Here is a 72,089-nt window from a genome sequence, read left to right as displayed (position 1 = left end):
GGTGGAGGCTGCCCCTGCACTGCTGGGGGTGGGGTGGTGGGAGACATGAGTGGGGGCATGGTGGAGGCTGCCCCTGCACTGCTGGGGGGTGGGGGTGCAGGGGGACATGAGTGGGGGCCTGGTGGAGGCTGCCCCTGGTGGCTGGGGGGTGGGGGTGGTGGTAGACATGGGTGGGGTCCTGGTGGAGGCTGCCCCTGGTGGCTGGGGGGTGGGGGTGCAGGGAGACATGAGTTGGACATGAGTGGGGGCCTGGTGGAGGCTGCCCCTGCACTGCTGGGGGGTGGGGGTGGTGGTAGACATGGGTGGGGGCCTGGTGGAGGCTGCCCCTGCACTGCTGGGGGGTGGGGGTGCAGGGAGACATGGGTGGGGGCCTGGTGGAGGCTGCCCCTGCACTGCTGGGGGGTGGGGGTGCAGGGAGACATGGGTGGGGGCCTGGTGGAGGCTGCCCCTGCACTGCTGGGGGGTGGGGGTGCAGGGTGACATGAGTGGGGGCCTGGTGGAGGCTGCCCCTGGTGGCTGGGGGGTGGGGGTGCAGGGAGACATGAGTGGGGGCCTGGTGGAGGCTGCCCCTGCAATGCTGGGGGTGGTGGTAGACATGAGTGGGTGCCTGGTGGAGGCTGCCCCTGCACTGCTGGGGGGAGGGGTGCAGGGGGACATGAGTGGGGGCCTGGTGGAGGCTGCCCCTGCACTGCTGGGGTGTGGGGGTGGTGGTAGACATGGGTGGGGGCCTGGTGGAGGGTGCCCCTGGTGGCTGGGGGATGGGGGTGCAGGGAGACATGTGTTGGTGATCAGTAGTGCAAGGTGACATGTGGGTTGGCTGGGGGGCATGGCCATGGTGGATGGGTTGCCTGTGGGACATGAGCAGGCGTGCAGGGTAGTCCCCTGTGGTGTGAGCTGCCTGCAGGGGCCGTGGATGGTGTAGAGGGAACACCTGGGAGGACCCACACGGCCAAATCACGTGTAGCATTCCCCGGCACCACCTAAATACACGTACCCTGCTGAAATCGCGTGTGAATCTTCCCGCGCACCTCGGAATACACGTACCCTGCTGAAATCGCGTGTGGAACTTCCCGCGCATCCCGAAGTACACGTACCCAGGCCAATCGCGTGTGGAACTTCCCGCGCACCCCGAAGTACACGTACCCAGGCCAATCACGTGTGGAACTTCCTGCGCACCCCGAAACACACGTACCCAGGCCAATCGCGTGTGGAACTTCCCGCGCACCCCGAAACACACGTACCCAGGCTAATCGTGTGTGGAACTTCCCGCGCACCCCGTAGTACACGTACCCAGGCTAATCGCGTGTGGAACTTCCCGCGCACCCCGAAGTACACATACCCAGGCCAATCGCGTGTGGAACTTCCCACACATCCCGAAGTACACGTACCCAGGCCAATCGCGTGTGGAACTTCCCGCGCACCCCGTAGTACACGTACCCAGGCCAATCGCGTGTGGGACTTCCCGCGCACCTCGAAACACACGTACACAGGCTAATCGCGTGTGAAACTTCCCGCGCACCCCGAAACACACGTACCCAGGCTAATCGCGTGTGGAACTTCCCGCGCACCCCGTAGTACACGTACCCAGGCTAATCGCGTGTGGGACTTCCCGCGCACCCCGAAGTACACGTACCCAGGCCAATCGCGTGTGGAACTTCCCGCGCATACCGAAGTACACGTACCCAGGCCAATCGCGTGTGGAACTTCCCGCACACCCTGAAGTACACGTACCCAGGCCAATCGCGTGTGGAACTTCCCGCGCACCATGAAACACACGTACCCAGGCTAATCGCGTGTGGAACTTCCCACGCACCCCGAAACACATGTACCCAGGCTAATCGCGTGTGGAAATCCCGCGCACCCCGTAGTACACGTACCCAGGCTAATCGCGCGTGGGACTTCCCGCGCACCCAGAAGTACACGTACCCAGGCCAATCGCGTGTGGAACTTCCCGCGCACCCCGAAGTACACGTACCCAGGCCAATTGCGTGTGGGACTTCCCGCGCACCCAGGTACACACGCACACGCTATTTTTCACACAGCGGGTGTCCGTGTTTGTCGGTACCCCTTTGCACCTCATTTGTCCTAGAGGGCCACTGTATGGACCATTCATCATGGCTGTATATGGGTGCTTTTTGTTATCGCACATTTTGGCGCACATTTTTTTCAGGCACAGGGACGCTACCGCCTGCTTTCTTGTGGCGTACTTGTTTGGCCCTGTGCGCGTCTTTGACGGTGCGCTGGTTTGCCCTATTCGATTCCATGAATACGGGTTGTAGGCGAGCGTGTGGGCGTTCCGCGCACTTGCCCCCTGTACTTCCCCCATGACGCCCATATTTTCACGCGTTGTTCCCCATTCCGAGTGTTACGCCCCGTGTTCCGCCTACTTTTGTGATGTGCGCCGCGCTATGTGCGATTTCACAGTGGCTGTGGCGCACGCTGTTGGATGACCTGTGCGCCGGCGTGCACGTTTACTGCGAATCGCACGTTTTGGCACCACTGCGCGGGAATTTTCGGCGCACATTAATTCCATGAATCGACCCCTTAAAGTATTCATTGGATTCTATGTGACATGATTTTCGACAAAGGTGTTATCTTAACCAAATCATTGAGTGTGCTGGATAAAAAGCTTTGTGCATTATAAGTACACAAGATTTACAATCAGTTGTTCGTCCATTAACAGAAAATAAAGTATCTTGTAATTTGATATAGGATCCTATGACTGGAAGCATTAAGCATATTATTAAAGAAAATTAGAATATTCTATTAAGTTATAGCATTCTTTCAAACGTTGTTCCTCGCACAAAAATGTTTATAGAAAAAGTTAAACCGACATGTCAAAAAATCTTAAAGCTAAATTGCTGCATTTTGATCTTCTCTTTGTTAAGGACACCAAATGCACTTCAAACCATGGGCGCTTGGGACATTCGCATGTCTGTGATGTTCCTGTTGCAATAAGTTAGTTAAATCAGAATTTCTTTTACTTCTCAAATAGGAAGGAAAATGACTCAAGTCAACACACTCCATGCCTTAGCGAAAATGGTATTTATATGTTAAAAGGTCCCTGTTGCATGGTTCATGTTGGACAAACCTCTAGATGATTAAAATAATGGCTAATAGAGCATACGAGTGATGTAAGAATTAAAAAATAGAACATTTCCATGGCTCTGAAAAAAGAAGAAAAGAGTTTGGGAAGATGGACTCAAATGCGCTAACCCCTTAAATAAATATTTAATACAGTTTTATCTGGAATGTTTTTTTGAAATCATAAAAGGAAAATAAAAATTATTAGTGTGAATAAACACTAATAAAATTTACAAGACTGTTAAGACTCGCCTGTATATATTTATTTAAGAGGTTAGCGCATTTGAGTCCATCTTCCCAAACTCTTTTCTTCTTTTTTCAATGTAATATCTGTGTAGCAGCCACGCAGAATTGGGAAGTTCTCATGCAGATAACCCGTTTAAACTTCCTAAACCCATCCCTTCACAAAGATAATAAGCAGTCGCCAAGGAACCACCTCTTTACCAAAGGCTGATAAGATTGATTGATTTCCATGGCTCTATATTTCATTGTGAGGGCACAGAATGCGTCACAAATTCAACATATAGTTCTTGAAAGCATTATAGCACACTTGACGCACAGACACATTCAGGAAAGATTAAACCAGTGGGAGACATTTTGCATATATTATTTCAATTATATTTCCCAGCACGGAATCAATGAAATCATTTCCTGTGGTGAATTCTGTCATTACGTTTTCAACTCAATCGCATGATGTTTATGTACGGTTACATTTTGTTTTTCTTTTTAGGTTGATCAAGGAAATGTTTTGCCTTCTTCCTTTTTAATGCCCATGATGACGAATGTTTACTATCGTTGTTGACCGTTTGATATGAGTGTGTCTTTTTGAATGGATTTAATCTTTTTATTGAGGTATAATAATACACAAAACAGCCATTAAAAAATTAACACATTGATAAATGAAAGGGGGAAGCTATGAACCCAAATTACGTCCAGCTTTACGAAATGATATCATGCAGCTAACTATTCCGCAAGAGGGCTGTATCCTAGCAATTCTGCCTCCCCATCCCCCCTCCTCCCCTGCGGTGCAAACCACGAGCATACAAATGTGTTTATACCACCCCTGGACCTCATCCGCTAGATAAGCATAGCAATATGGACACATCACTCTGTCTGTTGTCATATCCACCACAGTACGTCACCCACCCATTTCAGTGAGTCTAAACTGGATTGGGTTAACATTACTCATAGAAGCAGTACACCTTTCCACACAAATATATTTTCTTTCTCCTTAACTAATCAATGTATCAATTGTTTTAACATACATTATTTGAAATACCTAAACCTGTGCTTTGTTTGTGTATCCTACCAGCACTTGAAATACGTAAATGTTGCTCCTGAAACATTTTGTGCTTATGTTTGCAAGGATGATCTTGGAAGTATAGGGAAGTATATGGGATCTTTTCTATTTACAAGTGATTGAGTGCACACTCGAGACGTGAATGCATTTATCAAAATATATATAGTGAGTTGTTTATTTTTCTTATTGCTGAATTTGAGTGCTGCACTCCCTGGTACATGTCACAAGTATCATAGTTGGGGTCACCATTAGCACACAAAAGCATTTTACAACACATTGGGCCTCATTAAGGGTCTGGCGGTAACCCTGCCAGTAAAACCGGCGGGTTGCCGCTGGACCTGAAAAAATATGACCGGTGCCTGACTACCCGGTGCTACCTTTCTATTCTGAGTCCGGTGGCCAGAAAGTCAGGTGCCTGTAATTTTGTTAGTCCCCTTACCCATGGAGACCTAAGGGATTCCATGGAATGTGGATACGGGAGCACCGGCACTGTTAACAACGGTGCCAGTGCTTCCACGAGAACGCTGCGAGCGGGTGCCATCCCGCCCAGCATGTCTGACTCTGGCGGGCGGGGGACGGCATTCGCTTACCGGCACCGTTGTTTCCTGACCGGCACTATTGCAATGTGGCCCTTTGTATTGCTAGCTGTGGTTAAACGAAAAAGGAGGTTGGTGAGATGAGGAGCAAAGGCTAAAAGGTAGAGCTAAAAGGTAGAGTGTGGCTTCCTTGAGGTGCCCGACACGAAGCTGGGCACACCATCCCATAGCAAGAAAGGTGGTGCCAAGGCTGCACGGAGGTGAACAGAAGCATTCTGTTTGTGAAAGAAGGTGGATTTGTTTTAGGATGAGCAGTCCAACAATAAGGCATTCTCAGATTTTCTGTATCTCTGCCCCTCCCCTACTAGGGACTAATCTCTGCCGGAGCTGCTTGGAGACTTTTTGGACAGGATCTAAAGATGGAATGTCACCGTGGCAAGAACTTTTATTCACTGTCCTCCCAGAGATAGAGAGGGGTGTCAGAACATAAGGTGTGAACTTTTCCCTATGGGATGTCTGGAGCCGGGAAGGAACTAGGCCACCCGTAAAAAACTATTTGCACTACAAAACGGTGAGTACGTGGGTAGGCTCTGCCTTTCTGGCGTAAGGTGGGGGTGACTGTTTTTTCCCTGAATAATATACATTTTTATATAAGCTGGACACTAGGATGAGTGTCAAAATTGTGTTTACATAGTTTCGAAGGTAAAGGCTACACAATGGCATGTTTTCGTCATGTCGGTGGGTGGCATTTGATTGCCTGGCCATATTCTGCCTCCTTGTCACAGAATCGCCCTTTATGGTCTCAAGCTTTTCCCTTTCAAGATTATTCCTTTCCCATCCCATCAGTCTATTTCGTGCCTTCTCTTGACACACAGGCTCTACATGGTCTCCAGCTCTGCAGTACTGTTGCCATCTTATGCCAGGCCAAGGATAGTGCACAGATAATTTTCCAACACATTTTCAGTATGCCTGTGCCCACATTAAATGCCAACGCTGTGCCTGTGAGAACACACTGAAGTTGGATGGACCCAATATTGCCAGTCTTGCTAATATAAGAGGACTTGCTCATGCTGGACATGGCAATACATGCCAGTAATTGTAACTTTAAGAACACATGCATGATGGTTTTGCTAAATAATACCAGCACTGCCACTATAAGGGCACATGTGTTGGCTTTGCCCAATGATGGCAACATTGCTAGTGTAAGAAGACATGTTCATGCTGGCTGTGTCAATACATGCCACTTGTGCCACTGCAAGAACAAACTCATCATGGTTGTGTGCAGTAGTGGCAGCATTGCCACTGTAAGAACACACGTGTGATGGATGTACCCAATACTCTCAGCACTGCCACTTTTTGTACATTTCCCAATGCTGCAAATATTGACAATCTAAGAAGACATTTTCATGCTCCCTGCTGGCTTTGCCAATATATCCAAGCATGGCCACTGTAAGTACACGCTTGTGTTGGCTTTGTCCAATAGTGCCAGCATAGCCATTGAAACAATACACTTGTATTGGTTTTGCACAAAAATTATATTACTGCTAGCATGGTATGAATGCACTTGTTTTTGTTTTGTCCAATAAGGCCAGTAGTATCACTATAAGTGCATGCTTGTGTTTGCTTTGCCCTATACATCTAGTAGTACAACTGTAAAATCATAATCAAGAGGATTTTGTCCAATACTGCCAGTAATATGACTGTCATGATACAGTTGTGTTAACCGTTCCCAATGGCCAGTACTGCCACTGTTAGAACTCACTCATGTTGACTTAGGCCAATAATGCCCCTGTAGGAATGCACTTGTATTAGCTTAAACCAATGATGCCAGTACTGCAACTGTGAGAAACCGCTCACGATGGCTTTGTTCAATAAAACCATTAATGTAACTGTACGAATTCACTTGTGTTCATCTTTCCCTGTCACTATAAGAAGTCTGGATACTGTGACGAATCTGGAGGTTTCGTCCCTTCTTCCTAACTCCCTTTGAGGCTAGGGAGGTGAGCCCACAAAGCCGAGCCTCTCTAGGGGCTTGGGAAGGGGGACCTCACTTGGAGTGACTTCCCACCATGGGGTATGGACTCCCATTTCGGTAAGGAATTCCCTACAACTGAGACGTAGCTGTGAGCAAAGAAACACTCCCGCTTGTGTTCAGGAGAGGACACCAAGGATCAGGGGAGAACACCAGCACCACTATGTCGAAGCAACCTTGCTAGAGCAGGACCTGCTATGGAGAAGGTATGTGGGCTGCTCACAGTAGAGGGAGGCACAGAGACCAGACCACGAGAACAGGAGAAGAAACAAAGATTCTTGATACTTACGAGGGGCAACCAGGTCCAGAGAGAGAGATTACATAAATAATAAGTATGGTTATGGGAGCCCTAAAAACCTGAGCTTTGCAATTATCCAAATGGCTCAGAGCCATATACAAAAACCAAGAGAAAGATGTACTAGGAGCGGATACACATACCCCTAGGAATTAAGTGAGAAAGCAAGTAAGGAATCATTCCAAGGAGAACCCGGAAACAAGCAAGACTGAAATCGTGTGGGGAACAGACCCACGTAGTTGGTGGAGGAGGATTCAAGAAATATCCCTTGATCTACAACCACTGGGAGAATAGCATATTTTTGGAACTTGAAAGTTTATGCTATATATCTGAGGAAAACCTTTTCTATATTTGAAACTCTGACACGATGGAGACAAATTGATAAAGTCAGGAGACCTGTCTCCTATTAAAGGATAGTTCCGGGACTTTTTTTTTATTGTCCCTACGGGTCGGCCATGTGTTTGTAAGCATAAATCGGTAGATCGTAGGAAACTTTCCTATGGACCTTACCCGACTTTTCGCCCATTATCGCACTCGAAATCAGCCTCCATTTTGTGATAATCCTATCATTCCGCCGCATCGACCTGGCTCACCTGCCTTTGCGGCACTAAATCAAATCCCCCGCCCCTGAAACAGACTTTATCAAAACATTCATATTCCCCGCCTCTATCCGTGACGTGACTGAGCTGCGTAGGCAAACGCGCCCAGGCGTCTTCTACGCGACTCCACACAGACCCCGGAAATCAACACAGATCAGCTCACAATACAGCGCGCCACAATTCGGAATATGAAACTGTACTTTGAAATCAAACCGCAAGATTGTAAATGTGGTAAAGTACATTTATTTGACATCAAATGTTTAGAGAATATTCAGCGATTTGCATTTTTATTTGCTCATGTTCCAAAAAGTTCGTATTGAGGAACGCGATGGTCCTTTGCTGTACACAGGGTCTTAGAGCATCTCACAATACAGCGCCACAATTCGGAATGTGAAACCGTGGTTTAAAAGCAAACGGCAAGATTGTACATTTGGCAAAGTACGTTTATTGGACATCAAATGTTTAGAGAATATTCAGCGATTTGCATTTTTCTTTGCTCTCGATCCAAATTAGTTCGTCTTGAGGGAAGCGATGTTCGTGTGCAGTACACAGGGTGTTGGTTTACGATAAAAATAAGCTCTTCGGTCGCACTGATAATCGCATGGCTGTTCCAACAACGAGGCACTAGGCCACCACAACGGTAGGTATGTTGCATCTAACCGTTAGTACCGCGTAAGGGCATACTTGTACTTGGCGATCGTCCCATAAAATGGTCAGGGTGGTAACGTTGTTCACGCGGAGAAGCAACTGGCGGCTGTAGAAGCCGTCCGCCGGTGTCTGGTACTCGTGACACAGACAGTAGTGAATGATGTACCTAAAAACATAAAAAATGAAATTAGTCTCACCATCAGATCCTTATTAAAATTATTCATTTCATAGCGAGGACAGCGCTACTGGGTGTACACAAGTGTTTAAAGGCGTGGCGAGGCATGGAGGGGGGGGGGGAGTGGAGTACAAGGTAAGTAGCATAAAATAATAAATAAATAGGGCCAGCTGGTGGCAAGTGCAAGGTAAGTGCAGAACAAGTGCTGGGAAGGGGGGGCTGTAGGATACTGAGACAGTCCCCCAGTGCAGGGGTTGACAGGGAGGCAGTGCAGGTGGAGAGTGGAAGGGCCCAGGACTGAGGTCGCAGACAGTGGACCAGTTGTAGCAGGGGAGAGGGAGAGAGAAAGCAGAAGCAAAGAGGAAGGTTTTGAGGTGCTTCAGTAAAAGCAGATGTTTCTCCTCAAGATAGTGCGCGGTAGAAAACAATATGCCACATAGAACGAACAAGTACAACTGAACCCGTCTTTAAAGCCACTATATAGTAATGAAATTGCGGTATAAACTCATCAAAAGTTACTTACATTATATTTGCATTTTCCATTGTGTCTCTGTGTAGGGCAGACCCGAAACACCACTCCTTCTTTGCCGACGTTACTTCTTCTAATGAACGTGGCTCATCGTTTCGTTTCTGAAATTTTATTCATTATCTTTTCTTAGTCTTTCAGGATGGTCCCGGCCTGTCAAGGTCAAATCACAATAGAACCTTATATTGGGTCGTGGGCCGTTCCGCCACCCGAGCAAAACATCAAAGCAGCTGACCTTCACTTTGAGCGAGCACACATTTCTAGTTAGCTGCAGTTAGTTTTAGGGACATCTTGTCTGCGTGCCTTTTTTTTTATTGTCCCTAAGGGTCGGCCATGTGTTTGTAATACGGAAACATTCTATAATTTTTGTAAAAATGATTTATATTACTGTTTGGTTTAATTGCAATGGGCCTGCAACATGAGGAGACTCGAGAGAACAGACAATCAAATTACAATCATTTAAACCGTGATGTGTATTTCTCAATGAGCTCTGCTTTAGGTGGACATGGAACAGAGGCAATGTTGGGTGGCAATGCAGTTGTCCCCTGCATAGGTTCGTTCACCACTCCATGTATGTGCCTATCGAGGACATCTACGATAAGTCTCTCAATAAACTCATATTGCATATCCTCAAACACTGGTTTGATCACCCATTGTTTACTTCTTTTAGTGAAGGCCTTATTGTAGCGAAGCGTCCCTAAAGTTCCGGTCGTCCTACTTTGTTGACGGCCAACATTATGGTTATGTGCCAAGACCGCTAAAAGAGTCCGATTTATCATGCCTTCCATGCCAAAATGCAATCTTTTGGGCCTGTACTTGAGGCACATATTGTGGAACACCTCCAAATCTCCTGTGTGGCAGAATTCCGTGAGTCCCCTCAAAGCTTTTGTTATAGTTTTATCAAATACAATCTTTTCAATGGCCTTGTGAGTGGGTGATGAAGGAATCAACCACTTCTTCTTCCGTGCCTCCTCTGTGGACAAATGGCCATGTTCACATTTGTGGAAATGTTCATTTGTCGACCATCGATGTACGTTGCTACAGTGCAACATTACTGACCGCCATTTTTCCAGTAGAATTTCCAACGACCCTTCACATGTTTTTGAGCTCCACCAAAGATGGTTGCTGATTGACTTGGACCACTGTGAAATACCTTGCAATTCTTTTTTTTTACCTGCAGCCGACAATTTTTTATTGATTGATTTTGCAAGATGCCAAACGTCAAATTGGTGATTTATATTTTTGTACTCTTCTCTCATTGTCTTGGCAATTGAAACGTGTCTGTCCGTGGCTATCAGGTCGATCACCATTCCCCGCGATTGTAGTTCTTGCAATGATGCTACAAAGCCAACTTTCTCCATGGCCACTGAGGATGTACTTTGTGACACCTGCACGACCACCGAACTCACAATTTTCTTACTTTCCATGTCCTGAAAGTGGTAGGTGCAGTACTTGGCTGAAAATCCTGGGCTGTCGCACTGTCCATCACCGGCTAGCCTGAAGCGTTTGCCCGCGAATGTACTTTCCATTGACATTTTTTCCATTCTCCAAGCTTCGCTGATGGCTGGAAATAGATAATCGGTTTGGTATTTGTAGAACTGACTTTTCGCAATGAAATGGATTCCCACAAACTGAAAGAAATACTGTAACTTTTTAAAACTTGAACCACTAAAAAGTGCGGCCGCTGCACAAAGTAGATTGCCTGCTGGCAGTTGCCCCAGCATGGGTTGTGCAGACCATGCGAACGGATGATATTGTGTACAGGTGGCATGTATTTTAAGGTTAGTGCCTCGAATTGCACGAGTCACATTAATCAATGGCTCCCCACATACTTCCCCACCAACCCAATGCCCACATTTCATCATCGTAATAATATCCATCAAACAGCTATCGAATACAATGAATTTGGCCTCTTTCCTTATACTGTCACTCTGCATCCCAGCTGGTTCGGCCTGTAACGTTGAGGACATGTCACTCGCATGAAAGGTACAATCTCTGATATCGTCTTCCGCTATGCTGAGTGATATTGATGGTGTTTCATTGTCGTCCACTTCATTCTCTTCCATTGCAACATCTGTGCCTTGTCCGGAGATGGGAGAAAAAAACAATGTCTTCAACTTTCGCGCGCTCTTATTTTTTGCGGGTGTGGATTCTGTGAATTGATCTCCGACTGCATCCAAACTACCAGGAGGACATTCACTATCAATGGCTGGTGGTGGTATAGCTCCGTTGTCAATCACTTCATATTCTTCCCATTGGCACGATGCATCTCCAGTCTCAAGTCCCTGCCAAAAGGTTTGACAAGCAACATCTCTCGTTCGCTTCACTGTCTGTGTAGATCTAGTTCTTACACCCACTCGCAACTAGAGGACAGATTAGAAAAGGGATGTTCAGTTTAAACACAACTTACAGTATTGAACTATTGACAGTGAAAGACAACATAATATAGTGACCAGGACACTAACCTTCTTTTGCTTTCTTTTCTTTGAAACTTTCTTGCCTCGAACTTCAACATCTGGACGCTGTTGCTCCGACTCGTGTGTGCATGTCTCCACTTCCTCTTGCGCTGCAACGACTATATTTTCATGATAAGCACATCCATCACGCACTGACGCTCCATCGACTCCCTGAAACATAGAACTTTCATTAGTATGTATAATAATATTGAAAACACAAAATGTACTTGGGGACCAATACCCATACGTACATCTCAATAGCAAAACACGAATGAACGCTTTGTGTAGAACATTCAAACGACAATAGTTCACGCATTGTTGATCTAGTTAGATTGAACTGTCAAGATCCATACCTCGGGCTCCGCATAGACTTCCATTGATGATATTATTGAAGATGATGCTTCAGTAACTCCCTGAAACACAGTAATTGCATTAGTATGGTTTTCTATTTTGTTTAAAAGAACATAAACTTTCTGCAGGCGTCAACGGCTCATCTAAATAGACCTGCACAAATGATCAGTTGTCTAAAATAAATAATGGATATCTAAATATGATTCGATTTGCTCTATCATTGGAAGTGTCACCACCCAGAGATCTGCATCAACTACTAGGGGTGATGTTCTTGTTGAAGAAGCTCCGTCAGCTCCCTGAAACATAGTACTTGCGTTAATAAAGAAGGAAGTATAGCGGATGTAATCACGTCATTTGATCTCGCATGATTGATCTGTCAGTATCCATACCTCGAAATGCATAAGAACATCAAGGGACGCTGTAACTGCGGTGCACACTTCTGCAAGCTGTTGCGCCGACCCGTAACTGCATGCTCCCCCTTCTTCTTGGACTAATGCTCCATCGACTCCCTGAAACATAGGACTTTCATTAGTAATGAACACAATATTGAAAAAAGAAGACACATAGGAGGGCGACGACAGAAGGACATACCAATGGCTAAAAACGAAAGAAACATTGTGTGTAACAATCACGCTACAAGAATGCAAGATCTGATGATCTCCATCGATGGAACTGTCCGGAAACGTACCTCGAGCATCTGAGTGACATCTACGGTTGTCGTCAATGCGTTGGACTCCTCAGCATCTCCCTGAAAGACAGTACTTGCATTATTTTGGATAACAATAATTATAACTGAAAACAAAGACTAGAGGACGAGTACTGTGGTGTACCATTAGGTAAAATGATTACACGATCAATTAAAACTATTGATTTACATGCCTAAAACAAGTCAGTGTCAGAATAGCTAAGTAAGATTACCCGATAGGCGCTTGAAGTGGCTGATGACTGCAATAACGACACGGATGGAGAATCTTCCGCCTTCATATTGAGTGGATACATAAATGGGGAAATTATTGTTAGCTAATGCTACACACTACCGCAAGGCCGAGAGACAAATACGTAAACTTGACTCACCAGTGGAGGGATGTGGACGAATAGAGTGGGAATAGCGGTTGAGAGCAATTTTCGCCTCGCTCGCGGTGTTTTCTTCTTTATTAGCAATGATGTGGAGTACATGTCTGGGCTAAAGTGCCTGCTGCAGATGCGGTATCGATCACCCCTCTTGTCCGCAAAGACTTCAAGGACTCTACTTTCTAGCTCAGAGGCTGGATATCCGCAATATCGGACCCATTCTCTTATCTGATCTATTGTCTTAGGGAAAACATGCATTATAATATCTTCAGATTTGTTATGGGTCTTCGAAGGGCAACCGCCAATGGAACAGGCAGGCATTATGGAAAGTTCTGAAAAGTAAAGATCAACAATTCTCTATGAATACCAATGTGTTAAAACATTAAATGACACATAAATGGTTCAATGCAAGGTCCGTTTTGGTTCTTGGAACTATACACGTTATTCACATGCGGATAAGTATTTCAATAACTTTCAAAAAATAGAAAAAGTAATTTGACTAAACTCAGAACATGTGACTAGTTCCTTGCATGTACTGTCGTGAACGATAAGAAAACATGGATGCAATTTGATGACTACTAGCAAATAGATATAAATTAAAAAATTGGACGCAAAATGATTATGGTACATGGACTTACCTTGACGAACAAACAGTTAGATGCAGGTATCAGAGTAGTTTCTTGTCGTAGAACAGGGAGCAGTTCACAGGTTGCAAACTGACGAGTTTGCTCAAAGTGGTCACGGAAGTTCACAGAGACGAAGAGCAGATAACCAGCACCTTCACGGGTTGACTAGCAAAGCGCAAAGAAGTTCTCATTAGAAATATGAAGTGGGTTATAAAGAATTCGAAACAGGGGTGTGTTTGTGAATGAATGACGTGTATATGTCGTGGCATTATGCGGTCTGCAGGGGGCCGTCCAGCGTGAGGGGGGATGCTTGGCAGGAGACACGGGGTCTGGAGGTAGACATGGGAACAACAACCCATGCTCTATAGACCACTTTGAAGTGTACATGGTCTTTGGCACCTCTTGGCCTTTATCGCTCCCTGACAGCTCCACTTGCCAGCACAAGTACCCCGGTGCGAACTGCCTTTGATAGGGCGGGGGGGTGGATCGGGGCGGTGGTCGTGCAGACAAGACACAGGAAGACTCGTGAATGGAGACACACTTATGTGGATTGCAGGGGGCCGTCCAGCGTGAGGGGGGATGCTTGGCAGGAGACACGGGGTCTGGAGGTAGACATGGGAACAACAACCCATGCTCTATAGACCACTTTGAAGTGTACATGGTCTTTGGCACCTCTTGGCTTTTATCGCTCCCTGACAGCTCCACTTGCCAGCAGCGCAAGTACCCCGGTGCGAACTGCCTTTGATAGGGCGGGGGGGTGGATCGGGGCGGTGGTCGTGCAGACAAGACACAGGAAGACTCGTGAATGGAGACACACTTATGTGGATTGCAGGGGGCCGTCCAGCGTGAGGGGGGATGCTTGGCAGGAGACACGGGGTCTGGAGGTAGACATGGGAACAACAACCCATGCTCTATAGACCACTTTGAAGTGTACATGGTCTTTGGCACCTCTTGGCCTTTATCGCTCCCTGACAGCTCCACTTGCCAGCACAAGTACCCCGGTGCGAACTGCCTTTGATAGGGCGGGGGGGTGGATCGGGGCGGTGGTCGTGCAGACAAGACCCGTTTGCCGCAGGGCCTCACCAAGGAGAGGCCATCTAACTGAATGTAAGAGGATGGCTGCAGGATCTACTACATGGAAGGCAGGGGGGTGAGTTTATAAATACCTCACCCTCCCAGGTGAATATATGGGGGTCATCTCTGTACCCGGTGCCCAAAAAGAGGATTTATTATGATCAACCATATTTATTATTTACCTATAACCATGTTTTGTATCAATAAAATCCAACAGCTTTTTATTGCCAACGCTTGATGCCAACCCACAAAATAATATATGTATGACTGCTGCATATATGGGTTCAACGGTTATGTGGATTGAAGGTGTGCGGCCAGCGTGAGGGAGGATGCTGGCCGGAGACATGTGGTGTGACAAGACAAGGCACTGGAAGGCTATTCAACGGAGACACACTAGATTCATTTAAAAAATCAAAACAACCATTGCTAAAATATATGTTGGGCTTTATTTTAGATTTTAGTTAAACATAAATAATAAACATTACACATTGTAAAGTTGAGGTTGCAGCACATCGAGGGAAAATCCGCGGTATTGTCCACTGTCACTGGGGAAATGTTGTCTAATGGCAAGTACCGCACAGGCAGGTATTACTCTCCGAACGCGGTGTCCGAGCCTCCCGTGAAGCCACCAAGTGAAGCAACGATAGGCCACCAGCCTGTACCACCTGTGAAAAAAAAAGATGCAAACTGTATTAAACTGACCAAACTTTCTTATCAATGTCGATTCAGGTAACACATGTCATTTTCCTTAGAAAAAAATTATATCTAGAAAATGCACTATATGGAACCAATTTACATGCGTTCGAATGATATGTAAATGTAATTTTATATGTGGGAGACGACCATGAAATAGTGGTGGCATCACTGACATCACAAACAGAGTATACTTACTCGTTACTCGGATTACGCGGACGAACAGTGCCACGAGGTTCGTGCATAAGCACCATCATCATCCTCAACACTGTCCGTGAGAGGCAGGCTTCCCTGAACTCTGGCAGCTCGGTGATGCATTGCGGACTTTGCTCGCCTTCCTGCAGACTTTGCTCGCTTTCCGAAATGTAGGCCAAGCACCCGGAATTTTCACGGCAGCAGCAGTTCTCCTCCTCAGTTGGCATTAGCTCGCACCGATTGCACGTGCACCAGGTGGAGACGCCGTCCATGCGACATGGTCCAGGCTCTTCATCCGTTGACTGGTCCTCCCAACTGCCGTCCGAATCCCCATCGTTTTCGCGTGCTTGCCTTTCCAGTAGTTCCTCCTCGGTGTACTCGGGCTCGTACATATACGGCATTATTGTGGCCATTGTGCGGTAAAGATAGTAAAATAATTTACAGAGATGGTACAGGTGTTCACACGGGCTACAAGCGGCGAAGGTAGCTGACCAGAGCACTGAAACGAGTCACAGAATACTCAAAGTAACACAGAGAGAGGAATGGAATCGAAAATCTGCTGCTGTATGTTGTGAAACGGTCTGTTTATACTTATTGGGGAAAGAGGCGTCCTGCCATTTCCATGGCAACACGTCAATAGCTGAGGCGCAGCGATTGTTGACACGAGACGTGCTTGAAATGGGCAGTACGCGTCTGCTGATGTCAGGCTCAGGGGCGGGGGATTTGATTTAGTGCCGCAAAGGCAGGTGAGCCAGGTCGATGCGGCGGAATGATAGGATTATCACAAAATGGAGGCTGATTTCGAGTGCGATAATGGGCGAAAAGTCGGGTAAGGTCCATAGGAAAGTTTCCTACGATCTACCGATTTATGCTTACAAACACATGGCCGACCCGTAGGGACAATAAAAAAAAAGTCCCGGAACTATCCTTTAAATAATTGTGGGATCTGAAACTAGGAGTGATTCCTAGAAACACCAGGAGAGGGCAGAGTGAAGAACACTGAGGGCAACCTATATTGGCCGCTTTGCATTTTAAGTTGTTTTTCCTAGTGGTAGGGCCCGTTTAGAAGTTAGGATCTGGACATAGGACAAGATTTGTTTTTTTGACTAATAGTAACAAGCACCCTTACTTTAGTTTGTCAGGTAGGGAGCTTTCCTATTACCAATGGGATCAGTAAGGCATATTCTTCAAATTGAATAAAACTCCTCTAGTAAAAGTATATCTTCTGGTGCAAGTCTTTCTTTTGATTCACCACAATACACTCATGTTGGCTTTGCCCTATAGTGCAAATACTGCCACTGTAAGAAAATATTTGTTTTGGCTTTGCCCAATAATACCAGGCCTGTAGTTCCATTGTAAGAACTTCACCCACCCCCCATGCATGTGTGTCACATGCATGTGTGCTGGAAATCACATTGCTAACCATTTAAGCTCACACATATACACATTCACTCGTTCACATTCACACAGACATTCATACAACACTCATACATATACACACACATACCCACATTGTTTTCTTTTTGTTCAAACATATCAGATCTGGAAGAATGGTCTCATGCCTGGTCCCTCCACTCCGATGCTCTCCCATGGCATGCAAAGAAACAGGAAGCAGGGAGGGAAGTTGATTAGCATTTCCCTTCCTGAGCCCTATCTTCAGCACTGCCCTTGCAAATACATTAACAGAGTGTCCAATGAAAGACCCTCAAAGACTTTCTATGGGAAGTGTGATGAATCCTGCAGAGTCATCACTGAGCCCCACCCTGCGATATCCTCCCATGTGGCCAGCGGAAGGCAGCCACTGCCTGATCCTCACCCTGGGTTTGGTATCGGGAGGTAGGATCACATGGAAGGAGATGGATGTCAAGGAGAAGTGATGACTCCTTTAGGAGAGACACTGTATTAATCTTCTTGTGAGGATGAGTGGCCTGTTATTCCCAAATATCTGATGGCATGCTGTCATTGTGCAAGTCTCTCTCATGGGGAAGCCAAAGGGGAACTTCTGTGAAAAGTTACCTAGAGAGAATAAGTTGTATGCTTTGGGAGTTCCTGAATCGGATATGATATGATATGGCATTTATAACGTGCCTATAAACAAGCGTTTCAAGGCGCGACGAGGCAAGGGAGGGGAACAAAGGGAGGACCGACAACGATCCTACTAGGCTAGGTGTCATTCAGATCGCGCGGGTGCGTGGGAAGGGGGCAAGGGACAGGGTAGCTCATGGGAATAGTTAATAATAAGTAAGTAACGACAGCAAGTGCAAGGGTGAGTGCAGACATCAAGTGTCATGGGCAAGTGCATGGGTAAGTGCAGACATCAGGTGTCACATCAGGTGTTGAGGTATGGTAGGGGACTGTAGGGATACAGAACAGTCCCCAAGTGTAGGGATTGCCAGGTGGGCAGTGCAGGTGTGTGACGCTGGCAGGGGATGCACCTGGGCCCGAGATCAGAGGGTGTCCAGGTAGCCAGTGCAGTTCCAGTTACAGCCAGGAGGTCAGCAGAGGAGAGAAGGAGAAAAAGCAGAAGCAAAGAGAAAGGTTTTGAGGTGCTTCCGGAACCAGAGATGGTTCTCCTTGAGTGTAAGGGAGGCAGGGAGGCTGTTCCAGAGGGAGGCACCAGCCGAAGAAAGAGATCTATCACCAACTCGTTGCTTGGAGAACCGACTGACCCTGAGGGAGTTGGAGGCGGATGAGCGAAGAGCTCGAGAAGGAAGATATTTAGGAAGAGATAGTTGAAGGTATTGAAGCCCCATACCCCAGAAGGCCTTGTGGACAATGCAGAGGGTTTTGAACTTAATCCTCTCAGCCACTGGGAACCAGTGCAGAGATTTCAGTCCTGGAGAGATACGATCCCTGGGCTTGAGGCCAAGGACAAGCCTCGCAGTCCTGTTCTGGATGAGTTGCAGAGGGCAGAGAGTTGAAGCAGGCAGATTTAGAAAGAGGCTGTTGCAATAGTCCAGCCTAGAGAGAACCAGAGCTAGGAAAGGAAAGGAAGAATACCTCTGAGGAGGTGCAGTTGGTAGTGGGACTTCTTAGAGACATCAGAGATGTGAGGAGAGAAGGAGAGTGTGGAGTCGAAGATGACCCCAAGGTTTTTTGCCTTGCAGGTGGGAGCAGGAAGAGGGCCAAGAGAGGCCGGCCAGAGAGCTGCAGGAAAGGAGGGAGTGGGTGTGCTGATGAGGAGAATCTCAGTCTTACTGGCATTAAGGCAGAGGTCATTGACGGCACACCACTCCTAGATAGCAGACAGACAGTCAGAGATGAGGGAAGGAGAGGAGGAGGCCGAGGGTAGCCTGAAAATGAGCTGGGTGTCATCCGCATAGCCCTGAAAGTTGGGGCAGAGAGCGGCGATGCGGTGGGCAAGGAGTGCCAGGTATTGGTTGAACAGCCAGGGAGAGAGGTTAGACCCCTGGGGGACACCGCAGGTAGAGAAAAAGATAGCAGAGAGGAAGGATCCAAGTTGGACCTTTGAGGGCCGGTCAGAGAGGAAAGAAGTCAGCCATGCCAGAGCCTGACCAGTGATACCCAGGTTATCACGGAGACGGTTGAGCAGGATGGCATGGTTGACAGTGTCAAAGGCAGAAGAGAGATCAAGCAGGATGAGGATGCAAGGGGTGTTAGAGTCAAGGTTGGAGAGCAGGTCTTCCTGGATGTTTAGGAGAGCAGTTTCCATGCTTCTGGCAGCTCTGAAGCCAGACTGATGGTCATGAAGACAACCAACAGATTCAGCGTGGAGATTATACTGGGAGATGGCTAGTTTCTCCAGGAGCTTGCCCAGGAAGGGAGTGATGGAGATTGGGTGATAGTTAGCCAGGCAGGAGGGGTCAGCAGAGGGTTTCTTAAGAAGAGGGTGTGACATCCTCTAATGGCCATGGCTTTGTCTTGGGTAAAAATCTTAGCCCTAATGTTAAGTCACCTATTACTCATATCACATCTACTAACTCTAATAACATCCAGTTCAGCCATCAAGTAGTAATGAATAGGCATATAAGACTCAATTCTCTTGTGGACTTCAAGATCCATAATGCTTGCGGTACTGGGATGAGGAAGAAGGACCAAGAGTCAATGAGGATCAAAGGTGCCATTGAAGGGAATATGCAGTCTAGTTGTTTGAAGGCAAGGCACCTGACTGGGACATTTAAAATAAAAAATGAGGGCACAGGAAAGGAGCAGCAGAAGCCACCAGGAACAACACTGAAGTGGTTGAAGCTTGCACACGGAGAGTGGACGCCAGAAGAAGCCAACATGGGGACAGAAAGCGGGTGGCTTTGCAGAGAACGCACAGCACAAAGAGGAGTTGGGGTTGACAGCAGGGAGAGACACCCAGCTGTAGGGGAAACATGCTCCTGACCCGATGTGAGTTCCCTGGAGGTGTTGGAGGATGCAAATACTCATCAGGGCTCTCACGAGAGACTGTGCATGTGGTGGAAGGAACAGAAGAGCTGTCACACAAATTACTGATCCACTGATGTTCCGCCGCAGCAGCAGAGAACTTCACGGAGATACCAAACAGAGCCAGTGAATTGGTCTGTCATAGAAGATATCCCTCGGGCGCTCCAAGTGGAACGTTTATACAATTCAGACCATTTTGAATACAGAGGGCCTCATTACGACCCAGGCGGTAAGGGATTACCGGTAAGGGCACCGGTACTGGTAATCCCTTACCACCCTATTACGAGTTCCCTTTGTGGGTCCTCTCTTAATGGCTGGTAAAACCAGCCATTAAGGACGGGACCCGCAAAGGGACTTTAGAGGTAATAACGGTACCGCAATTTGCGGTACCATTATTACCACCTTCCCCATTCCCATTGAGCCCTGTGGGCGCAAAAATGGGAATGGGGAAGGGCCATGGTGAATGGGGAATTACCGCCCCCGCCAACCTTGGAATGGGGCGGTAATTGCTCCATTCACCATGGCGGTATCGGTAGGGTTCCGGTGCCAACCATGGTGCTAATAGCGCCATGGTTACCGCCTGGGTCTTAATGAGGCCCAGAGCCAGTAAAATAAGAAAGCAAAAAAGGGCACAATTCTACATTTCTGAAACATCAATTTGGGGAAACATGTAAGCCACATTGCCAACAGCAAAGAGGCTATCCTGAAGAAGTAAGAGTGCAAAAGGGCGCAATTCTCCATTTGTGAAACATCAGTTTGGGGAAACCTGTAACCCACATTGCCAATAGCCGAGAGGTTATTCCAAAGAAGCAAGAGTGCAAAAAGGGTGCAATTCTCCATTTGTGAAATGTCAACGTGGGGAAATCAGTAACCGATATTGGCACTAACAGAAGAGACCAACTGTAGTAGGAGTTTTATTCCTGGCAGGAGAGTAAACCAGGAAAGGGACCATTTGTAGATAGTCCTGGCAGGCGCATAGGCCAGAAAAGAAACAGTTGATTTGAAGGGATTTGGTTGTGGTAAAAAGGTGTTGTGGAAAAACATTGTGACTTTGACAAATTGGTATATCATCAAAGGGAGTAAATGTGCTATCCTGACAAAAGTATTTCATTGGAAGAATAATTATGATATACTAATATATGTTTTTGCATCCTGAGAAAGACATTGTGGGGTGGAAAATAATTCCTTTGGGTTTTGGAACAAGTGTTTGTGAAAGAGACATTTACTTTACAAAGTGGAAGGACACAGTGAATGGAAATACATTTTGTGTTAAACTGAACAGAACTTTGTTTGAATCAGAACTTTTCCAAGGGTTTTCTTCAATTGATCCAGGGGAAGGTAGCCCAACCCTGGTCACATGGAGTACTCTCTAAAAACTATAAGTTAGAACATTTGCATTATTTTGTTTAACTGAAGACAGCCAAATATTCTGTGTATACTTTTGTTGTATTAGCGTGAGGGTCTGAGACGTATTGGACACTAGGTCATCCTTCTTTAGTTTGCTAGGTAGGGATATTCTCGTTAGGATAGGGAAAGAAAGGCATTTATCTCACCCATTTTATTTTAATAAATGACAAACATGGCGATTGTTTTAACAGATGTCAACGGTACACGGGGCCCTCCCACACTGATAGCCAGGGTGGGGAAAAGAGCTTGCCGCTGTGCTACTGTTCTTGACTCTAGCAGAAGAAAAGACAACGGGCCTCATTACGACCCAGGCGGTAATCTTCCGTCATTACCGCCATGGCGTAATGAGCGTTTACGCCGTGGGCCGATGGCGTAAAGAGCGCCACATTACGACCCATCGCGCACGAGCATTACGCCATGGCGGTAATGCAATTAACGCCATGGCGGAAAAGGCCCCTACCGGCATCGTAAAGCGAGCAAGGTGCACTTCCTCCGCCACCGTAAGTAGCGGCCACCGTAATTAGCGCCCACCGTAAGTATCGGCCACCGTAATTTGCGGCGGCCGTAAAAAGCAGAACCGGAAATAGCGTCATCGCGCCGGAACGGGAAACAGCACGTCGGCCATCTTTAAAAACACAATCCATTGCCATCCTACCGAACAACACCAGATCCAACCCTGACACCTGTCCCAACCAATCACCCACCCATCCAAGTACCCGAAAATGCCTAAAGTTGTAAAGAAGGCATGTGACCGCCAGCGCCAGGAGAGATTCAGCCGGGAGGCCCTCTGCATGCTTGCGGAGACCCTGCAAGACAACGCAGGTGTCGTTTTCTCCCCGGAAATGACCAGGACAGCGATAGCGAAGAAGAAGGCCATCTGGGCCCTGGTGGCCGAGCGCGTCAGCGCGGTGGGGACCGTACCCCGCACCCCACAGCAGTGCAGGAAGCGCTGGGATGACCTACGCATACGGGTCAGAGCCGTCATCTCTGCAAACCGCAACCTTGCCCTGGGTACCGGTGGAGGGTCGGAATCCCCACTAAAACTCCAACCGTGGGAGGAGATCTGTGCAACCACGATTGGCATGGAATCCATTGAAGGCGTCGGAGGGATGGAAAGGGGAGCTCCGACATCAGGCGATGAAGGTAGGTGCCTCAAACAAGACATGCCATAGTCATTGCAGTCCATTCATGTGTAGCACAAGGTTGCCCTACAGTGTAAATGCAACACATTCCAACACTGCCCATAGCCACATGCGAGCACCACCCTGTATACACTGCTGGCACCCGCATACCTGCATCCACATTCCACACTAAAAGGAGACAACCTGCATGGCCCTGCCTGAAATCTGCCTCATCTACTGACCAGAATAATGTCAATCATTGTCATTCCAAAGTCCGCAGACCCATCAATAACGCCCTCCCTCCTTTGCTCCACCACAGGCACAGATTCACACCCCGAGGACCAGGACAGCCCTGCGACGAAGAGAGCCAAGAAGGCCATCAATACCGTCCCCGCACCCTCAACCTCAGCTGCAGTGAGGCAGACCCCACAACAAGCAGGACCCACTGCGAGCATACCGGACGTCCCACCAGCAAGCACCCCTGTAGGCAGCAGGCCAGCAGCAGCTGCTCCACCTCTACCGACATTGCCTGCCACAGAAGGCACCGGGTCAGCGGCCAGCAGCAACATCGGTGAGACAGCTGCAATAGCTGCATGTTCAGACTCAGACATGGAGCACGAGGTCAGAAGCCCCACTGACCTACTACATTCCCCCTGTTTCTCAGACGCCAGCCCCCCTGAGGATCACACACAGGGGCACACAGAGGTAGAGGAGTGGCCTTCCACCCCATGCCCAGTCCTCACTCCACAGGAGGGGAGCAGCCCCTCCATCACACCACCAGCACTGGCCATGGGCCAGCAGGGGCAGCAGTCCCTCGAGGACATCACAGTACGGCAGCAACAACTGTCCACGATGCTGACTGAGCATGCCGCGGAATGTGTGGGGGCTAGGGCAACCATTGAACAGGCCACGGAGACCCTAAGGGCCGAAGTAGCGCAGAGCACTGCCACCCTGAGGGATGCCATGCAGGCCTTGTCCAGGGACATCTGTGCTGAACTTGCCGGCTTGCGTCGTGCGCTCACTGAGCTCACCCACACCCTACAGGACGTGCATGCACGGGGACATCCTCCACTGCCAGTTCTGCACAGAGCAGCCCCGTGCGACGTTGCGGACGTAACCTGCGCTCCACAGCCAGGGGTGCCCCGGGGGCCGGGAGAGGGGGCTTGTAACAGCCTGTGGCCACTGTCACAGGCATCTGTTGACACCTACATGGGGTGTGTTGGGGTGTGCAGGGGGGAGGTGGGAGGGGGTGTGTCACGACGTTTCATAGTTTGAATACACTTTTTTCTTTCCGAAAAAGAAATGTGTGGACATTTTCATTGCGTATGTGTGCTTTATTGGTGTACAGTCCACAGTGTGCATGTCCCAGAGCCACACAGTGCCCCAAGTGCAGTCACCATGTGATACACACCAGCCGTGTGTGCTAGAAGCAGTGGTCGATGATACTTTGGCGCATTGCACGCCCCTCCTGTGCATCGCCTCCTCCATGGGGTGCCGCCCCATCTGCACCCTCCTCATCCTCATCGTCAGGTGGTTGCAGTTCTGCGTCAGGGGGCAGGGGCACATTCCGTCTGACGCACATATTGTGTAGCATGACACATGCCATGACGATCTTTGCCACCTTCTCATGGCCATACAGGAGTGCCCCACCAGACCTGCTGAGGCTTCGGAACCGTGCCTTCAATAGGCCGAATGTCTGCTCTATGACCACACGAGTACGTGTATGTGCACGGTTGAAGTCCTCCTTGTGCTGGTTCTGCGGGTTCCGGACTGGTGTAAGGAGCCACCTCTTCAGGGGATAGCCTGCATCACCTGTATGTAGGCGAGAATGTATGTGTCAGTCATGTTGTCTGATCAAGAACATGAAGTTCCACCATGGCTTGCATCCAACTGTTACTTTGGCTCACTTCTACATGCACTAATTGATTCACACAATGCAACCAGTATATGCTCATGGCTCCCATGGCCTGTTTTGCATGCCATCACCCAATGTATGCAGAGGGGTTGTGTGCATTGTGAGTGCCCATCCTCTGTCTCCGTTCTCTGTGTTACTCACAGCCAGGTGGCGTATGCATCCCCCCCTTTCAGCCAGGTGGAGTATGCATCGGTACGTCATTCACCTGCCCACTTCCATGACATTGGACTCACCGAGTAGCCAGGATCTTGGCCCTGCATGTCGCTCCATGTAGCGTGGTATTGTGGAGTTCCTCAGGACCATAAATTCATGGGTTGATCCGGGGAATCGGGCACAACAATGTGTGATGATCTTGTTGGAGTCACAGACCATTTGCACGTTGATTGAGTGGAACTGTTTCCAGTTGCGGTACGGTACCTCCATGGCACGTGAAACCACCAATTCCACATGGGTGCAGTCGATGGCACCAATGCAACCGGGTATGCCGGCTAGTGCATGGAAACCCACTTTGGTGTTTGCAATCTCCTGGCCAGTCCGTGGTAATGAGATGTGGTCGTCTGTGTGCTTGAGGAGGGCATTGAGCACTTGGATGAGTGTTCGTGAGAATAATGGTTGTGAAATGCCATGCAGGTGCCCCACTGTGTGCTGGTAGGTGCCTGTGGCCAGGAAGTGGAGTACAGACACTACCTTCAGTAGGGGGGGATGGCGGTTGGAGTTTCTATCATGCTGACGATGTCGTTGTGTGTCATGTCTACGATGGCGGTGATGGTGTCCCGGTCCAAACGGTACAGGGTGTGGATCTGCTCAGCAGTGAGGTTGAATGGATTGGCTCTGATGCGTGGGATTGGGGGCTGCCTGCGTGGTGGCACTGGCTGTGCTGGTGGGGCTTGCTGGGCCTGCCTTGCCCTCCTTCTCCTCCTGCGTCTCCTCTGTGCTGCCTGTTGTTGTTGTTGCTGTTGTGGCACATGCATTGCTATCAGGTCCTCCAGCCCCAACATTGCTAGTCGTATTGGTATCATTGTGGAGTGTGACTGGGTGTGGGAAGGGGTGGGGTGTGCTCTTTTTGTACTTCCTGAGTCTGTATTGCCTTCACCTGTGCTGTTTCTGTGCACCTGTGGCAGCTGCATTCACTTAACATGGCCCTTTACGGTTGGTTCGCGATGGCGTTATTAGCACCATGGCGGTAAGGTACTTAACGGGCTGGGTGATGGCGTTAGGTGCATGTCCGCTTGGGTCGGCATTTGCGTACCTTTCCGCCATGGCGCTAAGTACGGTGTGGGCGGTCGCGTGCGTGCACCCTTAGCGCAGTTAGCGGCAGCGTTAACTACGATGCCGCTAATGGCATCGTAGTTAACGGTCACGGGTCATGATCGGACCTGGCGGAAAACGATGGCGGTAACCATTTACCGCCATCGTTTTTCACTTAGCGCCAGGGTCGTAATGAGGCCCAACATGTTCAGCACAGCCGGTGAGTCGGAGGAAATTGATAGAGGACCGGACTGTGTTAAGCTCAAAGTTACAGTGGTAACATTTGCATAAAAGAAAAGAAAATAATAGACAAAGGTCTTTTGTGAACAACTGAGGTATTAGGATTAGAGTGGTCCAGCGCCACTTGGGTGCTAATTCGAAAGACTCTAACGAATGCCCCGCTCCCAAACAAGGAGGATATGTTGAAGTGAGAAAAACTGCAAAAACCAAGAGGCCCTAGGGAAAGCCAGCATGAGAAGTCAAAGTGGCCATACAAAAAGTCAAGCCGAACCCCTTGCACAGTCAAAAGTTGAAGTGGTGGGGTTCTTGGGTTATACACCATGCCAGAGCCAGCAGGTAATTTTCATAGGTACATTTATTCCAAGTATGTTACTTGGTACAGGGACACTGGAACATCCCATCCAGCCAGCTTCCAGATCTTAACTGACACACTTGGAATCCTCAGAGCCACTCACACATCAACACTCCAACCTGACATAGGTACATTACACACGCCCTGCTGTCCATGACATTATGACCCATAACTCACATTACAACATAAGTCTTTGACACTTTATGAAAATGAAATTAACTATGTTACTGAGGGGAACACCATGAAAACTGTGATAACGTGAAACCTGCACTTGCCAAAGAATCACAGAGTGACCCAGCGAGACATAACCGCCCTTTGGAAGTCTATGTGTGAATTGGCAAGTAAAGTGGAGAAGGTAACCCGGAGGATTGTTTAAAAAGACATTAAGATTCCTGAATATTACAAGATGATGATGCTGTGAATTTAAAAGCTATGTGAACTGCATTGTGATGACAAACGTGAAACCGACTGAGGAATGTCCACAGTGAGTTGTTGGTCTGAGACCGATTGAGGGAGGCTAACTTTGTAAAAAAGGAACCGGAGAAGCCCAGAAGTGTGCTGTGCTCGAGAGTCTCTCCTTGTACCGTGCTTCAAACATGGGGAAGGGAGACCCCGGCCATAACATCCTGACTTATCATTTTGAGAACACTTTATTCTTTCTTTGTGAACATTATCCCACACTATTTTGTAGCAATAGCGGTTAAGATTGGCAATATGTTTTCTTTAGTATAGGCCCTTTTTATTTGACTAGACTCTACCAGGACTGTATTATTATTAGTTGATGGTCGTAGGTTGCTTCCCATCTTAGATTTAGTTTTAGATTAGGTGTTTATCTACAGTGTAATAAACACCCTTGAACTGTGATCACTTGTGTCTGTCTTGCTTTGATACCATGCCTTCCTTACAGCACCAACAGAATGTCTGAAAGCCTCCGTCCATGCATGCAGAAGGCAAGCATTCTGTCATGTACTGCACTCCTGCAATCACAAAATCGACAGAGGCACCAAAAAAAGACTTGTGGATGTCCGAAATGTACTTAATCTGCAATGTTGAAAGAGTTATGTTGAACATGCAAAAAAAAAGGAAAGTTGTTTAATAAGCTCTGGAACGACTTCTTAAAAATGGTTTAAAAACAACTATTTTAGAAGAGGAATTAAACGAGGGACGGTTTGAAGAAATTATAAGTCTACATTGTATATAGATATTTTAATTATATTGTTTACACATTGCAATCTTTGGCATTTGTTGGATGTCTTAAGTTATATGCTGAATGTATTATTTTATCTGTTCCTTTTTTCTTTTTTTCTTTCCTTGTTTTCATTGATATTAACTATTGAGGTATTATAATGACAACTCATGTATTGATTTTGTTTGAAATAAGAATAGATTGGTTGCAAAAAGCAAACAAAAGGAGAGATGCCTGGTGACTAACAGGCAGATTCATGGAATGAATGTGCGCCGAAAAAACGGCACACGCGTGCGAAAACGTGCGATTCGCAGTGAAATAGCGAAAATCGCAGTGCAAGTGCGATTATCGCATAGAAAACAGCACACACCTATTCATGGAAGTCCGTGCACGCGCAAAATGTGGGATGTGCACTGAAAAAGTGCGCAACGCACGCTGGCGCACAGGTCATCGAACGCCGTGCGATAAGGCCACAGCGAATTCGCACATAGCGCGGCGCACACAACAAAAGTAGGCGTAACACGGGGCGTTACACGCAGAATGGGGAACAACTCCTGAAAATGTGGCCGTCACGGGGGAAGTACAGGAGGCAACTGCGCGGAACGCCCACACGCTCGCCTACAACACTTATTCATGGAATGGAATAGGGAAAAACAGCGCACGGCCAAAGACGCGCACAGGCCCATACATGTCCGCCACACGAATGCAGGCGGTAGCGTCCCTGCGCAGGAAAAAAATGTGCGCGCGAAGTTCTACACGCGAATGGCCTGGGTGCGTGTATTTCAGGGGTGCGTGAGAAGTCCCACACACGATCGGGCCTGGGGGAGCGTGTGCGTGTATATCAGAGATGCGCGAGAAGTTCCACACGTGATTGGCCTGGACGCGTGTATCTCAGGGGTGCGCGCAAAGTTCTACACGCGAATGGCCTGGGTGCGTGTATTTCAGGGGTGCGTGAGAAGTTCCACACGCGATCGGGCCTGGGGGAGCGTGTGCGTGTATATCAGAGGTGCGTGAGAAGTTCCACACGCGATTGGCCTGGGCGCGTGTATCTCAGGGGTGCGCGAGAAGTTCCACACGCGATTGGCCTGGGCGCGTGTATCTCAGGGGTGCACGAGAAGTTCCACACGCGATTGGCCTGGGCGCGTGTATTCCAGGGGTGCACGAGAAGTTCCACACGCGATTGGCCCGGGCGTGTGTATCTCAGGGGTGCGCGAGAAGTTCCACACGCGATTGGCCTGGGCGCGTGTATCTCAGGGGTGCGCGAGAAGTTCCACACGCGATTGGCCTGGGCGCGTGTATTCCAGGGGTGCGCGAGAAGTTACACACGCGATTGGCCTGGGCGCGTGTATTTCAGGGGTGCGCGAGAAGTTCCACACGCGATTGGCCTGGGCGCGTGTATCTCAGGGGTGCGCAAGAAGTTCCACACGCGATTGGCCTGGGCGCGTGTATTCCAGGGGTGCGCGAGAAGTTCCACACGCGATTGGCCCGGGCGTGTGTATCTCAGGGGTGCGCGAGAAGTTCCACACGCGATTGGCCTGGGCGCGTGTATCTCAGGGGTGCGCGAGAAGTTCCACACGCGATTGGCCTGGGCGCGTGTATTCCAGGGGTGCGCGAGAAGTTACACACGCGATTGGCCTGGGCGCGTGTATTTCAGGGGTGCGCGAGAAGTTCCACACGCGATTGGCCTGGGCGCGTGTATCTCAGGGGTGCGCAAGAAGTTCCACACGCGATTGGCCTGGGCGCGTGTATCTCAGGGGTGCGCGAGAAGTTCCACACGCGATTGGGCCTTGGGGAGCGTGTGCATGTATTTCAGAGGTGCGCGAGAAGTTCCACACGCGATTGGCCTGGGCTTGTGTATTTCTGGGGCTCGCGGGTGGTTTCACAAGCAATCAGGCCTGGGGGAGCAGGGTACCACTCACCGTCTTCCTTGCGTGTAGAAGAACGCGTAGCCAACACCCACCCGCTGTGAAGTGATAGCGTGTGAACCCCAACGCCTGCAAAACACACGCACCGCACCCCAGGAAAAGCAACGCCTGTGCGCGATACGTCACAGACGCGCATACGCGCTAAGGGCCTTTGGTCCAATGGAATCGCGCATGCGTGCTGACGCGCTTACGCGCTATGGGCCTTTCCTCGAATTACACGCTGACGTGCAGAATTTTCACATGCCAAATCACTCCGTATCAAGCTGGCCACGCGTAAGCACACGGAAGACCACGCTCCTGCCCAAAAGGCCGAATTACTGCCCCCCAGACCCCCGAGCAGCCTCCCACGAGCCATCTGCTGCTGCCTGCCTGCCTGCTGCCACCGTGCCCTGCCATTTGGTGCCTGCACATCAGCCATCTGCAGGGGTCCAGTTGCTGTGTCCACCCCTGCTGGAACAGAAGACTCCCGACTGGGATACCATCGCTCCACAGCCCAGCCCAGCCCCAGGACCCAGTTGCCCACCCACGCCTGCCTCGGGGTTCGCCATGTCGGGTCAAACACCATCCGAGACCACTGGCGACCCCCAGCCAGAGGGGCAGAGGGCCACCAGCTTCAGTCAGAAGGAAGTTGGTGTCCTGGTGGAGCTTGTCCTGGGGCATTATGATGCCCTCTTCGGATCACCACGCGCCGACAAGGAAGGATGGGACAGGATCTGGGACGACTTTGTGGTTGCCATCAACGCGGAGGGGGTGGCAACCCGCAACATCAAGCAAGTCAAGAAGCGCTGGGAGGACTTCAGGTCCAGGACCCTCATAAAGGCCCGGCGCCTTGTGGAGGGGGGCCGGGGCAGCATGAGTACCATCCAGCTGAGGGTCCTGGAACGCGTACGCCCAGCGCTCCATGCCCAGATCCTTGAGAGGCAGACCCGTCTGGAGTCGAGCGGTAAGTGGCCAAGCATTGCTGTGTGAGACAGGGCATGTTGCAGCGTGCTGGTTGTCTGATACTTGCCTGTATGTGTGACATAGGCCATGTACGCGTGTGTGTGTGTGCAGGGACATCATGGTCATGCATGTGAGACCAGTAATGTGTGAAGCACACGGTTGGTGTATGTGTTTAAATGTAACATGGGGAGCCCTATGCGGAATGGACACATGAGAGCATGACAGTCTCTGTTCCTGGACATGGGTGTGGGTGAGGGATGGGTGCAGATGCCATGTACATGTATGGTGTCCATGTCTGTGTTTCTGACCTGCGTGTCTGTGACTTGTGAATGCCATGGATGCATGACACATGTCTGTGACAATGTTCAGATTCACTGATGCAGCCTAGTTATCCTCGCATCCACTGTGTCTGGGGTGTACGAGTCCAGATGAATGAAAGTACGTTGAAGTGTGTGCATGTGATAGGCATGACCCATGATACATGTGAGTCCAAAAACAACATTGTATGCTTCAAGAGTCCCTTGGACATGTTTGCTTATGTCCATAGCATGCGCCATGCCTGTTACTGCATGTGTTTTGCCTGCACTGACCCATGTGTTGTGGAGGGACATGATGGAAGTGATCTTTGACAGTGCCACTCATCTGCTATTGCTTCCTGTCTAGGGGACCATTGTACAGTACCCTGATGCTTGTGTTCTATGTCTCCCTCTACACAGCGCAAAGTGAAGAAGAGGGCAGAGACGGCGCTGTGGAGCTAAGCGGCGGGGATGCCCCCACGGCTGCAGCGGAAGGGGTGGGTGAGCCCCCACAGGGGCTTGCAACGGCAGAAGACGGTGTGGAGCCATCCAGGTTGGTGGTTTCCACAGAGGAGGAGGAGGCCGCTACTCAGCCGCACATGGGGCCTGGTGGGGGCATCCCTGCTTGTGCAAGTGGTGCAGTCCAGGGGCAGGGGCAGGAGGCAGCACAGGTCGCCGTGGAGGTGCCTGTGCATGTCACTGTCCCTGACACTGTGACTGCACCACCATGCACCAGCAGGGATGCCCCATCCCAGGCCCGTCTGCAGGTAGGGGGGATGTCCATGTCATCTGACTCCCCTCCACCTGCGGATGAGGGGACCCCTGGCCGTATGGAGAAGGTCCTGATTGGTGTCGCGTTGCGCACGGCTGTCATTCGTGATGAGGTGCGTGCTTCCCGGGGGGAGCACGCACGTCATCACGAAGAGCACCGTGCCAACGTGGCCCAGTTGGGAGCGGTCATGGTCGGGGGTCTCGTACATGTGTCGCGCACTCTGGCCACCCTCTCCTCCTCTGTGGAGGCTATGCGCCAGTCGTACTACATGCCGTCTTCCGGCCCAGATGCCACCAGGGCCCCCTGTGGACCTGCCCCGACCAATGCAGCCACCTCGGTGGGGATACCATCCCTGCCACAGTCGGGAGTCGGAGGTCCAGCAGGGGTGGACACACCAGCAACTGGACCCCAGCAGATGGAGGATGTGACGGCATCATCGGGCAGGGCACGTGCACGACGGCGTCGGTGGTTTCCATCAGCCTGGATGCCGTTGTGCTGGCACAGGCAGTTGCGCCGGAGGCAGCGGCAGGCTCGACGTGGGAGGCATCATGGCTCGGGGCCATCAACATCAGGGGTGCAGGCATCGGCCGGAGGGCAGGAGAACCCTGGAATGGGAGTGGCTTCCGTGTGGGAGCGGTTGGGCCAGCAGATAGGTGCGGAGCGGCAGCGGGCAGAGGAGGAACGGCTCACAATGGTCAGGGCGGAGGACTCCATGCGGAGGGCACTGAGGCGGGCTGAGTGCCTCGAGGGTCTTCGCAGGGAGTTGGAGCTGGACACTGCATTATCCTTGTGAGAACTCGGGGCCAGGGAACATGCCCGCCTCCAAGCCATTGAACAGGAGTTCGATGATGCCCTGGCCCATGCCAACAACCAGTGAGCCGTCGGACTAGCCCGCTGCCCTTGTAAATAGTTATGTAGTTAGTGTTAGGTTTCCTTTGCTTTTTTATTTATTTTGAACCTTTTGGACTATGGACCACATTTTTGTAAATATATTATTATTATATTAGGTAGGATTTTTATATAGGTTTCATTTCTTCAGTTGGGATCATGGACCCTGGATTGTTTAGCTGTGTATAGTTGACTGTTGGATTTTAGTGTTTTATTTTGGATTTACCCATGGAGCAATGGTTTTCGGTTTTGTTTTTACCTTGGATTTACTTTCTTGAACTGTGACTTTGGACACCTTTCCTTTGGATTATGATTTGTGGTTTTTCATTATTTTACGGACATGCTGCTTTTGGTTTTTTATTCCCATTGTCATTTGTTTATTTTTAATTCCATTTATGCTGTTTTTAATACATTTTTTTCATCACACTTCAATGTGTAGTATCATCTCATTGGTATCATGCATATCATGATATGGGTTTTGAGATTCACTGACACCCATTGGGTGTATGTGAGGGACATGTGTTCATTTCCAAACTTGCAATTGGGGTTCTATCATGTCATTGCCATTTCTAAGTGGGTGGATGCAATACTCGGGTGGGTGTTTGGCATTTGGAGGCTGACCATAAGGGCCAGGGATCTAGATTGTGATGACATGTTGGCTGGGGGACATGTGTGGGGGCCTGCTGGCAGGTGCCCCCCAATGCTGGGGGGTGGGGGTGCAGGGGGACATGAGTGGGACATGAGTGGGGGCCTGCTGGCAGGTGCCCCGCAATGCTGGGGGGTGGGGGTGCAGGGGGACATGAGTGGGGGCCTGCTGGCAGGTGCCCCGCAATGCTGGGGGGTGGGGGTGCAGGGGGACATGAGTGGGACATGAGTGGGGGCCTGCTGGCAGGTGCCCCGCAATGCTGGGGGGTGGGGTTGCAGGGGGACATGAGTGGGACATGAGTGGGGGCCTGCTGGCAGGTGCCCCGCAATGCTGGGGGGTGGGGGTGCAGGGGGACATGAGTGGGACATGAGTGGGGGCCTGCTGGCAGGTGCCCCGCAATGCTGGGGGTGGGGGTGCAAGAGGACATGAGTGGGACATGAGTGGGGGCCTGCTGGCAGGTGCCCCGCAATGCTGGGGGTGGGGGTGCAAGGAGACATGAGTTGGTGATCATTAGTGCAAGGAGACATGTGCCTTTGCTGGGGGGCATGCCCATGTTGGGTGGGCTGCCTGCGGGACATGACCAGGGATGCAGGGTAGTCCCCTGTGGTGTGGGCTGCCTGCAGGGGCCGTGGAGGGTGTACAGGGAACACCTGGGAGGACCCACACTGCCAAATCACATGTAGGACTCCCCGGCACCCCTGAAATACACGTACCCTGCTGAAATCGCGTGTGAAACTTCTCGCACACCTCTGAAATACACGCACACGCTCCCCCAGGCCAATCGCGTGTGAAACTTCTCGCGCACCTCTGAAATACACGCACACGCTCCCGCAGGCCAGATCGCGTGTGGAACGTCTCGCGCACCTCTGAAATACACGCGCCCAGGCCAATCGCGTGTGGAACTTCTCGTGCACCCCTGAAATACACGTGCCCAGGCCAATCGCGTGTGGAACTTCTCGCGCACCCCTGAGATACACGCGCCCAGGCCAATCGCGTGTGGAACTTCTCGCGCACCTCTGGAATACACGCGCCCAGGCCAATCGCGTGTGGAACTTCTCGCGCACCCCTGAAATACACACGCCCAGGACAATCGCGTGTGGAACTTCTCACGCACCTCTGAAATACACGCGCCCAGGCCAATCGCGTGTGGAACTTCTCGCGCACCCCTGAGATACACGCGCCCAGGCCAATCGCGTGTGGAACTTCTCGCGCACCCCTGAGATACACGCGCCCAGGCCAATCGCGTGTGGAACTTCTCCCACACCCCTGAGATACACGCGCCCAGGCCAATCGCGTGTGGAACTTCTCGCGCACCCCTGAAATACACGCGCCCAGGCCAATTGCGTGTGGAACTTCTCGCGCACCTCTGAAATACACGCGCCCAGGCCAATCGCGTGTGGAACTTCTCGCGCACCCCTGAGATACACGCGCCCAGGCCAATCGCGTGTGGAACTTCTCGCGCACCCCTGAGATACACGTGCCCAGGCCAATCGCGTGTGGAACTTCTCGCGCACCCCTGAAATACACGCGCCCAGGCCAATCGCGTGTGGAACTTCTCGCGCACCTCTGGAATACACGCGCCCAGGGCAATCGCGTGTGGAACGTCTCGCGCACCTCTGAAATACACGCGCCCAGGCCAATCGCGTGTGGAACTTCTCGCGCACCCCTGAAATACACGCGCCCAGGCCAATCGCGTGTGGAACTTCTCGCGCACCTCTGAAATACACGCGCCCAGGCCAATCGCGTGTGGAACTTCTCACGCACCCCTGAAATACACGTTCCCAGGCCAATCGCGTGTGGAACTTCTCGCGCACCCCTGAGATACACGCGCCCAGGCCAATCGCGTGTGGAACTTCTCGCGCACCTCTGGAATACACGCGCCCAGGGCAATCGCGTGTGGAACTTCTCGCGCACCCCTGAAATACACGCACACGCTCCCCCAGGCCCGATCGCGTGTGAGACTTCTCGCGCACCCCTGAAATACACGCACACGCTCCCCCAGGCCAGATGGCGTGTGGAACTTCACGTGTAGTACTTCTCGCGCACCCCTGAAATACACGCGCCCAGGCCATTCGCGTGTGGAACTTCTCGCGCACCCCTGAAATACACGCACCCAGGCCATTCGCGTGTAATACTTCTCGCGCACCCCTGAAATACACGCACACGCTCCCCCAGGCCAGATCGCGTGTGAAACTTGAAATACACGCACACGCTCCCCCAGGCCAGATCGCGTGTGAAACTTCTCGCGCACGCGTGTTCCCGACACCCGTTATACGCGTTCCCCGCTTTGCGTTTGCTGTTTGCCAGTCGGTAAACTGGTACAGGGTTGGCGCAGCCCTTTGCGATGGTTTTGCGATCTTGATGGCTTTTCCTTGCGCGAGGGCGTTCTTGGGGGCGTAACTGGCACTGCTGCAGGGTCGCTGCGCCACTCTGCGCCACGTCTGCTTTTGGAGGCGAGAATCCATGAATACGCTGTGCACAGAAATTGATTTTATCGCACGCGGCTGGTGCAGACATTCGCACGGGCACGCTGTGCGCCAGCCGCGTGCAACACTTTTGTGAGGAATTACATGAATCGGCCTGTAAATATATGGGTTGTGCCCCAATGCCCATTATTCACAGGCTAGAAGAATTGCTCGATTTCTTTTACATACATTAAGCTACCTAGAAAAGTGTTTATCATAGTTAGTGTTTTAACACTAACTATGAAAAACATTGTTCTAAGTAGCTTAATGGAGACATCAAAATTTCTTGCAATAGTTTCCATTATGTTTCTAAAAATTAATGGCACATTTTCAGTTTAAATTATGACTAAAAGTGCCTTCATCAGTTTAACTGGGACAATGTTTTTCTTCTAAAACACCAGCTTTGAAATGTTTGGAAGGAGCTGGAAGTGCTCTATGCATTTTAAAATATAAAGATTGCATTAGGTTAGCAGAGGTTGTTACCAATGTAACTCTGTTTCATAAACGTAACCAAATGTTATGATCTCAGTGGGCATCACAGTCAGGGTTCCCATTATTTTTCGTTATACCCCTTAATATTCCAATTCCTTTTGCCAATCAAATAGGCAGACAGCGTGCATGCTTCATATGAATTCGTTCGGTTTAAACAGTGCAATCTGCAGACATCAAACGATGCAATATGGTCTGGAAATAAAGCACCATATCTATTCATAGCATGTGTTATTTTAAAGTAATGTGATAAGGCAGAGAAAGGAATACCAAATGACTGGATGATCCATACGAATGTTAAATAGTGATTATCAGCCATAAATCTGAGCAAGATGTTTTATACCATTGACATACCAGTACTCAGGTGTGTTGCTAGTTCTGGAAAAGATCAGGGGCTTAGCTAATGTTGGGGCTAGCTAAAGCCTTTTGGTTGTAGTCTGTGAGCTTCTATCTGGGGCTACAACCAAATGACCCGGGGCTATAGCCCCCTCAGCCCCCCCTAGCACCCCCTCTGCCAGTACTTCCTATTAATTTTGAGGTCTTTATTCTCCCAGGGAAATTGAGTTTTGAGTTGTCTGGGTTGTTGAACGGGCAGCTTGAAAACGGCTCTGATATATAATAGCATGATTTTAATAGACAGTCAATCTTGGGATATACAGTCATAAAGGAATAAAGGATGAATCAGTCCTTTTTCTGGAGGATCTCAGCTATCAAAGTTTCAGTTTGTTGTAAAATTAAAGTTTCATAGAAGAGTTTAAAATGAACAGAATTTTCCTTACGCTGCACAGAATTGAACCAACTTTTATAAATAGTAAATCCATAAAGCAATAGAAAGCATACTATGGAAATGAAGTCCTACTCAGGCTAACATTTTGATGGTCTCTTACCAATCTCAATAGGATCATGAACTACTGCAGTCTGTTAATCTGGAAATCAAAACATCATAGTAAAGCTTAAAGGTTTCTCTTATTAGAGAAGATGCCCCTGGGGCACAATTTCATACCCAGATCCTCAAGTTAATTCTTAAAGCAATGGGTATGAAGCAGCACTAGAACCCGGGTCAGTATGTTGGGATCCTAACAGGCAATCGGGATCCAGAGATTCAGGGCAATATGTCAGGATTCCAATATTTGCTCTGGCACGTCCCACTACCCGAGCTTACCTTTGGCAGTGCTGCCCAGGCTCATGGACGCTCCTTCATCCCTTCTGTGCTTTTGTGGATCTGCCTAATCCCTGCCTCCCTTCAGATCCGTCTCCAAGCAATGGAAATAAAGAACAGACTTAATTCCCTCGCTGGCCAAGGAAGTGCAGTCTGCTCTTCATTTCCATTGCTTGGAGACAGTTCTGGGGGAGGGTGGAGGCACTATGGAAAAGGTGGACCCACCAGGCTTTTGCAGCATCTGCCTTTCCCCTCTTCCCATGTGCTAATAGCATTATTATTCGGGACAGCTGGCAATACCACCTATTATGTGTCTATGACAAATTGATGTCTGCCCTGCAGGAATACAAGGATGAGCAGAGGTTAAAGTGGATAATCAGCCCTCACATTTCTACAAACCAAGAGCTAACAGAATCATAAAAATAAAACAGGCAAAGTTAAGAGATATACCTCCTTTGCCTTTTCTGGTAACAGGGACAGAGTGAAGGCTGCATGAGTGTGAATATCTTTCAGTAGCAACCCAAACAGTGAAGTATTACAGTCCAAAATAAACGAATGTCCAATCAAAGTTGTATGAAAATATATCTACTTTAATTAAACACACCATGTACAGAGGGAGAAAGGCAATAAACACCACAATGTTCAAAGGTATATATTCTTAGGTTGCAGAAAGGAATTAATGTGACCTAGGCAGTTTCTAGGGCCCAAAATGGACCAGGGAGGCAGTTATCAGGCAATAATACCTCTTGCTGTATCTTTGCAGTTTAATAATAGCTGGGCAGGCTTCTTGGTGCTGTTCGGCGGTTTGATGCGGTTCAAAAGGTTTCACTTGCAGTGGTCCAGCAAGAAAATGTCAAATCAGGGTTGTGCTGAAGAAGGCTGTGGTTCGAAGCATTACTCAAGTGATGCGGATCCTGGAGGTCATCAGGTTCGGTTCGGCGGTCGAGGTTTGACGGCAGATGGACTGATGACAGGATACGCAGGGAAGTCGGTTTGATGCAGGGGCTTGAAGGATGCAGTTCAAGAAGAACACCAAGATTAGATTGATCAGTGACTGGTTTGGCGATGAAGAAGTCGGAGGTTTGAACAGCGGTTCGAGCAGTGCAGATGAAGCAGCACATCTTTGCTCGAACCAAGGCAACTACTCAGCCCCAGAGGGTGGAGTATGGCAGCGAATGGGTTAGAACGTGTGGTACAGTGGTTTGACGATCAGCGAGAGGCAAAGGCAGCTCCTGAAGGTACTGGTGGTTTGATCTTGCACAAACATGCTTGAATCATGGCTCGCAGTGGTTCCAGGGCAACGTGCTGAAATCATGGCTGTCTTGACTCTCAGGAGCTGTGAGTCCCGCTCCAGGGGCTCAGGGACAAAATTAATCCTTTTCTCTGGCTCCCAAAAACAGGGAGGCTAGCACACACCCTCTGGGTTCCTGTAGCATTGTGAGGTCCTGGGCAGCAGTGTGGCTGGCAGAGATGCGGGTCTTGGTCCAGCAACAGTTCATCCTCAGTGGTCCCAGGGGATGGGTAGGGGACAGAGCTTGCCTTTGCCTTGCAACACCTGCTTTCACTTGAGAACTTGAGGAGTTTGGAAAGGACTTCTCTCTCAACAGGGTCAAACTAAATATTCTTGAAGGTTTGCAGGCCAGAGATGATTTAAATAAATGGTGTGAGGCCCCTTTTATTAAAGGCAAACTCTAAGGGGGATTGGACAAAAGCAAGCATGCTTTAAGGGTCCAATCCCTGTCCTTGGAACAGGGAATTTGCCTTCTGACATCACACGCAAAGTGCTTTGTGCGACAGGAAGTGACGGGGATAGAAAGGAAAGGGCAGTTAGGAAAGATAACAAGATGGTGGAACCTTCCTTCAGCTAACCCTGCCCCCGTCCCTTCACAACAGAATCAAAGTCCTTTTGGTGTACCATACCCTGGTGTGAGGCTACTCCTTTTGTGGATGGGTGTGTCCTTTGATTCCTGATCCCAGGGCAGCTCCCTGTGGAGTGGCTGTCTCTCTGGGGTGGGAGGTAGCAGCCCATAAAAAAGGAACAAAATGAGGCAACCCACAAGGCTACAGTCTGGCCAGCAGAAACAAGGACAGTATGTGGGGAAAGTACACACAACCCTTCCACAGCTAAATTGGGCTCACAGAGCTGGCACATGCGTGATATTAAATATATGCATCTTGGATAACTATGAGAGATGGTGGCTACCATACCCTAATCTCAAGTATGGCTTATATTTACAGTTTAGTGTCCCACCAGGACAGCCTTCTCATAGTTATGCAGTTTTTGCAATGGGGTGCATATTTTACATGCAGGCCCTGAGCTGCATAGACCTGGCTGTCACTGCAGCTGTCAAATGGGCACCTGTGTCCTCTGTACTTTCTCTGTGGCACTAGTAGTGCAGTGTCTGCAGATCAGGCTACTGATCCAACAGGGCACAGGAGTACACTATGCTCTGGCATGGAGCTTTGGGAAAGGAGACCTGGTTAGCAAGTCACTTATTCTGAGATGCAATTACAGCCAACATTTTATTAATAAAAATAAAATGCCAGGGCTTCCATACCCTTGCCAGATGGCAATTCCACACAGTCCCCACAGTGCTCCTTGTGCATCCTTGCTTCGCTTGCGCCCATGAATCAGACTGACAGGCACATAAGAATCTGCATTGCATATTGCCACAGACAATAGTGCCTAATGATAATCCTTGAAATGTTTATAAAGTGTTCTCATTGGGCAGTCTGTGGTTTATGAGAACTAACGGCAAAGCGCAGGGAGCTCCTGCAAGCATGAGCAACTCCATCTCACCTAATATTCAATGTGGAGTGTGGTTGATTAGACAATGGGGCTGCATGGGTCTATGTTCAAGTGAGATGCAGCCCAAGCATCATAAGCAAAACTGACAAAAGAAAACAATGGGCGCCCTAGCCTGCATGCGCTCCCAAAAAGAAATAGTAAAGATAATCACAGCAAGTGTCAGGGCCTGATTCATGGAATAAATATGTGCCTAAAACAGGGCGCTTGCATGCAAAACGCGCGCAAGCGCCCGTTTACCGATTCATGGAACACATTGCGCGTGGCCTACCTGAGACTTGCATTGAATCCGCGTGGATCCAAAACGTCACTGCGACACCATGAACTCCTTGCGCGAGACGCCCAGTGAAGGCACACACACCTAAAAAGGGGCAGAACACGTGGAATGGAGAACAACAAGCGTAAATGTGGGCGTTACGGGGGAAGTACCACAGGAAAATACTCTCAACGCCCACACGCACGCTAACAACACGTATTCATGGAATCGAACAGGGCCCACCTTTGTGCGGCAAAAGACGTGCAAACCCTGAGACACGTATGCCACGCGAAAGCAGGAGTAAGCGTCACCACGTACCAAAACCAATGCATAAAAGTACACGCGAAAATTAAACACACGCATACATCTACGATTAATGTACCATTCCTCCCAGCAGTGATCGTGGGACACCGCAGGAGGAGAAGGAGGATAGCCAGGGTCTGAATTTTCTTACCCATGACCAGCCTTTTGGGCTGCCTGATGACCAGGTCTATGGCAGGTATAGGTTTCCACGTCATATCATCTTAGACCTGGTCAGGGAGTGGGAAGAGGACCTCACATCACACATTCTGTGCTCCCAAGCACTGAGCCCCTTGGAAAAGGTGCTCAATGTATTGCATTCTTTGGCCACTGGGCCATTTCAGATGACAACTGCCATAGTTGGGGGAGTATCGCAGGCCACACAGTCACAATGCCTACACCATGTGTTGGCAATCATGACTGCACGCCCCTCAGTCCGCAGGCACATATACATGCCGAGAACACCCGCAGAAAGGCAGGCCATGGTCCAAGACTTCTATGGGGTGGCGCAGTTCCCTAAAGTGCTTGGTGCCATTGGTTGCACCCATGTGGCCCTATGTCTACCTAGGGCCACAGAGCACATCTATCGCAATAGCAAGCACTGGCATTCCATCGACGTGCAGGTTGTATGTGATGCCAAGGGAATCATCACCTCTGTATATGCTAACTATTCAGGGTCCACCCACGATAGTTTAATCTACAAAATGTCACCCCTACACCGGGCCCTGAAAGTTGGGAGGCATGGCAACACATGGCTCCTTGGTGAGTACAAATGGCCCGCCAATTGCATGCATGTCTCACGCAGACTAAACCACATGCTTCTGCAACCTGATGGCTTGGAGGCCTCCGTGCAACACCTGCGGGATGCATGCAGTTCCTCCGTGATGGCACGAGTCATCAGTTGCAACTGCTGTTCAGACCGCTGACTTCTGGATGCCTCGAGTGCAACCAGTGTCGTCCTGAGGGACCTATACTCCAACCTCAATGCCTGCTGCTGGTGCTCCACCTGTCTAGCTGGGGGGATCATGAAATTGGCCACCCTATCCATGCCCTTAGCTAACATCTCCTGTGAAGCAGTCTGTTGTTGTGCAACAGCATACATGGACTGCTCCCACACAGTAAAGCCAGTCAATGCACGGCCACTGTGTTGGCGGACACCACGCCTGCCCTGGCCAAGGGAACCTGGCCCTTCATGTGTTGGTGCTGCCTGTGGCTGAAGGACTGCATCCCTCCCCTGATCAGCTGGCCCAGGCCCACGAGTCAAGACTGTGGAGCATGGCCCAGCAGCCGTAACCACCTCAGACGGACACAACAACACTGACTGGCCCTGTGAGGGGTTTTCCCCCTTCAGACGCTTGTGATGTAACAGGATCCACACTCCATGCACTCACCTGCGACATCACAGATGCAGCCATGTCTGTCTCACCATCGGAGCCATAGGCTTCCTCAGAGGCTCACTCAGGACTGGAGGTTGGTCATGGCACAGTATCCTGTACGTCCTCCACCTCCTCCTCTTCCTCCAGTACTTCATCACCTGCACATAGACAGAAAAACACATGATTAGTCATGGAAACAGCGTAGACCATAGACATAGCCACCACAATGTCGACATGCAAGACATCAACCTGCCCTGTCACAATCTTACACACGTACGCAATGTCAATGCAAGTGATGGACAGCATGAAAGAAGACATGGACATGTGTATGAAAGGCAAAAACACATTTGGTGCATGGTGCCCAGCACCTGCTCCAACCATGGAGCACCTGAATGGCATAGTCCATACACCAACATCCATGATGTCAACACACATATGCCAAGTAGCATAGCCATGCCTTGATCTGCTAAATGCATCAGATGTGACATGCACACCACTGTCACAGAGCCATGAATGAGGGATGAGACATGACATGTAACTGAAAAACTCCATACACACAAGTCCCACAAGGTGCCAAGATGCAAGGCTGTAGTGAAATGTTGAATATGGACACACACGTCTCATGAGTCCATGTCACATCGAAACCAGTCAAGTCAAAATGCAAGTTGGAGGTTATCCCAGTGGATGTAAGTGGGAGTGGCCCGTGCACCACAGGTGAACGTTGCACAAATCAAACACAACACACTGACAACCCATGGGAATGTATTGGCCAGGTGGAAATGGAAGTGCATGCAACATGTGTCAATAGCGTGAAGAGGGTTGTAGGTGTACATCCAACCTCCCCCGAGTGTAGGGTATGGTGTGGATGCAGTGCACGTGTGAAACTGTCGGAGGCCTATGCCTGAGGACAGAGTTTGGGCAGGTTACTAGTGCATTCCATCATTTATCGTGGACGTCAGAAGGGGTGAGGAGCAGTGAAAGCACAACACATGTCCAATCTCCATAAGTGCCACCTGACCTGGATAAGGTTCACCTCCAGTCCTATTCAGGCACAGAGCCCATACCAGAAGGAGGCCACTGCCAAAGGGAGACCCTCACCACCAACTGATTGCAATGTGAGAAGTGATTGACCCCGAGTGAACAGTGAAGGTATGATCACAGTCCATGATATGTAAGCCAATGCGGAAGATGGATTCAAAGTAACTGTGGCCACAGATCCCAAATGTCCCTGTGGACATTGCACCATGAAGGAAATGAACAGTCATACCCTCTGTGACCCACTGGCAATATCACAGTCTAATGGAGATACAACACCTGCCCCCAAGACAAAAGAATAACCCACACAGTTCAGCTCAGGATGAGTTGCCGAGCACAGTGAGTAGGAGCACATATATTTTGCTTGAGGACTTTGCAGTACCACACCACATGTATGACCAGTCCCCTGGAGACTGTGGGCTGCCGTGGGGAGGTGGGGAAAGGGAGGCCACCCCAGCGGGTGCTGATGCGATTGGCGACACACTGCCAATGGTGTTAAAATGGATTTCTGAACTCTGTCCTGGAGGCGCAGAGGTTCAGAAGGCCAACCTAATTACTTGGAACAGGGTAACCTCTGGACAAGCCAGACCAATCAGGGTAGCGATCGCGGAGGTCAAGACTAGGTCTCAAGAGGGGTGAGGGTGACTGAAAGCCCGCAATGAGCACACAAAGCAAGGACACTTACAAATTACTCCAAACAGGTGTTATATTAAAAATATATACACATTTATTCCAAGGCCTTTGCAACAATGACCATAGCGAGAAATCACAATAAAACTCTAGTAAACCAACACATACCAAACCAATACAATATATATACAAATACAAACAAGTCTAAAGAGTTAGACGCACAAAATGTGTGGTCCACCTAGAAGGGGAGGAAAACAGGCAGTGCGAAATAATAATTAGACCCAGTTCGCCTTCAGAGGCACCTAACTAAAAGGAAGTCCAAGCCCTACGAAGAGTGGAGCCTTGTGCTCAAAAGTACCTGCACACGCTGGTGCCAACGGGCAAAAAGGGGAGTCTCTTCGAGGGAATCAGGCAGTTCAGTTCGGTGAACAAATGAAGATGAACAGAGCTCCGCGACTCAAGCGCAGCCTCCACCGTGGGCAGAAGCAGAGCGCGAGTACGGAAAGGCGTGCTGTTTGACACAGCGGGGAAAAGCTATGGGCTCCTGCAGGAGGGCGACCAGTTCCTAGCTATGCTACTCACCGGTCCCCGATGCAAGCAGACCCAGGCTTCTCTGCGTCAGTTTCAGTGCTGGCAGGTTCAGGGGAGCAGGGGACGTCTCGTCGTCGTGTAGATTCTGCAGCAGCAGAGTTGAGTTGAGGGCGTCCAAAATGCAGTGAACCCGCACAGTTTGTTACCACAGCAGGGCAACGGAGCGGCCGTGTGTATCTCAGACAAATGTACACTACTCACTTCAGACCTGGGAATGCCAAGTGTACGAATCGTGTGAGAGTGACAAGGACTCGAAATACAACACAACCTGAAGGCGGTTACAGAGCAAGGCTCCTGGGTAGGCTGGTCAGTCTGCTGGATGGCCCAGAGACACTTCCGAAGACTTACGTGCAGGAGATGGTGAAGATGCCGAGAATAGCTGTCCCCGCTATTCCAAGGGTCGAAGTACCAGTACAGGCCTTCTGGTTCGATCAGAGGTAGAAAGGGTTTCACAAAGCGACAGCAGTGCAGAGGAGCAGTCCTTCAGCGGGTCACCAGCGATTCCTCGGTTCAGCCTCGTGGTTGCAGGATACTTGGCTCCTGTATTCCTTTGTTCGTGAGAACTCAGGAGATCGACATGGTAGTGGCGTTTCCAGCCCCCTCTTATCCATGGTTCCCTGCGCGCCAAAACGGAGGGGACCCAATGGGAGATCCGCTCATCAAACACTCACACCAACAGCGTTTCCCGGTACTGACTGTCTTAAGGGCATGTCAGTTTCCCCGTAAGAATGGAGCGAAAGCCCAGAGGAGTGCGGCAGAAGGCTGCACTTCTCTGGCAAAGTCTAGATCATGGTGAAACCAACAGCAAAAAGTTTAGGGGTTGCCACATGGAAGGAAAATTACCCACAATTAAGAAATCTTTCCTAACACTCGCCCCTCCCAGACTATGGACAGGGGGAACTAATACACCCCTGGATGAGTCTCTTCTTCAGGTCAGTTAAACATTCTGGACAACCAATCAGCATTGCTATTTTGGACACCTGGCCTATGCTCAATAGTGAAGTCGAAGCCTTGTAGACTTATGGACCACCTAAGCAACTTTGGATTCTCTCCCTTCATGTTCATTAGCCACTTTAAGGGCTTATGGTCAGTTTGCACAGTGAAGTGGGTCCCATAGAGGTAGGGCCTCAGCTTCCGTAGGGCCCACACAACAGAGAAACAGTCTTTCTCCACTGTGGAGCATCTGAGCTCTCTGTCCTTAAGCTGGCGACTAATAAAACCAATAGGGTGTTCCTTACCCTTCTCATCTACTTGCGATAGTACAGCTCCTATCCCATGCACAATAAAAGGTCTTTGATAATCAGGGGCCCTGAGGACAGGGGCCTGGTACAAGGAGTCTTTTAAGCCATTGATGGCCTTCTCACACTCGTTGGTCCAAGTTACCTTCTTGGGTTTCTTCGGAGTGGTGAGGGCAGTCAGAGGGGCAGCTATGGTGCCATAGTCTGCCACGAATTTGTGGTAATACCCCGTGAGTCCTAAGAAGGCTCTCACTTGGGTCTGTGTAGTGGGGGTAGGCCAGTCTTGTACTGCTTGTACTTTACTGGGAAGAGGCTGTATCCTCCCTCCACCTACTTCATGTCCAAGGTAAACCACTGAGCCTTGTCCAATCTGGCATTTACTAGCCTTTATGGTCAAGTGTGCCTTCTGAAGAGCCTGGAGCACAATCCCGAGGTGTTTCACATGGTCTTCCCAGGTGGCACTGAAAACTGCTATATCGTCCAGATATGCAAGACAGAATTCGTCCAACCCATTCAACACATGATTCACAAGCCTCTGGAAAGTGGCAGGTGCATTTTTCAACCCGAACGGCATTACCCTGAATTGGTAAAGGCCGTCTGGAGTAGAAAACGCTGTCTTCTCCTTGGCATGTTCTGCTAAAGCTATTTTCCAATAGCCCGCAGTGAGGTCAAACGTGCTGAGGTACTTGGAGGCACCCAAAGTATCCACCAGCTCATCTGTTCGAGGCAAGGGGTGTGCATCTGTCTTGGTGACAGCATTCAGAGCCCTATAATCCACGCAGAACCTCAATTCAGAAGTGCCTGCCTTTGGAACCAAAACCACAGGGCTGGACCAAGGACTACTAGAGGGTTCAATCACCCCAAGGTCTAACATCTTGTTGACCTCGGTCTTAATATAAGACCGTACTTTGTCTGACATCCTGTATCCCCTACTTTTGGTAGGTACAAACATAGACTCCTGTGTCTATGTTATGTTTGCACCAAGGTGTCAAACCAGGCGACTGTGAAAACAGGGGGGAAAACTGCCTAAGCAAACTTTTCACCTCAGCCTGCTGATTAGAAGTCAGGTGAGGGGCCACTCGGACACCCTCGAAGGAGCTATCTGAAGGACCGCTTTGGAACAGGTCGGGGAGAGGTTCAGACTCCTCTTCATCAACATCTGAAGCCAGTAGCAGTGCTGTGATTTCGACTCTTGGGACGACAGCCTTCAGCCTATTTACATGAAACACTTTTGGAACCTGTCCAGGCCTTCCAAGGTCCACTAAATAGTTAACCTCACGCAGGGGCTCCACCACTGTGTAAGGGCCTGACCATTTGTCCTGTAAAGCTCGAGGCCTTATGGGATTCATGATCAGGACTTGCTGACCAGGTGTAAAGTTGATGAGGGAAGCTTTCTGGTCGTACCAATGTTTCACCAGTGCTTGTCCTGCCTTCAATTTATCACTAGCCAAGCCCATCAGAAGTACCATCCGTTTTCTGAGCCCCAGCACATAATCTACTACGTTGGTAGTAACAGGGGGAGTGGGCATCTCCCATCCCTCTTTGACTATGGCTAAGGGTCCCCGTACAGGAGGACCGAACAGAAGTTCGAAGGGGCTGAAGCCAACACCCTCCTGTGGTACCTCTCGGTCGGCAAACAGTAAGCATGGTAAAAGAAGATCCCATTTTCTTCTCTGAGGTTCTTCCAGAGCCCCAATCATGCTCGTTAACGTTCTGTTGAAACGTTCCACTAGACCATTGGTCTGGGGTGGTATGCAGAAGAGAACTTGTAGGTGACCCCACATTCTTTCCACATAGACTGCATATACTTCGACATAAAGTTGCTGCCACGATCCGACACAACTTCTTTAGGGAAGCCAACCCTAGTAAATATGCCAAGTAACGCTTTTGCAACTGACTTGGCAGTTACAGTTTTCAATGGGATGGCCTCAGGATATCTGGTTGCATGGTCGACCAGCACCAGGATAAACCTATTGCCTGAGGATGTTTGTGGGTCAAGGGGACCAACGATGTCGATCCCTACCCTTTCGAATGGTATTCCCACAACTGGGAGTGGTACCAATGGCGCTTGGATTGTCGAGCCAACCTTACCAGATAACTGGCAGGAGGCACAACTCCTGCAGTGACTTTCTACTTGCACCCCCATCTTGGGCCAATAGAAGTGCATGGATAACCTTTGCTTGGTCCTCTTAATACCAAGGTGACCAGCAAGGGGCACTTCATGCGCCAACTGCAGGAGAAAGGATCTTACAGCAAGGGGAACCACCAACCTCCTATGGTCTCCTTCTGTAGACTCTGCGGGCTCACTATATAGGAGTCCACCTTCCCAATAAATCCGATGCGTCCCAGGAGGTTCACCCTCAAGCTGGGAGCAGGCCTGTCTCCTTAGGCCTTCCAGAGATGGGCACTCACGTTGGCCTTTACTGAATTCTTCCCTGTCAGGACCACCTTCTACTAACAAGTCTTTTAGTTCAGGATGGTCGTTGGGGTCAAATACTTCAGGCATCGCCACCTCTTTGTCAGGCCCGTGCGATTGACCAACTTCCTCCACCGCAGTGGTAGGCGAGCTCGGGGGAATGTTCTCTTTCCCTCGTCTTGACTTGTTTACTCCTTTCGCCTTGGGTTTCCCCTTCGGCTGGGGCGGCGTATTGGTCTTGGCCAATGCTGCCCGTGTTTGAGACCGTGTGCAGGGTCTGTCGGCAGTGTCTCCTACGAGCCCTAAAGCTCTGCGATCATTGCCTAACAGGACCTTTCCTGGGACGTTTCTCTGAATGCTCACTGGAATCCTGACTGCTGTACCATTTAAAGTAAGATTTACAGGTATTACTGGAAACATGCGAGGTGGGCCGTCAGCCAACTTAGTGGGCATCAGAGTAGCTCTGGCAACTTCCTCTGAGTCTACCAAGGTAGAATCCACTACAGTTCGACTGCACCCACTATCCCTAAGAGCTGGAGTGTCTACTCCATTGATCAGCACACTGTCTTTAAAGTAGTGCTTGGTATTATCTGGAATCCTAGCATAAGCCTCTGCGACTTTAGGCTCCCAGGAACCCAGGGAAACTAAAACTACCTCAGCTTCTATCCCACTGGGGAAGGAGTCTGAGGAGAAGGATGCTCCTGTAATCTCTTCTTCCTCGTAGGAGGAGAAGGCCAGATTAGCGGAGTGGACCCCCAAAGGTTTAACCTTACACCGGGGATCCCCCTTCACGTGGTCAGTTGCTCCACAAGCAAAACAAGATCCATTGGGTCTGTCTACATAGGGAGGCTTATTGTAACCAGAGTTCTGTTTCGGAGGCTGACCTCCACTACCCTGTGAGTTCTCTTGTGTCTTACCCTTATTTTTCTTTTTGTGGCCCTTTTGAGAAGAAGATTTATCAGATTCTCCACCCTCCTTATCTTTGGACTTTTTCCCTTCCTCCTGCTTACCAGGATGAGTTTTGTCCTTATGGGACACTCGATGTGATACCCATAAGTCTGATGCAATGGCCACCTTCTTAGGATCTATCTCCTTCGAATCGGCCAAATGCTGCTTAATCTGCGGGGAAGAAGATGCAAAAATGTGTTCCAGCATGACAAGATTTATCATGCCTTCAAAGGTAGAAATCTTATAACCTTCGACCCAGCCAGTCAAGTTTTTTAAGGATTCGGTTACATAAGATACCCAAGTACCACCTTCTTTTTTCTTGTACTCTCGGAATCGTTTTAAATATTGGGCAGGAGTCTTTCCAAACTTTAAAATGAGAGTTTGCTTTAACATTGCGAAATCAGCTCGCTCAGCCTTCGACATTTCCATAATGGCACTACAGCCAGAATGGGGCAGTCTGCTGAGTAACCAGGCAATCTTATCAGCATTGTCAACTTGTTGAACTTCACATGCATACTCAAACGTATTCAGCCAGTCCATAATGTCATTCCTTTCCTCATACACACTGAGCAGATCTTTCGGAAACCGTGGATGAGAGGAGGCCCCAGACCCATGTCCAGGACCCTTGGATCCATTTGCAACACCTGTGTATAGGCGCGTTACAAATGCCATATCATATCATATCATATCAACCTGAAGCTTGGCCAGTTCCAACTGGTGATCCCTGTCTTTCTGTTTTTCTGCCTGTTCGATTTTTAGCTTGACCCTATTGAACTCAAGCTCTTCCTGTAGTTTGGCCATATTGAACTCAAGCTCCTTCTGCCTAAACAGCAGCTCTTGCTTCTTGAATTCAAGCATGGCCTCCCCATCGACACTGGAAGAGGAAACATTAGACATCACATCCTCCCTGTCCTCGTGGTCGCGGTGGATCAGTGCAGCGGCAGAACCGTCGGTTCTACCAGTGAGAGCAGCCCCACCTCCTTCCGCACTGTCCTTAGAAGTTATAGCGTCAAGCTGCGCTTCTTGCCACGCCACGATTATTTGGATCATATCCAATTTGGTGCCTTGAGAGGAAACACCTCTCTCCGCACACATCTTTTTCAATGTTTCGGATTTGGAAGCATTTAAAGTTAACAAGGTATTTGTTTCCATACTGTTAGATAGGACTGTGGCCTTTTAAAAGTTATACTACGACAATTCACTACGTGTCCTTGTAGGAATAACTTGAAATGCCTTAGTTCGTGCGCAACACTGGATACCTTCAGTCGTATCCCACCGCTGTACACCAATTTGTTAAGACGGATTTCTGAACTCTGTCCTGGAGGCGCAGAGGTTCAGAAGGCCAACCTAATTACTTGGAACAGGGTAACCTCTGGACAAGCCAGACCAATCAGGGTAGCGATCGCGGCAGTCAAGACTAGGTCTCAAGAGGGGTCAGGGTGACTGAAAGCCTGCAATGAGCACACAAAGCAAGAACACTTACAAATTATTCCAAACAGGTGTTATATTAAAAATATATACACATTTATTCCAAGGCCTTTGCAACAATGACCGTAGCGAGAAATCACAATAAAACTCTAGTAAACCAACACATACCAAACCAATACAATATATATACAAATACAAACGAGTCTAAAGAGTTAGACGCACGAAATGTGTAGTCCACCTAGAAGGGGAGGAAAACAGGCAGTGCGAAATAATAATTAGACCCAGTTCGCCTTCAGAGGCACCTACCTAAAAGGAAGTCCAAGCCCTACAAAGAGTGGAGCCTTGTGCTCAAAAGTACCTGCACACGCTGGTGCCAAGGGGCAAAAAGGGGAGTCTCTTCGAGGGAATCAGGCAGTTCAGTTCGGTGAACAAATGAAGATGAACAGAGCTCCGCGACTCAAGCGCAGCCTCCACCGTGGGCAGAAGCAGAGCGCGAGTACGGAAAGGCGTGCTGTTTGACACAGCGGGGAAAAGCTATGGGCTCCTGCAGGAGGGCGACCAGTTCCTAGCTATGCTAGTCACCGGTCCCCGATGCAAGCAGACCCAGGCTTCTCCGCGTCAGTTTCAGTGCTGGCAGGTTCAGGGGAGCAGGGGACGTCTCGTCGTCGTGTAGATTCTGCAGCAACAGAGTTGAGTTGAGGGCGTCCCAAATGCAGTGAACCCGCACAGTTTGTTACCACAGCAGGGCAACGGAGAGGCCGTGTGTATCTCAGCCAAATGTACACTACTCACTTCAGACCTGGGAATGCCAAGTGTACGAATCGTGTGAGAGTGACAAGGACTCGAAATACAACACAACCTGACGGTGGTTACAGAGCAAGGCTCCTGGGTAGGCTGGTCAGTCTGCTGGATGGCCCAGAGACACTTCTGAAGGCTTATGTGCAGGAGATGGTGAAGATGCCGAGAATAGCTGTCCCCGCTATTCCAAGGGTCGAAGTACCAGTACAGGCCTTCTGGTTCGATCAGAGGTAGAAAGGGTTTCACAAAGTGACAGCAGTGCTGAGGAGCAGTCCTTCAGTGGGTCACCAGCGATTCCTCGGTTCAGCCTCGTGGTTGCAGGATACTTGGCTCCTGTATTCCTTTGTTCGTGAGAACTCAGGAGATCGACATGGTAGTGGCGTTTCCAGCCCCCTCTTATCCACGGTTCCCTTTGCGCCAAAACTGAGGGGATCCAATGGGAGATCCGCTCATCAAACACTCACACCATACATGGACCTATCACGGACCACGGTGGTCCCAGGCATTCACACCACCCTAGACTCTCTGGCACCCAGGATGTGTATTGGGACCAGACATCCCAGCCCACATCCTGGAGGCACACACAAGGCCTGTAGAAGCCCGCGAAAGCATCTGTGTTTTGCGGGAAAGTACATGCCCAAATAAGGAAGGCCCCGGGTCGGCTAGACTTGGGGAAGGTGAAGGGGGCAAGACGGTCAGCGGACAGGACAAAGGAGCCTCGTGGTCCGGCCATTTTGGGAGCCAGGCCACCATTTTGGGCTAAGCGCGAGAAACGCGCTTACAACGCCATAAGGAGCTCAAAAACACAAGAAACGATCGCTGCCACCATTCCCGTCCGTGATTCACTTGCACCGATCATTTACAATCCAAACAGTGTATCTAGGGCCTGTAGAAGACTAGAGACCCAGGAGAGCAGTAATTTAGCTTACAGTGCCCTCTTGTGCCATGTTGCACGAAAGCTGCAACATGATAAAGAAACTACGGAAAACAGCGTTTCCCGGTACTGACTGTCTTAAGGGCATGTCAGTTTCCCCGTAAGAATGGAGCGAAAGCCCAGAGGAGTGCGGCAGAAGGCTGCACCTCTCTGGCAAAGTCTAGATCATGGTGAAAACAACAGCAAAAAGTTTAGGGGTTGCCACATGGAAGGAAAAATACCCACAATTAAGAAATCTTTCCTAACAAGTGGGCCATATGCTGGGCGTGCATATGTGTGCTACCTGCTTGCACAAGCATGTCAGCCTGGTATTCCCGCACGTAGAGGATCTGGATCTTCCGCATCACTGAAGCTCCTCTTCCTCACTGTACGAGTCCCCTGTGCCGTGCCTCGGGACTGAGCCTGTTTGCCTACTGCCCGCTTACCCTTCCTGCAGGGTTGTGCAGTCCTTGTGTGGCTGGGACCACTTGAGTCAGTAGGGGCTGGGGCACTGGTGGCTGGGCTGAGGCATCAGCCACTGATGCTGTGAGTGGATGTGGCCCTGCAGGCAGGTGTCCCTGTGTGCTGGTGGCAGGTCCCTGCAGCACATGCCTCTTGCCCTTTGGGACATGAACATGTGTGCCTTAGTGTCCCTGGGCCGGGGCCCGGACCACTACAGGCATGGCAAGAGGACCCTGAGCCTGGGTGGTCGGTGCTGCAGCTGCCCCTGCAGCTACCGGACCCTGATGATAGGGGGGCATGTCCCTCCCTGCATGGACCTGGGAACCCTGGAAACCTCGGCCACCTCTGCCTGCTCCAGCACCTCGGCCCCCTTGGCTACCTCTGCCAGCTCCAGCACCTCGGCCCCCTTGGCTACCTCTGTCAGCTCCAGCACCTCGGCCCCCTAAGCCACCTTTGCATCCCTTCCCACTTTTTGCCCTCCCAGTCATGGCACAGATGGAATAGTGCAATGGGAGGTGCAGCTGACAATTGACCTGGGCAACTGGAGTGAGTGGGCAGGGTACGTGATATTAAATGTACCAGCATGCCCCAGCAAGGTTCAGTGTGACCCCTGGTGGAAAATGGACAGGTCGCACAATGCTCAGGCACACCAAAAAAAAAAGAAACAACATGTACGCAACCCCTCGGTAGCCCACATGTGATGATAAAACATCCTGCAGTATGCTGTGACACACAGCAACACAAAAAATGCATACGCGAGGAACACATAGGCTACTATGACCTCAAGAATGGGGTACGTGACACACAGGGGCAACCACAATATGAATAATGTGTGTGTGACTCACCGTCTGCCTCATAGAAAGAAAATAAACACATGCATGTGTGCGCATAGGCAATTCTCCCGCCAAAACAAGAAGTATGTACTACCACAGTAGTGAAGTATTCGCGTGCAAACCCACAAAGAATGTAAAGTTCATGCGTCCGTCCCCACGAAAAGCATGTACAGTGCACTGTTGTCCTATGCAGACCTTTAACCCGATACTGAACGGCAACGCCCAACCTCCAGCACGTGTCACGTAACTTATGCGCTTAGGGCCTTTCCTCTGATTACACGCTAACGCGCTGTTTTCGCACATGCGGATTCACTCTGTTTTCTGCTGGCCATGCGAAAGAACACAGAAGACCCACGCTCCTGCCTACAAGGCCATTTACCTGCCACTAACTGCCCCGAGCTGCCTCCTACGAGCCATCTGCTGTTGCCAGCCCACTCTGTGTGCCTGCTGCCCACGTGCCCTGCATTTTGGTGCCTGCTCTGAAGCCATTGCCAGTGATCCTGTCATTGTGACTACCTCTGCTGATCCTGAAGACTCACGACTCCCATACCACGGCTCCACAGCCCAGCCACAGGAGAACCTTGCCCACCCTCCCACACCTGCCACGGCAGCGAGGCAGAGGGCTGTCAGCTTCAGTGACAAAGAAGTTGACATCCTGGTCGAGTAAGTCCTGGGGCATTATGATGCCCTCTTCCCTGGACCATCGCAAGTCCGCAAGGAAGGACGGAGGAAGATCTGGGTGGACATTGTGGGTGGCATCAATGCAGAGGGGGCGGCACCCCGCGACTACCGACATGTCCATAAGAGCTGGGAGGACTACAGGTGCAGGACCCTCAACAAGGCCCAGCGCCTCCTCAAGCCTGGGGCTGTCCGAGTGGGGCACCGGGGCCGGTTGACCACCAACGAAAAGAGGGTCCTGGAGCGCATTGACCCAGCGCTGCACACCCAGGTCTGCTCCATCCAGAGTCGACTGGTAAGTGTCCACGTGTTCTTGTCCACCATAGTGCATGTGCATGTAGACGTGTGGTTGGTGTGTGCACCCTGCTCTTATGTTTGGCATGCCTATTGTACAGATGTCCGTGTGCATGTCCCAGGCACAGCTGCACGTGAGTTCATTGATGCATGTGCGACATCAGTGGTGTCTGTGTGGAAATGCGTGATGCGCGCATGTATGTCACAACGTGCACATGTTTGCATCTCTGTGTGTGGATTGTATAATTCCAGAGGTGTGACATATGTGTGCATTCAGCAACATCATGGACATGCATGGTGTACATGTGCATGTTTATGAGAAGTGAATGTGTGAGTGTCGAACACTCCAGGATGTCTGTGACTCTTTGCCTTTGCATCAGTGATTGCCTCATGCTGCCAATTTCACCGCAAGTGCTCTCTGACGTGATGGATCCATGGCCTGCTTCATGACTATCAGGTGATGGGTGTGAGTGAGATGTGTATGTGCCATGATGCGTGTGAGGTGCATGCACAATTTGGATGTGCTGGCAGTGCCTTGTCCAGGGATGTGAATGTCTGGTGTGAATGACGGACATGATTTTGCATGTGTATGAATGGCACTTCCCTGTGTGTAGCGGTGGTGATGACAGTGGCAACTATGTACTTTTCCATTGTGCCAAACACACATATGTCCAGTACCTTGATGTATGTGTTCTATGTTTCCCTATCCACAGCGACGATGGAAGAAGAGGGCGTGGAGCCCGGCAGCAGGGATGCCTCCACCGGGCGTAGACGCAAGGCCCAGTCATCCTACCAGGCACGGTCTTCTTCTGGGAGCGAGGGTACTGGTGCCGCGTCTGAAGGTATCAAGTCATTCCATCGAATGACAATGCATCTAACAGCAAACCATCAAATTTTTTTCATCTAAATACCATTCCATAGAATGGCCATTTCCTTGAATATAATTCGATTAAACCATCGAAATGTAAAGTTATGATTGGGGATTAGGTTAGGGTTAGGGTTGTGTTAGGGTTAGGGTTGGGGCTAGAGTTAGATTAGGGGTTACATTAGGGTAAGGGTTAGGGTTGGGGCTAGAGTTAGCTTAGGGTTACATTAGGGTTAGGGTTGGGGCTAGGGTTAGATTAAGGTTTACATTAGGGTTAGGGTTGGGGCTAGCGTTAGTTTAAGGGTTACATAGGGTTAGGGTTGGGGGTTAGGGTTGGGGCTAGGGTTAGCTTAGGGTTACTTTAGGGTTAGGGTTGGGGCTAGGGTTAGCTTAGGGTTACATTAGGGTTAGGGTTTGGTCTAGGGTTAGTTTAGGGTTACATTAGGGTTATGGTTGGGGATATGGTTGGTTTAAGGGTCACATTAGGGTTAGGGTTGGGGGTTATGGTTGGGGCTAGGGTTTGATTAAGGGTTACATTAGGGTATAGGGTTGGGGGTAGGGTTAGCTTAAGGGTTACATTAGGGTTAGGGTTATGGCTAGGGCTAGGGTTAGGGTTGGGGTTGAGGGAGCGGTTGAGGGTCTTGGGGGAAACCCCTCAATACTTAAAAACGTTACAAGGAACTGGCCAGTGCTGAAATTTCAGCACTGGAGAGCGCCATGTAACATTTTAAAGTTACAAAAAAAGCATGGAAATGCTACTTTTTACATGAAAAAGTGTATTTCCATTGAAACAAGTCCATGTATATTGTCGATGGACTGGTTTAGATGGAATTGTACATATACATGTAAAATATGGATTGTCGATGCTTCGGCAGACGATGGTTTGTATTAGATGCTTTAGTATGTTGACGGTTTATTTTCGATGCTATCACTATAAACCGCGTCTGAGTCAACGGCTGCAGCTGCTAAGGGTAGGCCCAAGAGGGTGAAGTTGGTCTTGGGCCCCTCGGCAGTGGGAGGAACAGGTGAGGCCACACAGGGGCAATCCGATGCGGAAGACAGTGGGGAGTCATCCAGGTTGGTGGTGGTGGAGGAGGAAGCCACATCAGACCAGCCCATGGGGCACAGCTGGGGTGATGACGTAGGTGTGACTGCTGCAGTCCACGGTCAGGGGCCGGAGGCAGTGCAGGTTGCCGTGGAGGGGCCTGTGCCTAATCCTGTCCCTGGTACTGTGACTGCAGCAATATGCACCTGCGGGTATTCCCCATGCTGTACCCGTCCACAGGTGGCGGGTGTATCCACGGAAACAGATCTTCCACTACCTGCGGATGAGGCAATTTGTGACAGGGTGGAACCGTTGCTAGCCGGTATTGCGAGACATACAGCCAGCGTTTGTGATGATGTGCACGCTTCCAATCGGGGGCTTGCACATCATCAAAATGAGGTCTGTCGCCTCATTAACTGACTAGCTCCGTTCCTGGTCATGATTTTCCTACGTTTGCTGACCACTGCTGCGACCCCCTCCTCCTCTTCCTCCTCTGTGCACCATTCATCCTCCCTGCCGTCTTCCAGCCCAGATAACACCAGGGCCCCTTGTGTATCTGTCCCAACCCTGGAGGCCAGTCTGGTGGAGACCACATTCCTGCCAGGATAGGGAGTCGATGGAGGATCAGCAGAGGTGGTCACCACGGAGATCCATCCGGCGACAGGACATGTGGCAATGGTGGAGGAGCAGGCAACATGCAGCAGGGCACATGCACGACAGCCGCGGGGGTTGTCATCATCCCGGAGGCTGTCCCAGAGGTACAGGCACCAGGCTTTTCGGCAGCAGCAGGCTCAACCTAGGAGGTGACAGGACTCAGGGCTCTCAACATCGGAGGGGCAGGTATCGGCCATCGGCAAGAGGGAAACGTGGACCTTACCACAAGGATGTCTTCCATGTTGGTGCAAATAGGCCAGCAGATCGGAGCAGAGCTGCAGCAGGCACAGGGGGCAGGACTCACCTTCGCCAGGGCGGAGAACAACCTGCGTCGGATGGAGAGGCTGGCCAAGTGCCTTGAGGAGTCTCGCAGGGAGTTTGAGAGGAGCACAATGGAGTCCCTGCAGGCCCTCGAGGGGAGAGCACAGGCCCGCCTCAGGAGAATTGACGCAGAGTTCGATGATGCCCTGGCCGAAACTCTTGGGGGAAATGGTGAGTCATAGGGATAGCCTGCTGCCTTTGTATATAGTTATTTAGGAGTAGGTTTCATTTGTTTACACCCTTTTTTTGGAGTTCATGGACTTTGCTCCATATCTTGTACATAGTTATTTCTTCATGGAGTTCTTACAGATGTTTGTTGGTGTTTTGGGATCCTGGACACTGGATCATTGTATATAGTAGGATTTTGATTTTCTTAACTTATTTGTTCACCATTGAGGAATGGTTATCATATGATTTGTGTTTGCAATTTGAGAGACATCAATGGATATGGACCACATTTTTGGAGTTCTTCATTTTTTCCATCCGATTGTTTTAATTTTCTTTTTTTTTGGATTTGATTCATGATGTTGTTGCTGGTTTAATTTAGACTTTTATCACTGTTCATTAATACATTTTTATAACTTCTAATCCAAGTGGTGTCTGCTCTCAATGGTTTGGTGAATGTTTCACTCTTCCTTGACTCTTTTACGTGTCCCTGCTGTTGAGCGATGTTGTTCATGTGTGTGCAAACATGCATGCATGTGTGATTTGGTGATTCCCATGTCATGGGGCATGTACTGGGGAGCAGTACCAATGGATGGGTGTTGGGGTGCACCGTGGGGTTGCAGCGTGTGGTGGCATTTTAGTGGACATATGCTATATGATTGCATGTCAGGCCAATGTGTTGGGGGGTGGGGGACATGAGTCGGGGCCTGCCTGCAGGTTGCCGTCACTGGTGGGGGTGGGGGACATGAGTCAGGGCCTGCATGCAGGTTATGGTGACGGTTGATGGGGGGTCCCATGTGGTGTGGGCTGCCTGCAGGGTATGGTGATGGGTGATGGGGGGTCCCATGTGGTGTGGACTGCCTGCGGGGTATAGTCACAGGTGATGAGGGGTCCCATGTGGTGTGTGCTGCCTGCAGGGTATGGTCACAGGTGATGGGGGGTCCCATGTGGTGTGGGCTGCTTGCGGGGTATGGTCACAGGTGATGTGGTCCCATGTGGTGTGGGCTGCCTGCGGGGTATGGTCCCATATGGCCTGCATGAGGGGTATGGTGACAGGTGACGGGTGGGTCCCATGTGATGTGGGCTGCCTGTGGGGTATGGTGACCGGTGATGGGGTGACCCATATGGTGTGGGCTGCCTGTGGGGTATGGTCACAGGTGATGAAGGGTTCCATGTGGTGTAGGCTGTCTGCAGGGTATGGTCACAGGTGATAGGGGAGTCCCATATGGTGTGGGCTGCCTGCGGGGTATGGTCACAGGTGGTGGGGGGTCCCATGTGGTGTGGGCTGCCTGCAGGGTATGGTCACGGGTGATGGGGGGCTCCCATGTGGTGTGGGCTGCCTGCAGGGTATGGTCACGGGTGATGGGGGGCTCCCATGTGGTGTGGGCTGCCTGCGGGGAATGGTCCCATGTGGGCTGCCTGCGGGGTATGGTCCACTGCTGGGGTCTGGCTGTCCCGTGGGGAGACGTCTGCTTCCAGAGTAGTTGTGCATGTATCGTGGGGTACGCGTGTGCCTTTCCACGCGATTTGGTGTTGTGAGCGGGGTACGCAATTTTGCTGGGGTGCGGACGGGGTAGGCGTGGGCCTTTCCAGGTGATTTGGCTGTTGCGAGCGGGGTACGCGATTTTGCTGGGGTGCGGATGGGGTACGCGCAGGCCTTGCCACGCGATTTGGCTAGTGCGAGTAGCGTACACTCCGATTTTTCGCACGATTATGATGATGGGGTGGGGGGCTCTGTGCTGGGCCCTGGATGGCGTGGGGCCTTGCGCCGTATTGGGCATTTCACTAGCTTTTTCCTGCACCCAGGGCCGTGTGGGGGGCATTACTGACGCTGCTTGCTGTTCATTGCGCCACAGCTACTGATGCCTCGGGAAATCCACGAATACGTGTGCCAAACAATTGCTGGTTTTTGCCACGACTGGCGCACGTGTGGCACCTGCTCCTTCTCGGCGCCCGGCGCTTGCGCTGCTTCTGTGCTGGTTTCTATGAATTGGGCCCTCAATGTTTAGAGTGGGAAAACAGAGTAGTTTATTGTTCATTTCTTGATGTAACAATTTAGTTTCAGCCAACACTAGGCAGTAGAAGGTTCTTTTCCAAAATGACCCATTGAAGTTGGGAGATATTGGGCCTCATTACAAGGTAGGAGGTAGCCATGGTGCTATTAGCACCATGGCTACCCCCTTACCGCATTCCGGGTCCGGGTTCCCGAAATAGGGACTTACCGGGTCATTCCAACCTTGGAGGACCCGGAAGTCCACATTCCAGGAACCATTCCCCATTCCCATTCGAGCCCCCATAGGGCTCAATGGGAATGGGGATGGAGCTAATAATGGTACCGCAATTTGCGGTGGCGTTATTAACTTTGAAGTCCCTTAACTGGTCCCTTCCATAACGCCTGGTAAAACCAGGTGTTAAGGAAGGGACCCGCTAAGGGACCTCGGAATAGGGTGGTAAGGGATTACCGGCTCCAGTTTCCTTACTGGTGCCGGTAATCCCTTACAACCTACCTCATAATGAGGCCCATTGTGTCTGTTTTCAGTTCTTGCTGGTGACGTAGGGTTTCACCAGTCTGAGTAACCTCAAATGGTATTGTGATTTTTTTTATAACATTTTCCACATGAGTGTCTGCTCCCAGGGACTGGTCAACTATTATTCCCAGTGTTTTAACCTGACCCAAGGTCTTGATGCAATTGCCATGAATGGAGAACTCTGAATATTCAGGTCCCTGTTTCATCCTCGCTTGAGAGGATCCGAAGACCAGTAATTCGGTCTTTGCGCTATTGAGACAGAGCCAATGTTCATTCATCCAGTATTTTGCTGTTTGGTAGATGTTCTGCACGATTTTTGTATCCTCAGTGTAGTCTCCACTCAGTTCAACTAGCAACTGAGTGTCATCGGCATAGTTTGTAAATTTGGCCCCTACTTTGTCCAGGATGTTACACAAAGGGCACAGATAGATATTAAAGAGTGCAAGGGATAGGCACGCTCCCTCGGGGACTTTACAAGTGGACAGTATTTGTGTGGAGGATGCCTGGCCCCAACACACACTCGACATCCTACACGACAAAAAAGATTTAAACCACTTCACGGCTAGTGGTGAGCAATGACCTACAGAGGATAGTGAAGCCAGTAATTTCTTATGGTCCAGAAGGTCAAAAGCTGCTGATAAATCAAGCAGCATCAGTAAACTTGCCTTACTCATATCCATACAGTCCAGCATCTGGCTTTGGAGATCAACTAACGCGTTCTCTGTGCCATGATGTTCTCTAAAACCCGACTGTCTAGAATGGAGAATATTGACTTCTTCCAGGTGTTTTTGCAACTGCAGGATGGCTACCCGATCCACAACCTTGGGAACGGTGCATTTGTAATCGGTCGATAGTTGTTAAAACGTTTTGTGTCTGAATCTGCCTTTTTCAACAAAGATGTAACTACAACCTTCTGTGTCACTATATTGCGCCATCAGTCCCGTCCGACCAGATGGCTGAGCCCGGGGACTGCCACTGCTTACCAGAGCACCAGACCCTCTGGCCCAGCTCACAGTCTCGGGCCTCTTCGCACTGGGTATGCAACGCCTGATGGGCCCAACCGCCCCCTGAGCCCAGCAGAGAGGACGGAAACCACTATGTTGCCGGAGGACGAGCACACAGCCCAGCAGATGCCCATTCAGGAAGGCTGACATGCAGCCAACGAAACAGGAGGTTTGCAGTGGGTGGACCTGCTTTATACCCCTTGGGCGTGGATTAGGTTGAGGAAGAGGGGGAGAGGGGATAATGGTTGGAAATGGGTGGGTAGTCTAGTGGTTGGCATGTGCCTTAAGAGGTACGAATGGTGGGGCTGCTTAAAGCTACATGCTGTGGCGTACAATGGCAAACTAACGGTGGTCATTGCTCCCAAGGAAGCCGTTGGTTGAAATCCCACCATCGGTTAAATGTGCCCATATTTCCCATCTGTAGAACCTGGCCATTCGGGGCTCAGGAGAGTGAATAGAGTGGCTTTGCACACTATGTTTTCTTGGGCACGTTTTCTACATGTCTAGGATCACCATGAAACCGTGGAAGGCGCCGAACTCTGACCGCAGCTAACTCATAGACAGGCTTGCTGTTCTTAGCACTTTGTGCACAAGCATATGGTTTTGGTAACTATGATTATAAATGAGGAAACCAAAAAATGCAAGCTTTTTTGCTCACTTTTCAGGGAGCTGTTGCAAAAAATGGGCATTCAGTAGTAACCTATGAGGAAGTGCCACTCGTGGAATACTGCATGCGGTAATACCTCGTGAAATAATTGCCGTGTGCAAATATTACATGCTCAAAAATAGCATGGGTGCATCATTATCAGGAGAACATTTTGCAATTATCCCTGATATATTAAGGTTCACCCAAAACCAGGCAATAATTACTAGAGGGCCCACTTTTCGAAAGTCATAAAAACACTACACCCAAAATAAGGGAGGAACTAACATACTTGCATTCAGCAACTGGGAGGCCAGATTCCACATACTTTTAAACATGCCAATAACGAGGAAGAGGAGCAACTGTTTATTTTTTGTCTCTTGCATGCATGCTCGCAGCACAAGGCAAGCTGTACCACGCAATGGCAATGCCAACAGTTTGGGATTTCGTGTAGGCATGGGAAAGGCACTTGCCAGGCACTGCCATAGTGGTATGAACTGGCCATTGATGGTAGCCAGTGTACACCGGTGCGAGTAGCTGGGCATCTAATAGTAGTGCCTGGCAAAAGCCTAATCATTATATTCAAGCCAAAACAGTTGGCTTTGCCAATTCTTGTTATTAATAGGAATAAAATGAAGGACACGCAGAGTGCTTATAAATCGAGTTGCTGCAGGCAGACCTGGTTGACCTTTTTATTACACCAGTAGCAGGGTTAGAACTCCAATGATGCCATTAACTCTGAGAAGACTGTTTGAAAAACACTGGGAGGCAATTCGAGCACACAGTTTGATGGTAAAGCTTGATTAAAGCCAGCTCAAAGAACTGTGTCGGAATGGCCATAGGGGATTAGGCCTCATTTATCTGGTTACAATGGTTGGATGAGTTAGTGCCATCTCCTTGATTACACACATTTGCCAGCCATTTTGTGTAGGACTATATGTATTTGTTTACTTTTTTATTTCTGAGCGTGGTGATATATTTGGCACATAAGCACTTTATTGCTGAGCACCTTTTGTACTAGTGTTGATTATTAACAGGTTGATTTAGTTTCTCTTGTTTCACGGGTTTTATAAATCACTCAGCATATTACGTGTATGAATAAATATCCCCATGTTCATATCTAGCATGATAACTTGTTATTTAATTTAAGAAGACAGGTAGTCCCGATCTGTTAAACACAATGGGCCTCATTACGAGATATGCTGGTAGCCATGTCGCTATTGGCGGCATGGCTGCCGGCAAAACCGCATCCGTGTCCGTGTCCTCGGAATGAGGACTTACCGGACCATTCCGAGTTCAGATGGCCCGGTAATTCCTCACTCGAGGACACGGACACGGTTCATCCCCATTCCCATTCAGCCCTCATAGGGCTGAATGGGAATGGGAGAGGGAGTAAACAACGGGCCATTACGAGATGGCCCGTTGTTTGCTCCCTCTTCCCCTGGCGGGACCCGGTATGCACGCCTGGTTTTCCCAGGCGTGCTTAATGTGTCCCGCGAGGGGACCTCGTAATATGGCGGAACGGGTTGAACGGCGCCGCAGCCTTTTACGGCGCCGTCTAACCCGTTCCGCCAGGGTCGTAATGAGGCCCAATGTTTTTTTACAATGTATCTATACATCACGATACATTCTCTATGAAGACGTTTGTGTTTTTCATTATTGTTTGTCCTGGTCTTCATAGGCGTGACAGGACTACTGGTGTTATCCAATACAGGCCTCATTATAAGTTTACTGGTCCCGTAGTAATGGCAACGGTAAGCTACCAGCGCCGTTACTACCGGACCGGCAAACTACGAGTTCTGCTCGCAGGTGTCTTTTCGCCCGCCAGGTCTGACCTGGCGGGCCTACCGGCACCCGCGAGCAGAACATGTCGGATGCACCGGCACCATTCACGAATAGAGCCCGTACATCCAGCTTCCCCATTCCAATTCAGCCATATCAGGCTTAATTGGAATGGGGAAGAATATTTTCCGGCGCCCGCGAATGGGCAATTACTGGGTCCGGCAATGCTGTAATGACCCGGTAATTTGCCCATTCGCGGGCGCTGGCAAAAAAATTATACTGGCACGGCTACAGCCAGTATCATAATGAGGCCCATAGGGATTAGCCTGGCCATGGGCAGTCAATGGGTGGGCAAATAATCCAACACCCACAGGCTGCGAGTCTCTCCTCATATGCCATTTCTCCTGATCTCTAATCTAATGCAATAGCTTCGGTTTATAGGTGTTGCAAGTGACACCTAATTGCCCAAACTAAAAAGGGCAAGTACTGCATATATGTGATTTTCTGTATGCATGCAGCAATGGACATAAGATAGGCAAACAGATCAGAATAGCTCAGACTTAGCCCAACTGCCAGTTTTCTTTAATGGGTAAGCTTCTTTATGGTCAATTTGCCCTAAGATCAGAAGGAGAAGTGTCTTTTGGTGATTCACTTCTATGCCTTCAAGGTCAGAACATCCATTTCCTCTCTGTGGTTGCACCCCTTCAAGGATTTATAAGCTCGATCCACCTGCAGTGGCCCCCATCTTTTCATGTTTTATTTTATTCCTCACCTTTTTTGTTGCATTGTCACTTCCCAGTGTTCCCCATGTTGTCCCTATCCCAGTATCCCCCACTGTATACATACTTTTTTGCACCCTGTATGGCATAGGTAGACAAGTTCCTCGTAGATGTGGAGGTTCACTACCACTGCTTAGTGCTCTCCTTGTGATACGCGCTTTTGTACTCGGCTCTATTGACTCTTGATTTTGTTGATATCATGGAAAGTTCTATAAAGTTTTATACATAAAGAAACATCCGTGGATGTACTTTGTGCTCAGCTAAACACAGTGGTATTAAAATATTTTTTATGAGCCCTCCCTTGAGTAAAAGTATTGTTTCCAGGCCCTCTCCCCCATGAACTATACCTGCTTATATTTTCTATTAAAAACAATATCCGGAATTCTTTTTAGTTTTGTCTATTAAAGTGCCACCTATAAACCGAAATGATTGCATTACAATACAGCTAGGCAGAAAAGGCATATGAGGAGCGCCCTGACACCTTTGGCTGAGAGTTGCATTATATAAAAATCTATTTAATTAGTTAGTTAGTTAGTTAGTTAGGAGGCTTGTCAGTGCTGTTTGGTTATTTACCCACAATGACAAATCTAGGGAACTTGTCCCTTCTTCTCTGGGGGGAGCCCCTTCGTACCACAAATCTTTCCCTGTCAAGACACACCTAAAGGAGAAGACCAACCATGGACCATCATCTCTCCCAGCCATAAAATCAAAGCTGAACCAAGAAGACAACGTTAGAAGGGGGAAACCTCCCTTGTTCTTCGCACCCACATGTTTCTCATGTGAAGAAAAAGGTAATTTCGCCCAAACCTGTCCCAAAAAACTTCAATGAGGAACAGATGGAGATAGGATGCGTAGATGCAGAGGAATGGCCAGGAGAAAATGAAGAGATGGAGGAAGATCCAGAAGAAGCTGAGGTTTGCTACTGCACCCCTCAACCTTTCCAAACCCAAGAGACTGTATGAGTGAATGATATAGGGGCTAGAACAATAATTGAATCTGGGAGTAAACAAACTGCAGTACAGACAGATCTAGTCTTCTCCAAGGATCTGAGGGGGCTGTGAAAATCTCCTGTGCCCATGGGGAGGTAGTGATTTCAACCCGGCCTCCACCTAAGTCAATGCCTAGCGTGTGATGCACAGTTGGAACCCTTAATTGTATATTTGTGTCTATAAGTTATTTTATTTCTGAATGATGTACCCTTATATCACGCCCCTCTCTTTGAATCTCCCCGGTCTCACTAAACCAAGAAGAAGGTTGTTTTGCAAAGTTAAAAGATTAATTTTTATGAATTTGAACAATATATATCTCACAGTTTTATGAATTTGAACAATATCTAGATATCACACTATTAATATCTATACAATGATCAGCATTGGGTGATATCACAATCAACAATCACTTTAACCAGTAGGAGTATGGATGAGAAGAATAATGTAGCATAGAACAAAACCTTGTGTGGGTTCAGTCAAATGCAATGATAGGAACTTAATGCAGCACTGAAATAATACTTTTGTGTGTTCAATCAAATGCAATGTAATCACTCTTTCCCCCTGATACTACTCAATCCCCCCCTGATATACAATATAGAGATGGAGGAGAGAAAACAGGTTTCAGGAATATACAATCTCAACCAATACAGTTTCAATCCCAGTTACCCCCAGCAAGCAGAGAGAGACAGCAATGATTTCAAAACAGGTCAAATGCTTTTGAATCTGGCTTGCAATGAATGGGAAAAATCACTGAAAAATGAATTTAATTCTCTAAATTGGATTCAAAACTGGTGGGAGCCACTTTGGATAGGTTCAGGTAAACACTAGCACTGATGATTGAATAACTAGCAGATTGGAAACTGAATTCTAAGGTCGGATGCAAAGAATAGCTATTTTACATGTGATGAAATTGAGCCAAATGCAGATTTGCGGCAAACTTTTCAGCACGCGAGAAACGCGATTGCAGCAAAACTATAAGAGTTTTGGGTTCGTTTGAAGGCTGAGGATGTTAGCTTCAATTTGACACTTCGTTTCTAGCATGTATAGTTCAGAAGTTAAGAAGGTTTTAGTAGAGGTCGGTTTTTCTCAAAAAGAGTCAAGATTTTCAAATGAAAGATATGCTTTTGAATTACAAACAGATATTCTTTACACTAAGGGAGGCTATGAAGATGCAAGATACACAAAGGACAGCCACCAAAACAGCGGCACCTCCGCTCTGACTTTTGCCCGCCAAGACACTTGTCTTTCTTCAGCAAAAATATTAGCGCAAAGATGATATTATCACTACAATTATCAAAGGACTATATGGGTGAGGGAAAGATTCACGAAAAGACAAAAAAAATATCCTACAATGCAGTTATGGATATGCTAGAATGGTTTTGGATTGGATTACTTAAGGATACGTGATTGGCTATGGACAATTCTATGCTATAGATACTCACTACTATGGTTTTGGAATAAGCCCGTCAGGATCTGGTCAAAGGTTTTGGACTGGAATTCTGCTAGCCCACCGGACAGGATTCACCACCCGGTTCTGCACTCAGCACGGCACTCTGGTCTCTGCATGGCACTCTGGACTGGATCTGACGGGTTGGTTCTGGGTTACAGCTATAGGGTTACAGCTCTGCTCTACTGGTTTGGATCTCTGGGTTCTGGCAAGAGTTCTTGGCAAGAAGCAGAAAACAGCACAGCCAGTCTGTTCAATTTTGGTGTGCTGGTGTGCCCCTTGGAAGTCTGGGGATAAAATCAGGTTGCAAGATTTTAAAGGCCAGCTGACAAGGGTTCAGCTTTGGAATTGGGCCTTCTGCTTTCAGAGTTCTGGAGTCATGGATCTGGGTTCTCCTGCCGAGCGTATCGCCAGTAAATCAGTTGATGGGTGAATGTGTGTGTCTAGGTCCTAAACAGTCCCTATTTATGTATTTCCCAAAGGGGTGGGTAGGCTGATTATACTAAGCTCATCCTCTAGGAATCCGATTGGTCAGAGTATTTCCCCTCTTCTGATTTGAGAAGGAAATCTAGTGTCATAGTGATGCTGTAATTTACAATCCAGGGGAAAAACCTCCCCTTTGTTTTTACACAGAAAATCTATTTTTCATATAAAGCATATTTACATTATCCCCAACTTGCTAATAATATATATTCACATCACAAATTTAATAGAGAACGTATCTGTCCGAGTCCCATCTTCTTGAGAGTTTCAGTTCAAAACTGACAGTTTTTCGGGCTTTTGGTTGGCTACCCAGTGTCAGATCTGTACACATTTTTCACATACATGCGCATGACATCTGGGCATAATCCTGTAAACTTTCATATTCCTAGCATTATCACAATTGCTACAACATCTTTTTTTTTTTTTTTATTGTTTGATCAAAAAATAAGGTTTTACAATACTTTTTGTAGAACAGTTCGTCAGGCAGTCGAGAAGAAACAAGGCAAATTTCATTGATGCTTTCGTTGAGCTCCTACAAGTCTTTTGGCGAGAAATTTGCGAGGCTTTGCTGTAGCCCTGTAATAAGTCACAGTGCAGCTGGATGCGATGCTTATGTAACTGTTTAACTGTTTATTGATCATTTTTGTCGTTTATCAGCTTGTTCTCAATATATTCAGTCATTTTGGCCATTGCAATTTGCCATGCAGTTTTTTCGCCTCCTATCAATCGATACCACCATGTGTCCTCTTCGGCCACGATGTCGATGCCTACCATGCATGCTAGATATCTTTGCCTGATGGAACTGGTAGCTGAACAATTCATAATCAGATGCCTTAATGTTTCTTTTGGTGGATGCGAATCATGTTTGCAGAATCGGTAATTGTAGGTTAACGCCTGGCCTCGAATGTGTAGGGTCTCATTTGTTTTGTAAACGTTCAAACGTGCTCGTAGTATCAAATTACGGGCCGGTTTACTTGGACATTGTTTTACGTAGGCTTGCAGCTCATTTTTTTTTACCATATTACTTGGTAAGTGGCTGGTGAGTTTTAGCTTTGCGGCAGCATCTGCTGTAGAGGCCCAGTCGTTATCTTTTATTCTTTTTAGGATTTTACAAGGATTGGTTATAAGTTCCTCTTCATTTGATGCGATGCTGGTTAGCACCATTTGATTTTCGTTTTGCCAATTTTTTAGCATGTTGCAATTCCTACTATCCATTTCACATCTTATCAGTCTGAAGATCTCATTACTATGTGCCATTCTACATTTTCTATAGAGCATCATCGAATTGCACGTTACTGAGCATTCTAATGATTGCAGACTTAGTTCTCGTCTTATTGCTGCCCCTGGTGTTGATGTCGGTAGATGTAATACTTTGCGCCAAAACAGTGCTTCCAACTTGGCCCATAGCTGTTTTGGAATTGTGGGCATTGCTTCTACACCGTATGTTACTGTGGGCACCACTTTCATTTTGTAGAATTTTATCGTGGGTACTAAGGAAAATTTTCCGAATTTGCCATCGATGACTTTGGCTTGGGCAGCTAGTTTTTTAGTTTTTGAGTACAATTCTGCTTGCATGGCAATTTCTTTTTCTGAGCTATCCATAATCACTCCTAGATATTTGAACTTGGCAACGGTTTAAATGTTGGCTTCACCTAGGTACCATTTAACGTTGGATTTTTGTTTCATCCCACAGTTCTGGATGGTCATGACCTTCGTTTTGCTCGTGTTAATTTCTAGGTGATTCTCTACGGCATATGTTTGCAGAGCGGTGAGTTTTCGTTGTAGCCCAATTTCTGTTTGATCAAATATTGTCATGTCATCTGCGTACAACAGATGTCCGATCTGCAGTGGACCCAGTTTTGGTGGAAATGCCCTAGTTGATTTTTCTATGCTTGTGATGTCACCGACGTAAGAGAGAAACAACGCTGATGCTAACGGGCACCCTTGTTTGACCTCTCGTGCGCTTTGAATTTCGTCTGATAGCGCACCTTCCCGATTAAGTCGTACTCTCAGAGAGGTGTTGTGGTGTAACGCTTGAATAGGGGCTAGTATGTTCTCTGGACAGTCCCAGGCCTTTAATTTGTTCCAGAGTACCCGTCTGTCCACTTGATCAAAAGCCTGAGTAAAGTCGATGTATATTACGAACAGGTGTTGCTTGTTCTGGCGTGTTTTGGCTTTTAGTATGCTGCATGCTAGGATATTGCAGGTTGTTCCTGCATTTTTCTTAAAGCCCGCCTTATAGGGGTCATTACATTCGGCTCCAGCTGCCCAGGTTTGAAATTTGTTTATAAGTAGTGACGCGTATACCTTGCCCATTACATCAAGTAAAGCAATTGGTCAAAAGTTCTCAGAATTTGTTAAATTGCCCTTTTTGTAGATTGGAATGATTATGGCTTTGGTCCATGATTGTGGAATGGATCGAGTTTCAGCGCATCGCCGGAAGATCGCGCTCGTCAGGCTAGCCCACTCGTCAGGATGACTTTTCAATTCTGCATTAGAAATGCCATCTGGGCCAGGAGCTATCGAATTTTTTAATTTCCTGATGGCGTCTGTAATGTCTTCTTCTTTGTCTAAGTTAATCCAGGTGGGTCCATACTGTTGCTGTTCTTTCACCTGGTAGCTGACCACTGACTGAAATACTTTTGTGAAATGTTTCTCCCAGGTGTCTTGATTTATGTTATTTAAGATTTGGTTATCCAATGTTTTGTCTGCACCCCGTATTAGAGTCCAGAAATTCCTGCTGTTGTTAGTAACAAGAGTTTTAGTTATTTGTTCGGCGTCAGCTTGATGTAATTTATACCTGTGGAATCTCACCCAGTTCTTGTATCTTTTTCTTATGTCGTTGATGTCCACTGACATGTCTCTGTTCGACACCTTGTAGGCAGATCTTAGCGCTCTTCTGTATTCTCGTCTTTTCTCGACCAGTTCTTTGTTATAGACATGTATGCTGGTTTGTTTTGAAGCGGACTCGAGGTGCCTTTTTTGTTGGATATACGGGATTAGTAGTGGTTGGTAATCTATGCCATCAGTCGCTTCTGAGTATGTGTTTGTGTTATACTCAGTAGTCACTTTACTAATGTCCGCAGCATTTAATCTTAATCTTGTTCCTTGCGCAGTGGACACAACCTGGGTGATGTATTTCGGACTTTTATGACTGGTTATGTTCCAGGCAGTTTCGAGCAAGTTGTGATCGCTCATGGGGGTGCGACGCACCTTGAAGAATTTTGTGATGCGAAGTAATGACTGTGATACAAAGATGTGGTCGATAGTTGTGACTGATGGTGGACGTTCCCACGTTGGTAATCTGTCTGCTGCAGGGAAAGCTTCATCTAGATTGTGTAGCCCGTGTGATTTGCTAAAATTTGTCCATTCTTTGCCTCGTTGTACGGACGCTTGTTGGGCAGCTGTTGCTTTTTTTTGCTCTTTACAAATAGCATTTAGGTCTCCGCACATTAGTACGGCAGTAGTTGGATATTCGGTCGTAACTGCTACAAGCAAATTTTCACATTGTTAGATGAATCTTTTTCCAGATATAGTCGGTGGGTTACAATATAAGTTGACTATGATAACATAGCCTGATTCAAGTTTAGAGTTTGTCGGATCTGTCACGGATATTAGCACTGCCAACATCGATTGATTGGCTGTAAATGTTTTTTCCACTTGCACTCGAGTTCCATTGTGACAGGCTATCAACAGACCAGATGTTGGACGCCCTTTGTTGCCCCTTACTGCTGGTGCTAAAATGATCTGGTATCCCTCCATCGTAGGTGCTTGTTGGAGCCAAGTTTCCTGAAGACAGATGATGTCAAATTCTCCTAGGTTTGGCTCTCCTGGAGCTGTTAGATGAAAGTGGCCTGATTATTCCAAGAACAGAGGGTTAGTTGTGTTACGCCATCTTGGGGCATGTCGCTTGTCGCTGTGGCGTTGTTCAAGGGTGGCTATTTCGAGCGATGTGTGGTAAGAGCTTTTGGCAGCCAGGCCCATAGTCCTGTTTTGTTGTTGCCGGAGGGGTCCTTTTTTTTCTGTGTGCTCTGTGTCGCATCCATTACGTGTTTGCTTATTTTTTTTGTTAACCTTATGGAGTTGTCTGATCGTTGTTCTTTTGCTTCTTGACTTCTTTCTCTTGTTTTGTGAGAAGCCTGTTTGTGTGCAGGTGTGCAATATGTTCTCTTTTTTTCTTCATAGCTGTCCTTATTGTTTAGTGAATCTAATACGGCCACTTTCTTTGAACTGGGATTTTCCTTATGATATGTCTTTGCGTTTTTAAACCGCGATTCCCTGTGTACTGATTCCTCACATCTAGTTCTTGTTGAGGTCTGATGTCTTCGTGATGAGACATTCTGGCTTTCCTGAACTTGGTGATCAGATGCATCCTCGATATGGAATCCGTGTCTGTAGATGACATGCTTATGTTTTAAGATCTTGCTGTGCACAGTCCGGGAGCTCAAGTGGAGCAGCGTGGCTGCACCTGATCGATCATGCCATGGTTCCACAATTTTTATGTCTGTCGAGTGCATATCTTGAATTGTCTCAATGGAACTGAATATGGCCATGACAGATCTTCTATTTAGGATGATGTCATCAGTGTTGCAGTTTCTTTGAGTCATCTTTACTAGCCACCTTTACTTTGTTTGTCTATTGGATGTATTGCGCAGCTCTTTTACTGTTTGGCCTCTTGCGCCATTTTCTTCACGTTGTCTCTTACTTGACTTATTTGTTTCTGTTCTGTCCGCGCGAGCATTTTGATCTCTGTCTTGATAATGTTGCGTTGTAATTCTGTTAGGTTTTTCCTTTTGATACCCATGAGGGGTGTTACGTGAGTCACAACGTGATTTTTGTGATTTCTTCTGTTTTGACGGGGTTTCTCCTGGTTGCTTATTTACTTCTTCTCTTTCAGTCCTAGTGTTCTTGTCTTGATGACTTTCGATTTTGTTTCTGTTTGGTTCCCTGATCTTGGAATCCTTGTTAGTTATCGTTGTTTTGTGATTTGCTTCGCTGTAACATGTAACTGACTCACTATTTTAAAAATGGTATGTCAGACGGTTACGTCGTTCCTCTAGGGTTTCAAAATCACGCTCCTTTTGAATTTTATTGCTTCCTCTCATATTTGTCTTAGATTTTTGCTTTGAATGATGTCTACTTTCGTTGTCTTTTGTGACATGCTTTGTAGATTCATTTAGGTTTGTGTCATCGTCAGGATAAACACTAAGATTCATTAATTCATCTTCCGTGTTTAGTTCTGATGGTTTAGTTCTTTCCCCGGAATGCCTTCTTACGT

The sequence above is a fragment of the Ambystoma mexicanum genome, chromosome 7p (assembly GCF_040938575.1).
Source record: "Ambystoma mexicanum isolate Mex_15411 chromosome 7p, UKY_AmexF1_1, whole genome shotgun sequence".
NCBI lineage: Eukaryota > Metazoa > Chordata > Amphibia > Caudata > Ambystomatidae > Ambystoma > Ambystoma mexicanum.
This window is presented reverse-complemented; position numbering follows the sequence as displayed.